The sequence below is a fragment of the Moschus berezovskii genome, chromosome 9, assembly GCF_049115385.1.
Source record: "Moschus berezovskii isolate FMDL1 chromosome 9, NW_MosBer_1.0, whole genome shotgun sequence".
In the NCBI taxonomy this organism is placed as follows: domain Eukaryota; kingdom Metazoa; phylum Chordata; class Mammalia; order Artiodactyla; family Moschidae; genus Moschus; species Moschus berezovskii.
Window position 1 is genome coordinate 78,123,183 of NC_142468.1, and position 53,275 is coordinate 78,176,457.

General features: G+C 39.3%; 1 protein-coding gene and 1 pseudogene across 1 annotated transcript; one reads left to right on the forward strand and one right to left on the reverse strand.

Annotated features, from left to right (window-relative positions):
* Positions 1-3,367: 3,367 nt before the first annotated feature.
* On the forward strand, positions 3,368-5,069 carry LOC148776559 (olfactory receptor 4F17-like; annotated as a pseudogene).
* Positions 5,070-21,830: 16,761 nt separating this feature from the next.
* LOC129562590 (olfactory receptor 11G2-like) lies at positions 21,831-22,773 on the reverse strand. The gene has a single exon (XM_088839847.1). It carries the CDS (start codon positions 22,764-22,766, stop codon positions 21,831-21,833), a length of 936 nt encoding a protein of 311 aa, XP_088695973.1. The 5' UTR covers positions 22,767-22,773.
* Positions 22,774-53,275: the final 30,502 nt, after the last annotated feature.

Here is a 53,275-nt window from a genome sequence, read left to right on the forward strand (position 1 = left end):
TTAACACCTTGATTAATTGAATAGAATGTCCACCTCCTGCACTTGTTGTGTCTCCTAACTCAGTGGAGCTGAAACACAAGATTCATTTACTCCCTAAAACATATAAATAGATATACTAGATAGAGAGGAAGTAACTGTGAAGTTTAGATAAACCCTGGGAACCTGTCCAGAGTCCCCAATCACTGAGAAATAGTGAATATCTGTTTAGCAAAAAATCTCTAACAATGAGAAGGGAAGAAAATGAATAGAAAGTCATCCTGTAGATATGCTGCATGTTAGCCACCCATTCTTGATGAGCTGATGTGGAGCTGAGATGAAGGTATTTGACTCTGAGCTCTCCCAACTCCACGCTGCTGCTGCTAAGTCACTTCAGTCGTGTCCGACTCTGTGCGACCCCATAGGTGGCAGGCCACCAGGCTCCCCTGTCCCTGGGATTCTCCAGGCAAGAATACTGGAATGGGCTGCCATTTCCTTCTCCACCCAACCCCATATTCAAGGTTATTTTAATGTAGTTATCATAATTAAATGTTTGTATTCCCCTATGTTAAAGATATTCATACAACAGAACCTAAATAAATGGCTTGAAGGGTTATCTCTGGTTTCCATTCCTAAACATAGTCAGCTAAAGTTTAATGTACAGATGTTTCGAAAGTGTGTCAAGACAGAGGACCCTCCTTTGCTTGATCATCAACCAAGTTGACCAGTGGTGGATTGACATCACTGACACTATGTACATGGTTAATGTCAAATGTAATAATCTCACTCTTCTACGTCATTGTTTTCATGTCTGCTTTCCAAACCCTAACCATTCATTCTCGAAGTGTGAAAAGAACACTAAAAATGTGTAGTTACATAAATTTTCTCTTAATTTCTCTAAAAACAATCATATACATTGAATGAAATATATTTAAGCATATTATTTTAGAGTAACTGGAATTTAAAATATCCGTCAATCTGTATATCTTTCAAAGAAAAAGATTCCTCCATATTATATATTTAAAAGTGCACATGTTGGTATGTAACTACATAGAAAACAAACTGAAACCATAACCACCAATATGTGAACAAGTTTATTCTTCTGATAAAAAGTGACAGCAAGGGGCAGATAGAGACACACTATCATGTTTCCTTCTCAGACTACTGAAGTGCTGGATTCTTGTCCATAAGACTAAATCATATAATATTTTATAAATGAAAATAAGAGGTAAGCTTCCCTTATTGTTTTGTTATTTTGAATAATACTGTTAATATTGCCCTTTTGTTATGAGAGCGCTTGGTTGTGTCGAACTCTTTGTGACCCCATGGACCATAGCTTGCCAGGTTCCTCTGTCCAAAAGATTACGCCTGCAAGAATACTAGAGTTAGTTGTCATTTCCTATACTAGGGATCTTCCCCATCCACTATCATACCCATCTCTCTTGTGTCTCCTGCATTGGCAGGAGATTCTTTGGGAGCCACTTGGGAAGCCCCAATATTGCCTTGTGCCCGTTTTTCAATCATGATCATTGCTCACATAATCAGAGAAACTTTTAACACTTTAAAACGTCTCTCTATTCTTCCTTAAAACCCCAGTTCACGACTGACTGCTCTACAGCGGGCATGCTTGGTGTTCAGCACTGAGGGAGCCACTGAGCACGCACTGCCGAGTCCCTCTCCCTCTGCTCATCAGCCCATGTCCACTCACCCAAGTCACCTGGGACTAGACACGGCAACTTAGTTCTGGGATAATGCTTTTCTTTGTTAAAAAGTTAATCAGAGATGTTTTAAAACTGTGCTTAACTCCACCATTAGAACTTGTATTGCTGTCCTCACCAGTTCTCACCCTGACAAAAGGCACACTTTCCAGATGATGTTCTTAATTCAGAGAGACCAGAATCAAGTGGTCTCAAAGGAACATAGCATGAGTAGCTTGAAAAATTTCCTACTCCAGAGGCCTCTCTCTATACTAAATATATGCCTCACACTCCCCCATGAATGCTGGTCACAGCAGAAAGTAGATTCTTTGTTTTGATGCAATACGATTCTGTTTCAGATTCTATTTAGAATATGGACAATGTTTTATTCTTGGGAAGAAATGTGGTCAAATATGGTGTCTCTCTGGTAAGGAGATACACTCCGCACCTTAAATTTCTTAACTTCACCCTTAGTTCCCTTCCTTATCATATTGAAGACAATGTTTTAATGCCATATTTCCATGCACACTAATTAGAAAGGTTAGGAATTGTTGCATAACTTTCAAAAACATCAAAGATTTCTTCCAAGGTATTGGTGGACCTTCTGGACTCTCTACATAATCAAAATGAGTACACAATCTCACAGCTATGTAGATGCCCTCTTTGAGGTAGTATTTAGGTCCTCACAGATCCACAGTCATCAGGGCCTGCAGTTTTCTTGACTTCAGGAAAACTATGTTCTAGGCACAGATCTGTAACTGTAATTAACAGAAATTTCCAAATATTGAGAAAAGTGATAGTTACTAATTTAACTCAGGAAGGAACCTGATAGAGATTATGGAGAGAAATCTTTCAAAGCCCATAATAGTCAATAGTTACCCTGGAAATGGAATTATGCTCTTGGAACTGAACAGGAGACACAGAATGACAGCACAGATGAAGGACTGGCATCAGAGAGAATCAAGATTGCGCTCCAGTCAAGCTATTTCCCAGCTCTGAGACTCTAACAGGTTACACTGGGAGCCAAACTCAGAATAGTAACAAATATTTCACTTATTTTATTTTATTTGGTTATTGTGAAGATTACTTTAGACAATATGGGTGAAAATTCTAGCATATGGGAGGTATTCAGAGAGAGAGTGACAAAGAAAGAGAAAGGTTTAGCTTTCCCATGACGTGAAATTAGCAACTCAAAGAAGAAAATAAATTGTCCCATTTATTTTTATTTTTAATTGTCCTAACATTTGATTTTTTGTGTATGAGTTCTGCTCTAACTCATTTGATTTTCAACTATGCTCTTAGAATCTTTAGGCTTACTTTTCCTACTTAGGGTAGAGTTGAAAATTACATACCTATTTCATACAATTATTTTAACAGTATTATTAATACAGTTTTTATATAATTATCTTAGCAGTAATACTTTGCCCTTTGTGATTTAACTAAAATAATATTTACAACTTATTACGTTACGACTAGGTGAAAAAGTAGGCATAAGCTTTTATTCTTTGATAAATCATACACCACCTACAATCTATTTCTTTTTCACTGAAGTGCTCAAAAGTGATCACAGATCATAGTAAGAAAATATTCAATATAAATTCCTGTTTACCACACTGGAAAAAATTAAAAGCCCCTCCTACATCTATTATTTTCTAATTTTCTTTTTATTTTCATCCTTGGTACCTGATAAATCAATGGATTTAAACCAAACTTGTATCATCAATAGCTTCAGTTACAGACAACAGGAAGATTATATTCAGGTAAAACCTCAGGGCCACAGCATTGAATTAATCATAATTCTTTATTCATAGTATATTCACAAATTCCTCAATGTCTATTTTGAATTTGTTTGCTTCTTTATTTACAAACAAAACTATAGCTATAAAAACATGACTAATATAAGACCTAAATAGCTCATAATATCATGCAGCTGATAATGTGTGCATACTCATCCTGATCCTTACTTCCCCACAGCTGGAGTTACTTACATCATTTAAAATACATAGTTTATACATAGAAGTCCCTACAAAATACACCATTTTTTATTGCTGTTCACTTTATAAAAATTATGATAACCTCTTTTTTCTTCATTACTATGTCTCAAAAAGCTACATTTCTGTCATTTAATATAGTTGTATTTTATATGTTGTTTCTGAATAATATTCCACTGTCCTGTTTATATGTATAATTATAAATATCTCCATATATACAGTTGTAAGAATTTATCTCAAGCATGCAAATGAGACTGAAATTGCTGGACCACAGGATGTTTGAATGTTGAGCTTTACAAGAAAAGGACAGTTTTTTTCCAAATTGACAATGTTAAGTAAATGCTTCCATCAGCAATAAATAAGAAAACTGCTTGATTCAGAAAATATATTTTTATGTTTTTTCTTCAGATAAAATTAGAATAAACTGAACTAAATGGAAGAAGCAACAGCCTGTGGTTCATGGGGTCACAAAGAGTCAGACACGACTGAGCGACTGAACTGAACTGAACTGAACCAGTCCATAGTGTCCAGATTTATTTTTCTTGGGCTGTGTGATTTATGGGACCTCCAGGCCTTCCTCCTAGTGATATTTTACTCACTTTACTTAATCACCATATTAGGCAATATCTTCAATGTGCTGCTAATTATTGCTGACCTTCATCTCTACTCCCCTATGTACTTAATATTAGTCAATCTTTCATTCACTGACTTATGCCTTTTCAGTAACCGCTCCTAAACTGACCTCAGACTTTCTCAAAGCAAACAAGACCATCTCCCTTAGAGTATGCATGTGTCAGATTTTTTTGGGGGGACATTTTTTTTGAGGGGACGAAATGGTGCTGCTTGTGTCCAAGGCCTATGACCTTTATGTGGCCATCTGCAAGCCACTCCATTACTCTAGCATCCTGAACACACAAATGTGCATTCAGCTAGCAATGACATCATGGATCACTGGCTTTGTGCATTCAATAAGCCAACTAACTATAATTAAACAACTGCCTTTCTGTGGATCCAGAGAATCGGATAGTATTTTCTGTGATATTCCATTGGTGATCAAGCTAGCTTTCTTGGACACTTATGTTTTAGAAATGTTGATTCATGCTTACAGTGGGGTACTGGCCACCATCTGCTTCATTCTACTGCTGATCTCTTACTTTTATATTCTGCTTACTGTCTGCCATCAATCCAGGGGCAGGGCATCCAAGGCTCTCTCCACTTGCACTGCCCATGTCACAATGGTCATGTTATTCTTTGGCCTTGTATCTTCATCTCTCTTTTTCCACTCAGCACCACTTGAGTGGGCAAGTTTCTTGCTGTATTTTATGCTATCATCACACCAATACTAAATCCAGTCATTTATACTTTAAGAAACAAAGAGATTAGAAATGCCATTAAGTGGCTATGATGACAGACTGTGGATTTCTGTTGGTATTTCATCATCTCAAATTATCAGAATGTCTTCTATGAGCAGCCTAAATTAGCCACACCTATCCTGTTACTGACGGAGAAGGCAATGGCAAGCCACTCCAGTACTCTTGCCTAGAAAATCCCATGGAAGGAGGAGCCTGGTAGGCTGCAGTCCGTGGGGTCGCTAAGGGTCGGACACGACTGAGCGACTTCACTTTCACTTTTCACTTTCACACATTGGAGAAGGAAATGGCAACCCACTCCAGTGGGGTCGAACAGAGTCGGACACGACTGAAGTGACTTAGCAGCATCCTGTTACTGAAGACTGTTAAGAGTTCCCCAATTCACATATAGAAATCATGTATATCTCTTGAAGAAAGTTTTGTATCAATTCTTTAGTGTTCTAGAATTGCAAAAATGAGTTCCTATTTGAGAAATGTGGCCAGTCTTTATAAACATGATTTTGATTGTTCTCAAGAATGACTTGAAATTAGTAAGAATTTTAATGTTAATTATTTTGATTCTTACTATTACTTCAACACTGACCACACTATCAGGAAATTTTCTATTATTCAATGAATTTCTTAACAGAGCATTTTACATAGGCCTTCTCTAAAGTTTTCTTTAATAAGTTAGTGCATTATATTGCTATATTTATCTTTATAAAATGATAAATTAGTCTATCAATTAGATAACATTCTATTATCTTCTATAAACATATATATATAAGTAATCATTAAATATTTCAAATCATATTCAGAAAGGATATTGAATCATAATCCTAATCTGGAGAGTTTTTTTTTCTCTTAACATCATGTTTTAGACGTTTGTGAAACAGTGTAATATCTTTAAAAGATATGGAATTTAGAAAGATGGTAACAATAACCCTGTATGAGAGACAGCAAAAGAGACACAGATGTATAGAACAGTCTTTTGGACTCTGTGGGAGACAGCGAGGGTGGGATGATATGGGAGAATGGCATTGAAACATGTAAATTATCATATGTGAAACAAATCGCCAGTCCAGGTTCGATGCATGATACAGGATGCTTGGGGCTGGTGCACTGGGATGACCCAGAGGGATGGGATGGGGAGGGGTTTCAAGATGGGGAACGCATGTACACCCGGGGCAGATTCATGTCACTGTATGGCAAAACCAATACAATATGTAAAGTAATTAGCCTCCAATTAAAATTAATTAAAAAATAAATAAATAATAAATAAATAAATAAAATCAGATTTAAACCTGAAAAAAAATACAAGTGAAGTGAAATTCACTTAGTCATGTCCAACTCTTTATAACCCAATGGACTATACAGTCCGTGGAATTCTCCAGGTCAGAATACTGGAGCGGGTTAGCCTTTCCCTTCTCCAGGGGATCTTCCCAAATCAGGGATTGATCCCGGGTCTTCCACATTGCAGGTGGATTCTTTGCCAGCTGAGCTATCAGGGAAGCCCATTAAATACAAAGATGGCTATATCAACAACCTTCGGAGATTTTGCTTTTTTCCTTCCTAGTCATAAATGGGTTAGGCAGTTCATCATTCAGTTCAGTTCAGTTCAGTTCAGTGGCTCAGTCGTGTCCGACTCTTTGTGACCCCATGAATCACAGCACGCCAGGCCTCCCTGTCCGTCACCAACTCCTGGAGTTCACCCAAACTCATGTCCATCGAGTCAGTGATTAGGTAGGTCAAAAAATGTAGCTTTGGAATAAACTATCTACTTAATTCACTGAAGTGTTCAAATAGCCTGTAAGAACTAGATTATGTTCAGAACTTATAAATAATTTATTACTACATTAAAGAAAACTTTCCTTCAGAAATCTTCCTTAAAATCTTATACAAGTTTACATCCATTTATATGAAATCGATGGATCTAGAAATACTACCAATTTCATATTCCTTTCTAAAGATGACATGATCCTTTGTATTTTGCAAATTTTAATAAAGAATCTCTCTTAAATTCATAATATTGCACATTTCCTTTTCATTTCTAAAACCACTTGGTTCTTTCTGAGATATTCTGTTCCTCTGTGTAATTTTTTTCAGTTTTTCAAATTCTTAATGTCTTTTAACTATATCTTTTAATTTATTTTATGCTCTCTTCTAATTTCAAAAATTGTGTCTTATGTGGTCTGCTTCTCTTAACTCATTACCCACTAATTATCAATCACATATCCCTGCTTCTTGCATATTCCACAATTAATTTTTTCTATGTTACACATTGTATATAAAAGATCATGTAGCGGTGATATAATAAATTCCTTCAGAAATGATCTACTCCTTCCTCTCTGAGGCATAAAATGTTAAGGTGTGATCACTTCAGTCCAATCAAGTACTACCCTATTGATTCTGCAGTGTAATTTTTATAAGACTTGGTACATTTAAGGTTTGCTCCTGTTCCTTGGATATATCCCTTCCACATTTGGATTATGATTCTAATAGATCTTTTGCTCCTCAATCTGATAGAGTTCAGGTGGTTCAGTATTGCCTTTCAGAACTTTTGAGCTTAGAACTTTAGTCTTCTCCATTCTCCTGCTACTTTCAAAAGTAAGACAAATTCCTCAATCAGAGTTCTGGCTTTATATTGTACTTTCTAATTGAATGTACCTAAAAAGAATCCACTAAAAATATAAATCAAAACAACAAAATAATGTGAACAGGAAAAATATGAAATACAAACTGATTGCATAACTCTGAAAGAATTGTGGATCACAAATACTCAGGACATAGGGTCCTTTCATAGCTTCACAGTGAACCTGGCTCAGTCTTCTAGCTGTCAAAGCAAGCCAAAAATTAAATAGGTTTTGTAATTTACACAGATCATACACACTAACACATATTTAAGACCCAAGTATTGAGACATGGTAGAGTTATATGAGTTACTAGAGAAAACAGTCAGCAAAAAATCTGGATATAATAGTTGTTGGATAATAATAATACCATCCAGGCTATAAGATGGGCTCGATAAAGGACAGAAATGGTACGGACCTAACAGAAGCAGAAGATATTAAGAAGAGGTGGCAGGAATACACAGAAGAACTGTACAAAAAAGATCTTCACGACCAAGATAGTCACGATACTGTGATCACTGACCTAGAGCCAGACATCTTGGAATGTGAAGTCAAGTGGGCCTTAGAAAGCATCACTACAAACAAAGCTAGTGGAGGTGATGGAATTCCAGTTGAGCTATTTCAAGTCTTGAAAGATGATGCTGTGAAAGTGCTGCACTCAATATGCCAGCAGATTTGGAAAACTCAGCAGTGGCCACAGGACTGGAAGAGGTCAGTCTTCATTCCAATCCCAAAGAAAGGCAATGCCAAAGAATGCTCAAACTACCGCACAATTGCACTCATCTCACACGCTAGTAAAGTCATGCTCAAAATTCTCCAAGCCAGGCTTCAGCAGTATGTAAACCGTGAACTCCCAGATGTTCAAGCAGGTTTTAGAAAAGGCAGAGGCACGAGAGATCAAATTGCCAACATCCGCTGGATCATGGAGAAAGCAAGAGAGTTCCAGAAAAACATCTATTTCTGCTTCATTGACTATGCCAAAGCCTTTGACTGTGTCGATCACAATCAACTGTGGAACATTCTGAAAGAGATGGGAATCCCAGACCACCTCACCTGCCTCTTGAGAAACCTGTATGCAGGTCAGGAAGCAACTGTTAGAACTGGACATGGAACAACAGACTGGTTCCAAATAGGAAAAGGTGTACGTCAAGGTTGTATATTGTCACCTTGCTTATTTAACTTATATGCAGAGTACATCATGAGGAACGCTGGGCTGGAAGAGGAATAAGCTGGAATCAAGATTGCCGGGAGAAATATCAATAACCTCAGATATGCAGATGACACTACCCTTATGGCAGAAAGTGAAGAGGAACTCAAAAACCTCTTGATGAAAGTGAAAGAGGAGAGTGAAAAGTTTGGCTTGAAGCTCAACATTCAGAAAACAAAGATCATGGCATCTGGTCCCATCACTTCATGGGAAATAGATGGAAAAACAGTGGAAACAGTGTCAGACTTTATTTTTTTGGGCTCCAAAATCACTGCAGATGCTGATTGCAGCCATGAAATTAAAAGACGCTTGCTCCTTGGAAGGAAAGTTATGACCAACCTTGATAGTATATTAAAAAGCAGAGACATTACTTTGCCAACCAAGGTCCGTCTAGTCAAGGCAATGGTTTTTCCCGTGGTCATGTATGGATGTGAGAGTTGGACTGTGAAGAAGGCTGATTGCTGAAGAATCGATGCTTTTGAACTGTGGTGTTGGAGAAGACTCTTGAGAGTCCCTTATACTGCAAGGAGATCCAACCAGTCCATTCTAAAGGAGATCAACCCTGGATGTTCATTGGAGGGACTGATGCTAAAGCTGAAATTGCAATACTTTGGCCACCTCATGCGACGAGTTGACTCACTGGAAAAGACTGTGATGCTGGGAAAGGTTGGGGGCGGGAGGAGAAGGGGACGACGGAGAATGAGATGGCTGGATGGCATCACCGACTCTGTGGACATGAATTTGAGTGTACTCCGGGGGTTGGTGATGGACAGGGAGGCCTGGCGTGCTGTGATTCATGGGGTCGCGGAGAGTCGGACACGACTGAGCGACTGAACTGAACTGAACTGAATTTCACACAACAGAGTAATCTTGTAATTGATTAATATTAAGAAAACACTAAGAGGCCTAAGGGCGACAGAGGATGAGATGGTTGGATGGCCTCACCAATGCAATGGACATGAACTTGGGCAAACTTTGGGAGATGGTGAGGGACAAGAAAGCCTGGCATCCATGGGGTTGTGAAGAGTCTGACATGACTTGGTGACTGAACAGCTGAACAACAGCAACAACAACTTGGCGACTGAACAACAAGAGACCTAAAAATAATAGTTTCAACATTCAGTTATCTTTTTAAATTCAGATCTCCTGCCTTGTGTATTAGAAGTCACCAGTCTTAACTTTGCTAGGAAGAGGAGATAAAGAAATTTAAAAGGCATAAAAGAACAGAGAAATTGAAAGGAGGATCATGTATGACACTTCTGAATCAAGATTTGGAATACTCCCATTGGTGGTTTTTAAGGAAGCATAAAAAGGAAGCTTGAGCATTCAAGTCTAAAGCTGTCCAGTTTTCCAATCAATGTTGAATCCAAAAGATATTTTTTTACCATTTCACTGAATAAGGTGCTTGATAGAAGATTCCCAGACTGTTATTTACAAAGCATAAATAAATCACTTTCTCTGTAATAGGTCAGAAATAAATCCAAGTTCATAGATTTAAACCAGAAACATGAGATCTGTGCTTCCTGTTTCTCTTTCCGAAAAAATGAACTATGTCTGCTTAATGTGAACAACAGTTTGGAACACTCTAGGTTTGACAGCTTCACATCTCACTTCATCTTTTCTGCCACAGTGTCCTATAAGATTTATTAGCAGTGACATTATTTTTGCTTTTGGTGAAAATGTAGATAAGCAGTGGGATGGTCAAAAAGTGGGAAGTTTAATAGAAAAGTCTAGAGTTGTCAATTTTTATTTTTGTCATTGATGGAATAAACTGACTCAATTAAATTCTTCATAACTCCACCCTCCAAAGTCTCCAGAATTACTTGCTGGGAATAGTTAGGGTATTAGAATGGAATGTCACAAGTTTATGCCATACACACACTGTTTCTTATGCTCTCGGGATTCATAAATCATTACATGAGGACAAACTTAGGGGCCAGTTTTTTCATACTCTTCTTTCCAATACAAGAAACCGACCGGCCAGCCAACCAGTCAACTCACCAGTCCACCCACTTCAAGAACAGTAGCTTGATTAAACAGTTTCCTTCCGTATGCTCTTCACTTGGTATTCTGTCTTCTCCGGCAGTCTGAAGGACGAGTATACTACCTGGAAAGAGATTGCTTTCAGAAAGATATTCTCTAATAATCATCAAAATCATACAATAGGAAAAAATGGCACACATGATCTATGCTAACTGTTCATTTCACAAATAGGCTTCATAAAGGTTCCATGGCTTTTTATCCAATGAACAAAAATGTTCTGTGTTCACATATGGAATGTTTACACTATACTTATACAGAGGAATAATGACTAACCAGATTTATAAAGTAAAAGGCACTCTGTAGTATATCACATCAGTGATTGTAACATGAATAGTTAGTCCTTTTTTTTTTTCTTACATACACTGTTGGATTTCCTGGCTCAGTTTGAAGAGATATATGGGTATGGTAGAGTTGAACATAAAAGCACGTCCTCATCATTGACTCTGATGAGGAAAACTCCCTCTCTGGGCTGTTGGCTCCCAAGCATGGCATGCCCTCCCAGCTTTGGGAGTATGACCCAGTGAAACTGACCCTGTGGCATGTGAATAGTAACCAGTGCTTGGCCACAGACGGGGACAGCCATGTGCCCAGCATCAGAGACTGCAATGGAAGCCGGTTCCAGCAGTGGCTTCTTCAGAATGTCACCCTTCCAGAAATATTCTGAGACCAAATGTGCAAAAAAAAGGAAAACATAAGGATTGACTGGGATACCTCAGCATACATTTCTGCCACATTCTTAAGTAGCAAAAAAAGGAGAAGTGCTTTCTTCCTGCAGATGTAAGGTTTCAGTTCAGTTCAGTCGCTCAGTCTTGTCCGACTCTTTGTGACCCCATGAATCACAGCACCCAGGCCTCCCTGTCCATCACCAACTCCCGGAGTTCACTCAAACTCATGTCCATCGAGTCGGTGATGCCATCCAGACATCTCATTCTCTGTTGTCCCCGTCTCCTCCCGCCCCCAATCCTTCCCAGCATCAGAGTCTTTTCCAGCGAGTCAACTCTTCGCATGAGGTGGCCAAAGTATTGGAGTTTCAGCTTTAGCATCAGTCCTTCCAATGAACACCCAGGACTGATCTCCTTTAGAATGGACTGGTTGGACCTCCTTGCAGTCCAAGGGACTCTCAAGAGTCTTCTCCAGCACCACATTTCAAAAGCATCAATTCTTCGGCGATCAGCTTTCTTCCACAGGAGGCCAATTAGAAAGCAAAAAATGCTTTCTCTGTTTGGATGGATGAGTAGTGGAGTGAGCAGCTACATATATAATCAAAAAGAAAAATGAGCCTCCTTAGGAAGGGCTAAGAATGACATTTTAGGAGAAAAACGGATCCTCACATGGGATGGTGAGGAAAAAAGAGAACATTTACTCTGCAGCCTATGTGGTGACTTACCACAGCTGGGTTAAGTTCACAACTGATTGACTGATTGACTAAATCCAATAATACTTAACTCAGTAGTCCTGTTGTATCACCATCAGTTCAGTTCAGTTGCTCAGTCGTGTCCAACTTTTTGCGACCCCATGGACTGCAGCACGTCAGGCCTCCCTGTCCATCATCAACTTTCAGAGTTTACTCTAACTCATGCCCATTGAGTCGGTGATGCCATCCAACCACTGCATCCTCTATCATCCCTTTCTCCTCCCGCCTTCAATCTTTCCCAGCATCAGGGTCTTTTCAAATGAGTCATTTCTTTGCATCAGGTGGCCAAATATTTGAGTTTCAGCTTCAACATCAGTCTTTCCAATGAACACTCAGGACTGATTTCCTTTAGGATGGACTGGTTTCATCCTAAGGGATGCAGTCCCTTGCAGTCCAAGGGACTCTCAAGAATCTTCTCCAACACCACAGAAGCATCAATTCTTCGGCGTTCAGCTTTCTTTATAGTCCAACTCTCACATCCATACATGACTACTGGAAAAACAATAGTTTTGACTAGACAGACCTTTGTGGGCAAAGTAATGTCTCTGCTTTTTAATATGCGTTCTAGGTTGGTCATAACGGTCCTTCTTGAAGGAAAATAAACAATGTAACCTTGATTTGTGTTCAAACAGCATGACATACTGTGTGTTCTTGGGCAAGTTAACACCTATTTTTCAGAGTTCCTGTGAAAATGCTATTGAGTATATTTAATATATGCTAAGTACAGTTCCTAGAATATAATTGGACCTAAAAAAATTCATAGCTGTTGTTGTTAATAACAGTACTATCAACAAACATGATTACATAGTATAAACTTTTTAGCATAATTATTTAAAAGTCTTAGTGATTAAAAAGTTACTCAGCTCCAACATATCACACAGTAAAGCTATGGGCAACTCTCTTTGGTTGCTCAGATTGATTTTACTGACGTCCATACAGTTTGGTATGATATAAAGGAAGAAGATATTGAAACATCGTGATTCAAGAAACAGAAAATAAATAAAGGGTGTGTTACATTACTTGTGATGTGCATCAGAGTAAGTGGGAATGTTATCTTTAGTTGGGGGCACTGTAGAAAATGAGTTACTGTGTGCTAAGTCGCTTCAGTCATGTCCAACTCTTTGCAACCCCATGAAATGTCACCTGCCAGGCTTCTCTGTCCATGGGGTTCTCCAGGCAAGAATCCTGGAGTGGGTTGCCATGTCCTCCTCTACGGGATCTTCCTGACCCAAGAATTTAACCCAAATCTCTTATGTCTCCTGCATTTGCAGGCAGGTTCTCTACGACTGCGCCACCTGGGAAGCCCATGAGGTCCTTAGTACAACTCTCAATAGTCTTCTCAGACCAAATTAAAGTTTACTAAATTTCTGAATAATGAAACATTCTTTTATGAATCACTAAGCAAAAAAGTTTCAGGGATTGTTAAACCGAGGGAGATGAATAGCTGGACACTAGAGTCAACATTTCATATAACAAGCTTATTATGTTACTAGTGACTGAAACTTCATATCCAGAAACATAAAGCCACAAAAGTTTGCAAAAGTATATTAATATTCAAATGTAATTCCACTGTAGCTAGGATCAATTTGTAGGTGACTTAGAAAAAATACAGTGATGCCAAGACAGGAAGAAAAGTTACTTACCCTTCATGATAAGACTAATTATGGACAAAGCTGGGAATAAATACTGAGTCTGTATCTTCTCACTGATGTTTTTTCCTTTACATAGAATCAAAATCCAGGCTCCTGATCCTGAGCATCCTACAATATACAAAGTTAAATGCTGAAACTCCCTTTCCTCCCTTCCTGAATTACTCAAAAGTAACAGTTATAGCAACAGGGCACTTCTGCTGGACAATGTGATAGCCAGTGAAAAGAATTACAGCCTTGTAATCAGTCCTGGAGATGTGGGCCTTCTTTGACACACTGATATTTTCATCAAGAGCTACATAAGAGACCTAAGTTGACCCAAGGCAGCCAGATCTTTCACTTGCCTCACCCAGAAGAGACGATTCAGCAGAGCTTTATATTTTGGTTACTTTTGCTGTAGAGTAATTGAAAGAAATGGGGTACAAACCTCCTGAGGAGATTTCGATAACGGAGGGTGCAGGTGAATGAAGGGAGGGGGTGATGCTGAGACGCCCCAGCGTGCAGTTACAGTTTCATCTCAGAGATTCCTGTGACGTCTCCAGAGTCCTCCTGGGCTGGTTTGTGACCCCTCAAGACTCTGGTGAAACATCCTTTTCTTATCCGAGGTTTTCATATAGTTTAGGTTAATTTGGCTCCCAGAGTGAAGACAGGAGTAATGTCTTTAAGGCAATGCTGTTGTCTGTGCAGATTTACAGAGAATTTCCTTTTGCTTTCAGGAAACATTTGTTTCTCTATGAAATATAAAGAATATTCACAATGTATATTGTTTATATTCTATGAGAGTGTATTTTCTTCACATACTTTACAATTATAAATTTCTGTTTCCAGTCCTCAATTACCGACAGACTATTACTTTCCCATTTGTTCTGTCTGTTCTTTGTTCCTTTATTTCTCCCTTTTTGTTTTCCTTTAGATTATTTAAGTACTTTTATTATTTTATTCTCCTACATTTTTTATGAATTTAAACTATTTTTATTGTGGCAATATGTATATGTAACATAAAAATTATCATCTTAACCACTTTAAGTGTATAGTTCTGGACATTAATTACATTCATATCGTTATGCATCCATCACCAGCCTTTATCTCCAGAACTTTTTCATTATCCCAAACTGAAATTCCAATACGCATTAAATAATAACTTCCCATTCCATTTTCTCCTAGCCCCTGGCAACTATTAGAATTTTTATCTTTGAATTTTATTACTCTAGGAAACATATAAGTGGACTCACACAAAATTTGTCCTCTGTGATTGGCTTATTTCACCTATCATATTGTTTTCAAGGTTTATTCATGTTTTAGAACATGTTAGAATTTCCTTCCAAAGGTTGCATTATTTGTGTATATAAAATTTTATTTATCTATTCATATCTGAAGAATACTTTGGTTGCTTTCACCATTTCACTATTGTGAATATTGCTGCTGTGATTATGAGCGTAAAATATCTGCTCGATTCCTTGCATTCAGTTCTTTTGTATATATACCCAGAGTGGAATTGCTGAATCACTGGTGATCCATGGCTTTTAGGAACTGCTGTACTATTTTCCACAGAGGCTTTACCAATTTATATCCCCACCAGCAATGTACAAGTACTCCAATTTCTCCAGATTCTTGACAGTTTTTGCTGTTTGCTTTTATAATAACCCAGAGATCAAACTGCCAACATCCATTGGATAAAAAGCAAGAGAATTCCAGAAAAACATCTACATCTGCTTCACTGATTATGTTAAAGCCTTTGTGTGGATCACAACAAACTGTGGAAAATTCTTAAAGAGATGGGAATACCAGACCGCCTTACCTGCCTTCTGTGAAACCTGTATGCAGGTCAAGAAGCAACAATTAGAACCAGCCATGGAACAATGGACTGGTTCCAAATTGGGAAAGGAGTACATCAAAGCTGTATATTGTCACCTTGCTTATTTAACTTATATGCAGTACATTATGGAAAATGCCAGGCTGGATGAAGTACAAGCTGGAATGAAGATTGCAAGGAGAACTATCCATAACCTCGGATATGCAGATGACACCACTCTTCTGGAAGAAAGCGAAGAACTCAAAAGTCTCTTGATGAAAGTGAAAGAGGAGACTGAAAAAGTTGGATTAAAACTCAACATTCAAAAAATGAAGATCGTGGCATCTGGTCCCATCACTTCATGGCCAATAGATGGAGAAACAATGGAAACAATGAGAGCCTTTATTTTCTTGAGCTCTGAAATCAATGCGGATGGTGACTGCAGCCATGAAATTAAGACACTTGCTCCTGGGAAGAAAAATGATAGCAAACCCAGACAGCATATTAAAAACCAGAGACATTACTGTGCCGACAAAGGTCCGTATAGTCAAGGCTATGGTTTTTCCAGTAGTTATGTATGGATGTGAGAGTTGGACCATAAAGAAGGCTGAACACCAAGGAACTGATGCTTTCAAACTATGGTGTTGAAGAAGACTCTTGAGAGTCCCTTGGACTGCAAGGAGATCCAACCAGTCAATCCTAAAGGAGATCAATCCTGAATATTCATTGGAAGGACTGATGCTGAAGCTGAAGCTACAATACTTTGGCTACCTGATGTGAAATGTGGACTCATTGGAAAAGATCCTGATTCTGGAAAGACTGAAGGCAGGAGGAGACGGGGATGACAGAGGATGAAATGGTTGGATGGCATCGCTAACTCAGTGGACATCAGTTTGAACAAAGTGTGCAAGACGAAGGACAGAGAGCCCTGGTGTGCTGCAGTACACGAGGTCACAAAGAGTGGACATGACCGATCGACTGAACAACAACAAAGAATACTCCTCTGCAGAGTGAAGACGGCCATCATATCCTGACACATAATGGTGTCACCCCTGGGTCTTGCTTCAGACATAAAAGCTGCCCCAGCCATTAATCATTGATGTCTCTGTTGCTAAAAACTATTCCTCTAGAAACATATCCTCTGTTTAAAGACAACTGTACATATGTCTCATCCCTCTTGAATCTCCCTCCCTCAGCTCACTTTTTTTTTTACTCAACGATGTATCTTGAAGTAATTATGTAACATTACTTATAGAGCTACTTCATATTTTATGAAATTGAAGATATAGTATTCCACTGTATGACTAAACTATAGCTTATTTAATTAGCTTTCCATTAATGGGAACTGACATTTTTCTCAACATTTTGCTATCACAACAATGATACAATAAACATTTTTAAACTTTCATAATTTCCTATATGTGTGAAAAAAGCCATAAGCTAAGCACCTTAGAAGCTGCATTGCTGGGTTCCAGGGCATAGGCCTTCTAAATTTTGACTGTCTTAAATACAGTGTAAAACTTATACTCCCACCTATGTGAGAGAACCCATTTCAGATTCTCAACCATATAGTGTGTTATCAAACTTCTTGATCTTTGTCACTCCCCAGGTTAAATATGAGATACTGTCTCATGATATTCTCTCTTATCTTTTTATGAATGAATTAGTGATATTTCTATATGTTTAAGAATCTTTTCTATATGTTATTTGTTTGTATCTTTTTGCTTATTTTCCTATTACGATGTTGTTCTGTTCTCTTACTGTTTATAGAGCTTTATATATATTAAGGAAAAAATATATAAGTGGCAAATCATTGAGATTATTGAAGGGGAAATAATTGTGAAGTTCTAAATGTGAAGGATTGGGGGCGGGAGAAGGGGACGACAGAGAATGAGATGGCTGGATGGCATCACCGACTTGATGAACATGAGTTTTAGTGAACTCTGGGAGTTGGTGATGGACAGGGAGGCCTGGCGTGCTGTGATTCATGGGGTTGCAAAGAGTCGGACATGACTGAGGGACTGAACTGAACTGAACTGAAAGTTAAAAATATACGATTGTTTACTGAAAAGAAAAGGCAGATGAAAAAGGTGGTGGATAGGACATTTTTATTTTTTTACCATTAAAATATTATCCTTAGAAAATCACTCCTGATACCCGGTTCTCATTTTCTTCATTTGCAGAATCAGGTAGCTGAATTGATAAATATATACAATAATAGGATAACTTTTCTTTCAGGGTCTAGGAGGTACTTCAAGGTGAGTTAGTCCAAGTTATTAACAAAAATCCTAAGTAAACAATTTTACTGATCTATAATTACTTTTCAGTATAGGGAACTGGAATGCAAAAGTACGATAAAGAAATACCCGGAGTAACACGCAAATTTGACCTTGGAGTACAGAATGAAGCAAGGCAAAGTTTAATAAAGTCTTGCCAGGACAACACACTGGTCATAGCAAACACCCTTTCCAACAACACAAGAGAAGACTCTACACATGGACATCACCAGATGGTCAATACCAAAATCAGGCTGATTATATTCTTTGCACCAAAAGATGGAGAAGCTCTATACAGTCAGCAAAAACAAGACTGGGAGCTGACTGTGGCTCAGATCATGAACTCCTTATTGCCAAATTCAGACTGAAATTGAAGAATGTAGGGAAAACCACTAGACCATTCTGGTATGATCTAAATCAAATTCCTTATGATTATACAGTGGAAGTGACAAATAGATTCAAGGGATTAGATCTGACACCTGATGAGCTATTGGACGGAGATTCGTGACACTGTACCAGGAAACAGTGATCAAGACCATCCCTAAGAAAAAGAAATGCAAAAAGGCAAAATGGTTGTCTGAGGAGGCCTTACAAATAGCTGTGAAAAGAAGAGAAGCAAAAGGAAGAGCAGAGGACGAAAGATATACCCATCTGAATGCAGAGTTCCAAAGAATAGCAAGGAGAGATAAGAAAACCTTCCTCAGTGATCAATGCAAAGAAATAGAGGTAAACAACAGAATGGGAAAGACTAGAGATCTCTTCAGCAAAATTAGAGATACAAGCAAACATTTCATGCAAAGATGGGCACAATAAAGGACAGAAACATTATGGACCTAACAGAAGCAGAAGATATTAAGAAGAGGTGGCAAGAATACACAGAAGAACTATACAAAAAAGTTCTTCATGACCCAGATAACCACGATGGTGCGATCACTCACCTAGAGCCAGACATCCTGGAATGCGAAGTCAAGTGGGCCTCAGGAAACATCACTACGAACAAAGCTAGTGGAGGTGATGGAATTCCAGTGGAGCTATTTCAACTCCTAAAAGATGATGCTGTGAAAGTGCTGCACTCAATACGCCAGCAAATTTGGAAAACTCAGCAGTGGCCACAGGACAGTCTTCATTCCAATCCCAAAGAAAGACAATGCCAAAGAATGCTCAAACTACCACACAATTGCACTCATCTCACTTGCTAGCAGAGTAATGCTCAAAATTCTCCAAGCCAGGCTTCAACAGTATGTGAACCATGAAATTCCAGATGTTCAAGCTTGATTTAGAAAAGGCAGAGGAACCAGAGATCAAATTGCCAACATCCGCTGGATCATGGAATAAGCAAGAGAGTTCCAGAAAAACACCTACTTCTGCTTTATTGACTATGCCAAAGTCTTTGACTATGTGGATCACAACAAACTGTGGAAAATTCTTCAAGAGATGGGAATATCAGACCACCTTACCTGCCTCCTGAGAAATCTGTATTCAGGTCAGGAAGCAACAGTTAGAACTGGACATGGAACAACAGACTGGTTCCAAATAGGGAAAGAAGTACATCAAGGCTGTGTATTGTCACCCTGTTTATTTAACTTATATGCAGAATATATCATGAGAAACGCTGGGTTGGAGGAAGCACAAGCTGGAATCAAGTTTACTGGGAGAAATATCAATAACCTCAGATATGCAGATAATACCACCCTATGGCAAAAAGCAAAGAACTAAAGAGCCTCTTGATGAAAGTGAAAGAGGAGAGTGAAAAATTGGCTTAAAACTCAACATTCAAAAAATGAAGATCATGTCATCTGGTCCCATCACTTCATGGCAAACATATGGGGAAACAGTGCAAACAGTGACAGACTTTATTTTTGGGGGCTCCAAAATCACTGCAGATGGTGACTGCAGCCTTGCAACTAAAAGACGCTTGCTCCTTGGAAGGAAAGTTATGACCAACCTAGATAGCATATTAAAAAGCAGAGACATTACTTTGCCAACCAAGGTCTGCCTAGTCAAAACTATGGTTTTTCCAGTAGTCATGTATGGATGTGAGAGTTGGACTGTGAAGAAAGCTGATCACCGAAGAATTGATGCTTTTGAACTGTGGTGTTGCAGAAGACTCTTGAGAGTCCCTTGGACTGCAAGGAGATCCAATCAGTCCATCCTAAAGGAAATAAGTCCTGAATATTCATTGGAAGGACTGATGCTAAAGCTGAAACTCCAATCCTTTGGCTTCTAGATGCAAAGAACTGACTCATTTCAAAAGACCCTGATTCTGGGAAAGATGAAGGCAAGAGGAGAAGGAGACGAGAGAGAATGAGATGGTTGGATGGCATCACCGACTCAATGGACATGAGTCTGAGTAAACTCCAAGAGTTGGTGATGGACAGGGAGGACTGGCGTGCTGCAGTCCATGGCGTCGCAAAGTGTCAGACACGACTGAGCGACTGAACTGAACTGAACAATTCCTGATCACCTTTCCCTTAAAAGAATTAGGCCTAAATTTGTCTCTGGGTTACTGGTTTTCCTTATTTTATTGAAATCAACCCCTTCTCCCTGCCCACCTTGTTTGCAGGGTAGAACACTCAGGAATGTGGAGGTGCTTGCAGTGAAAAGAAAATCAGGCCTTTGCATGTTTATACCAGTCCCTGTATTCACTTGTCTCTGATTTGTGGTTTTGCATGATTATGCTACAAGATCATCTCCTGAAAGTGAGGGGAGAAGTGAGAAAGTATGGAACTTAGATGTAATAGAAAATAACTTTTGGTTATAGTCATGACTGATCAGCTTGGATTAAACTTACCCTTCTACTAAAAGTAACTCCCAAATCTGGAGAAATCACATAAATCAAGCCTTTGAAGGCACTAGAGAGCAGTCAACACAGACATGACTTCAGGGGCTGCAATTCCAGGGAAGGGAGGAATAAGAGGAGCTCCACAGTTACCTTGAGTGTTTCTCCCCTAGGATGACAGTCACTGGGTTGGGGAGTCTGGGGACATGGAGGGATCTGAGAAAGAACAGCAGGGAGGAAGAATAAAGTCTCACCAGAAAGCAGTCGTTTCACTGAACTAAGGATATAAGGGATTTGGTGTCTGTGGCTGCCAGAGAAACTGGTGTTTGAGAAAAATACTGGAGACAGGAGGACCACAGAGAAGTGAGGGTCAAAACATGACGTAGTTTCCTTTGCAGGCATTTTTCCATTTCTCAGTCATTCATGTGCAAGATGAGATTTCAAGAAGTCTAGCAGAAAGAAGAAACTGGGAGTTTAAAGAGCTGAGCAGAGGTCTTAGGAGTCGTGGGTTTCAGAATATAGGAAGAGAAAGTCAGGGCTCTCTGAGGTGGAGGTGTCCTGGAAACAGTTCAGGTGTGCAACTGACATCTCAGAATGGTCATGTTCCTGACTAAGGATCACATCCCAGAAATAAGAGCAAAGCTGTTTTAGACTATTTTTATTACACCTTAAAATAAATACTCCTTAAATGAGATCAAAGTGATCAGCTTTACTATCTTCTGGTAAAAGAAAACTTTCTTTACTACATTATTTAAAAAATTTTAAAATATAATGTTCAGCATTTGGTAAAAAATGAAGTATATAAGAAACAAGACCAAAAAAAAAAAAAAAGGAACAGGACAAATGAGCAAGAACCAGGAGAACAAATAAGCAACAGATACATGTTCACTGGTGACTGAAATTTTAGTCAATCTTAGGATGAACAATTATCTGAAAAAAACAAAACACATTTGTTTTTTTTAAATCTGAAAATGAGGTAAACACAATTTAGGTCTCTAGTTGCTCAAGAACTCTTTGATTAATATTTTTATAGTCTGAGAAATTTCTGCAGGGCTTTTTTCATATCTTTGTTTCTAAGACTATATATTACAGGGTTAAGAAGTAGTGTCACAACAGAATAAAACAGAGTCACGATCTTCTGCATTCCAGCTTCATGCTCAGATGTTGGACTCCCATACATTACGAGGACTGAGCCATAAAACAGTGAAACCACAGCCAGATGAGACCCACAGGTGGAGAAAGCCTTTTTTCGCCCAGCTGCTGAAGGTACTATCAATACAGCTCTCAGGACCAGAGCATAAGACCCCATGATGAAGAGAAAAGGAATGATTAGGGGCAAAGGACTTAAGGTGGAGAAGACAAGCTCTATCACAGGAGCTTTTTGGCAGGTGAGTGCTAGAAGAGGACCTGGGTCACACAGGAAGTGGTCAATGATCCCAGATCCACAGAAGGACATTTGGGAGATGATGATGATGGGAATCAAGAACCAGAGGAAACCAAATACCCAGCAGCTGATTATGAGATTGGCACAGAGACGTCCAGTCATGAGAGTGGGGTAGTGTAGAGGCCAGCAAATGGCAAGGTATCGATCAAATGCCATAACAGCCAAGAAAAAACATTCTGTAGAACCCAAGGAGAAGAAAAAGTAGAACTGGAGAAAGCACCCAGAGAAGGAGATGAGCTTGTTGTCAGAGAGGAAGTTGGCCAACATGTTGGGGACAGTGGAGGTGACATACCAGATCTCCAGGAAGGAGAAGTTGGCCAGCAGGATGTACATGGGGGTGTGGAGTCTGTGATCCCAGCGCACAGCACAGATGATCAAACTGTTGCCCATAAGGGTCAGGAGGTAGACAGCAGAGAAGAGCACAAAGAGGAGAATCTGCCCCTCCCTGGGGCAAGGGAAGCCCAGGAGGATGAAGCCGGTGATGGTGCTGGAGGTGTTGGGAGTCTTGGATATTTTCATGAGTCTGCGAGCTGTGAAAGAACCAGCAAATATCAAATGAGTTTGTATTGAGATATGAGGACCCAGTTTTATATTTAAATCATCTTGGAAGAGTAAATAGAGATTTATATATTAATAGCCATTTTTTTTTCCTTGTAAACTGGGTTAACTATTCTCATTCACATTTTCATCATGGATTTAAGAAAATATTTGATCAGAATTGGTAAACTCTTGAAGGAAAGTGTGGTAGAGGTATTTGAATATTAGACTTTGTTCTTAATGGAGAATCTGTCTGACTGTCTATCTAACTACCTACATACCATCCTACTGCCTGTCTAGTTTCTCAGAAAAATAGGGACAGAAAAGAATAATTCTGCTGCATATAAAGGTCCTTTATGGTTTCAAAAAAATGATTGTAAGTCCAGTACTAATTCAGAGGAAGGTAGCTTTTTAATGATCAATTAAAAACAATTGCTACTTATAATGCTTAGGTATTTTTGACCAGGGTTGTTCTGCTGGGGTTCCTAAAATTTCATTTAGGGGTAAGCATCTGTTTAATTTAATAAATGACCTTTCAGATTGAATATTTAAGAATTGTTTTTATTTATTTGTGATAAAACATTTCAGTGTAGTATTTCTTCCCTTTCCTTTACCTTCACATCTAATTCATCAGCAATTTCTGTTAGTCTCTCTCTAAAATAAGTCTGATGTCCATTCACCTCTAATTCAAGCCATCATCTTCTTTTCTTTTCTGGACCACTGTGATACTGTCCTAACTGGGTTTCTTGCTTCTCATCCCTGTCTCTCTACAATTTGTGATCCATACCATGGCCAGCTGCTGCTGCTGCTGCTGCTAAGTTGCGTCAGTCGTGTCCGACTCTGTGTGACCCCATAGACGGCAGCCCACCAGGCTGCCCCATCCCTGGGATTCTCCAGGCAAGAACACTGGAGTGGGTTGCCATTTCCTTCTCCAATGCATGAAAGTGAAAAGTGAAAGTGAAGTTGCTCAGTTGTGTCCGACTCTTAGTGACCCCATGGACTGTAGCCTACCAGGCTCCTCCGTCCATGGGATTTTCCAGGCAAGAGTACTGGAGTGGGGTGCCATTGCCTTCTCCGACCATGGCCAGAGTAACTCTTAAAAAAAAAGAAAATCTGATCACACAAATTTCAAATAGCTTCCCAATGCACTTAGGATCAAACAAATTTTCAAACTAGGGTCTTTGAACTGACCCTTTTTCATATCTCCAAACTCTCCTCATGATTCTGTTAGTCAAATATAGTTTTTCTGTGTCTCTCATGCACACGCATACACACAGAAACACACACTCTGTGTGTAAGGGAGATACACACACCCTCTACTAACATACACACTGCAAATATAAAACAGGGTTCAACAAACAGTGGGGTAGCAGGATGTATTCCACACCCTGTGCTCTACTGATCCTACTGCAAGCTGCCTGCGTTTGGACTATAATACCTATGCTAGGCCGCATAACAGTAGAGGGGACTCACTTTGTAATACTCTGCACCAGGGGTCAACAAATATCTTGTGTCTTGTAGCCACATAGTCTTTATGATAACTGTTCATTTCTGCTGTTGTATGAAAGTAGCCATAGACACAAAACCTAAATGAATGCACATGGTTGTATTCTCATAAAACTTGATTTATGTCCACAGAAATTTGAATTCCATGTAACTCTGATATATTACAAAACATTAGTCTTCTATGGATTTTTTAATTTAAATTAAAAAGTAAAAATTTTAGCTCACTGGCTATACAAAAGCAGGCCATGTTTGACCTACTGCCATAATTTGCTGAGCTCTGGTCAATACATTTATAGAGACAGGAAAGCAAAGACATTCATTTTACTGTAGAACAATGGAAACTCTTTGGTCCATTGTGTGACCTTATTAGAAATGGAGGAGACCTCTAGAGGGCAGCTGGAATCAGCCTGTTCTGCACTCACAGATTTTTTGGGACCAGTTTAATTACAAAAATTCAGTTTCCAAAGTCATCAGGATTGCCTTTCTCTTTTTGTTGTTTTACACACACACACACACACACACACACACACGCACTGCTTCTTTCCACCACACAATACTTCAGTAATATAACATTGGCCTTCTTTCAGTTTCTAGAAGCAGTTAAATACTTTCCTGACTAAGTGTCTTTGTTCTTGTTGGCCTTCATGGTCACTCTTAATTCTGACTGCTCAGCACACTATGAGGAAGAGGGTATGTACTTTGTAAACATTTTTTTAAAGAAATGACTGTCTACATTGTGAACAATGTAGAGAATATAGACAGATAATATAGAAACATTTACCAATTACTTCATTTGAGCTTCAAATACCTTGTGAGATGAAATCTTAGGAAATGAATTAGACAGGAAAAGGCTCTAGGATCTATAAAATGATCTAGGTAATGAGAGTGCTGGCCCAGTCTTGAGATGAATCCATTCAAAGAAGTAATGGAAGCAAATGCTCTGTGTGGAAGAATATGTCTCACCACAAGTGGCTTACTCTCTGTTTCTGGAGAAAACTATGGTCCCCCAGTTGTGGATGTCAAAGTAGGAGAGAAGGAAGATGGGATGGAAATTCTAGGTTCAGCCTCATAGCAAAGTAGCTTGTTGGCTCTAGTGGAGTCTTCTATTGTCTATGAGCTATGTTTTCTTAATTTTTAAAATTTTTATTCTCTATTTTTAATTGAAGTATAGTTGATTTACAGTATTGTGCTAATTTCTGCTGTACAGCAAAGTCAATCAGTTATACACATACATACGTTCTCTTTAATCTTCTTTTCCATTATGGTTTATCGAGGAGATTGGATATAGTTCCCTATACTACACAATAGGACTTTACTGTTTTTCTGTTGCTTGAAAAATTTGTTCCGTATTGTTGACTCATTCTAAATGTAATAGTTTGTATCTACTAACCCCAAACATCCTGTCCATCCCTCTCTCTCCCTCTTCCCCCTTGGCAACTACAACTCTGTTCTTTTAGCTTTCTTTTCTTTACATGAGAAAGGAATAGTACCATATGATTTTTAATTACTTTTCATTATAGCATGCTTACTACTATTCCAAGTATACTGCAAGTACACATGATATCAAGGCTGTGAGATCTATAAGATCTAGAAGTGATATTGTAGTTAACATCTGTCTCTTGCATGAGAAAATCAGTAGGATAGATTTTCACTTCTACAAGAAGGGAAAAGATCCAGGTCAGTTCCCGCTCAGGGCAGTTTAACTTTGAGAGTCTGACAATATGCCCTAGAAAATAAGAATGAAGTGAAAAATGATTCTGTGTGTGCCATCATCATTTCATGCTCAACTTAACTAAATTGACTATGGATGAAAAAAAAGATATTTCTAACAAGATTGTATTGTTTGTTACTTACCCTTAATTAATTTCCTCCTCTGTACAGAGTAGCTGTGGTTTCACCTGGCACAAAGGGGATGTTGGAGCTGTCCACAGAGGCGGGAAGTGTCCCCTGAATTAGTTGCAGAAAGTGCTGTGGCAGAAAGAGTGGGAATATGCAAATAGTGGTGTCAAAGCTGTGTGATGTATACAGGATGTTTGGACTGAGTCATTAACAAAGCCAAACAAGGTAAACTACACACTCACCTGCATTATATCTTGGAAAGGTTGGGTCAAACTCAATCTTGAATAGTCAGGTCATCAGCTATACTATATAAAGTGAAGGAAAGACATTTCTCTGATATTTTACTTTTTCCTCGGGGCTAGTTTAGTAGGCACAATGGGGTGGAAGCATTATTGGCCTGCTCTCACAATAATACCTCCATCTACTTCATTTAGTTTGGTCAGGAGATAGCACACCTGTCCCATGCAATGCAGGAGACCTGAGTTTAATTCCTGGATCAGGAAGATACCCTGGAGAAGGGAATGTCAGCCCACTCCAGTATTCTTGTCTGGAGAATCTCATGGACAGAGGTGCCTGGCAGGCTACAGTCCATGAGGATGCAGAGTTAGACACAACTGAGTGTGCACGTGCACACACACACACACACACACAAGATATAACATGAAAGACCTGAATGAACTTTGTGGCCAATCTAGTATCATATATAGCTAAAGCAGAGTAAAGGAACTCTATTTAGAGGGTAGTTTTACTAACTTTTTAATATTTACTTTCTCCTCTAAACAAATGGACAGAGGGCAATCCAGACCTGAAGTTTCTCTGAATGTCTGGTCTTTCTGGAGAGGAAGGTTGGTCTTCTCTACAGAAACCACCAAGGAGTGAAGGAGTTTCACAGAAAGTGAAACATCTTTCTGTGTTTGCTGAAGGATGGAGAGATTCTAAGCAGAGGCTCCGGGGAGTGAGGATCCATGAGGATCAATTGACCACTTCCAGAAGAAGGTCTGTGTTAGGAGAATGTTCTTTACTAGTTATTCCCTTCCTCTGGGACCTGCCTTCTCTGGAGACTCTGATCCTTCTATTTTACCTCTGACTCCCAGTAGGGTTGAAAATATTACTTTTTAAAGCGCCCGAATTCTCAGGGATGGCAAGAGATTTCATCAGTGTATAAGACAACTCAGATTGCCTATCAGGTATTAAAAGAAAGTCTATAAAAATAACACAGTGGGGTGGCTATGATGTAAGAAACTGTTCCTGGGCCTCTAGTGAATGCTATCAATTATGAGTTTTGGAAACAGAGCTGCCTTTGATTTTCTAGAAAGAAGAGCTAGATGGGCTGAAGGTATGATATGACCTCAGCCATAGAGGGCTGTGCAGCTAGTTGCCCCAGGAATCCGTCCCCTTCCAGGGCCTCTCAGGTTGTTTTATAGATCTTTCCTTTCTCATTTGTGCTTGAGCCCTGTGAGTGTCAAGCAGATGTTTTGAGGGTCCACTTGTCAGGTCTGAGAGAGGCCAGAGCATAACATCCCTTAGCTCCACTCAGGGGTCACATCAGGGAGTTGGATCTAAGCTTCCTCATCTTGATGGAGGTACAGATGTCTTAGCACAATCCACTTCTTGTCCCTTTCTCTCCAATTCGTGAAGGATTTTCATGTCAAAGACTTACCAGGTCATTTCACTTCCTTGTTTGAACAGTTTTGTCGTTTCCCTCTGTCCACAACATGAGATTCAAAACTGCCAAATAACAGCTTTTGCACTGGAGCCTTAACCTATTGCTATTGTTACCACTGTTGTTGTTAAATTTTTATATTTTTACCTTTTCTCCACTATTTCCTGTAGAAGTCCTTGTGTCAACAGTCCCATCAAATTGCTTAGACACACAGTGGAAGACCGTATATTTTTGTTGGGTGAATAATCTTACCCTCTGAAAAGCAGGCAAGAACCATCTGCGTTGATGATTACTAGTGTGAGAGTTAAGCCCTGTGAAGTGAGGGTCCCAGGAGATTATTTATTCATGAAGAAGTAGAGAGCTAACTTACTAAAAGTTCTCTTTGCCTTATTTTTTTAAACCTTTCCTGTCATTTCCCCCCTCAGCTCAGACAGTTTCTCACAAAATTATTTTTAAAATTTTTATTTTATATTGAAACATACTTGGTTAATGATGTGTTTGTTCAGGTATACAGCAAAATGATTCAGTTATACACGTATCTGTTCTTTCAAAAATTCTTTTCCCATATAGGTTATTACAGAATATTGAGTTTCCTGTGCTATACAGTAGGTCCTTGTTAGTTATCTATTTTAAATATAGCAGTGTGTACATGTTAATCCCAAACTCCCAGTCTATCCCTGCCTGCCACCCTTTTGCCCTGATAATCTTAAATTCATTCTCTAGGTCTGTGAATCTGTTTCTGTTTTGTAAATAAGTTCATTTGTATCATTTAAAAAATTTTTCACATATAAGCAATATCCTGTGATATTTGTCTTTCTCTGTAAGGCTTACTTCACTTACTATGATAATCTTCAGATTTATCCATGTTGCTTCAGATGGCATTGCTGCTGCTCCTGCTGCTGCTAAGTCACTTCAGTCGTGTCCAATTCTGTGTGACTCCAGAAATGGCAGCCCACCAGGCTCCCCCGTCCCTGGGATTCTCCAGTCAAGAACACTGGAGTGGGTTGCCATTTTCTTCTCCAATGTGTGAAAGTGAAAAGTGAAAGTGAAGTCACTCAGTCGTGTCCGACCCTTAGTGAACCCACGGACTTCAGCCTACCAGGCTCCTCCATCCATGGGATTTTCTAGGCAAGAGTGCTGCAGTGGCTTGCCACTGCCTTCTCCACAGATGGCATTGGTCCTTTCTTTTTAATGGCTGAGTAATATTCTATTATATATGCATATCATGTCTACTTTATCCATTCATCTGTCAATAAACATTTAGGTTGCTTCCATGTCTTGGCTATTGTAAGCAGCACTGTAATGAACATTGGTGTACATGTATCCTTTTGAGCCATATTTTTCTCTGGATATATGCCCAGGAGTAGAATTACTGAATAATATGGTAGCTGTTCTCCATAATGGCTGTATCAATTTACATTCCACCAACAGTGTAGGAGGGTTCCCTTTTCTCTGCACCTCCTTCAGCATATGTTGTTTATGGATTTCTGGTGGTGATGGCCTACTGACTGATATGAGGTAACATCTCATTATAGTTTTGATTTAAATTTCTCTAATAACTAGCAATGTTGAACATCTTTTCATGTGCTTCTTGGCCTTTTGTGTGTCTTTTTTGTAGAGATATCTATCCATTTATGTTCTCTGCCCATTTTTTTATTGTTTTTTTTTTCCATGATATTGAGCTGCATGAGCTGCTTTTACATTTTGATGACTAATCCTTTGTTGTTGGCATCATTTGCAAATATTTTCTCCTATTCTGTGAGTTTGTTTTTCTTTTTTAGTTTGTTTATGATTTCTGTTGCTGTGCAAACGCTTTTGAGTTTAATTGGGTCCCATTAGTTTATTTTTGTTTTCATTCTCATTACTCGGGGAGATGGTATGAAAAAGATATTCTGCATTTTATGTCAGAGTGTTCTGCCTATGTTTTCCTGTAAGAGTTTTATAGTATTTGGTCTTACATTTAGATCTCTAATCCATTTGAATTTATTTTTCTGCATGTTGTTAAAGAATGTTCTAATTTCATTTTTTTTACATGTAGCTGTTCAGTTTCCCCAGCACCATTTATTGACAAGAATGTCTTTCCTCCACCATATAGTCATTTGTCCTTTGTCATAAATTAATGACCATAGGGGTGTGGATTTATTTCTGGGCTTTCTATCCTGTCCCATTGATCTATATTTCTACTTTTGTACCAGCACCATACTGTCTTGGTTACTGTAGCTTTGTACTCCAGTCTGAAGTCAAGAAGTCTGATTCCTCCAGCTCTGTTATTCTTTCTCAAGATTGCTTTGGCTACTCATAGACTTTTGTGTTTCCATATAAATTTCAAGAATTTTCTCCCTGTATTAAATGTGAAAAAACAGAATGGTTGTATCAGTACAACATGGTTATTTACCCTTGTGATTACGTGCCTGACTGGGAGCTGTGACGTGCTGATGATGCCTGGCATCATGACAGAGTATCTTACCGTGTATCACTAGCCTGGGAAAAGATCATAATTAAAAATTCAAAATATGGTTTCTACTAAATGAATATTGCACTCATGCAGTTGTAAAGTTGAAAAATCAAGGTCAAGCTACCATTAAGTCATGGAGAGTCAATACTTAATATTGCAGCATTTGACAATAAAGCATAAAATTGGGGGAAAAAACAAAATAGAAAAAAAGACCTCCATGTTACTACTCAAACATTGCCATTTAAAGTATTTTTATACTTTTTTGTATTGTTTTCTGAAGACTGGATTTAACTTTTCTGCACATGCGTTGTATTTACATTATTATACTATACTAATTCACTAAGTTCTTGTTAGTCATTTCCCATAAACACTTCCTAATTGTGGCTCAGCAGGAAAGAATCAGCCTGCCAATGCAGGAAAATTCCCTGTAGAAGGAAATGGCAACCCACTCCAGTATTCTTACCTGGGAAATCCCATGGAGAAGGAGCCTGGAGGGCTATAGTCCATGGGGTTGCAAAGAGTTGGACACAACTTAGCGACTAAACAACTATACTTATTCACTAAGTTCTTATCAGCCTTTTCCCGTTAGTTCAGTTCAGTTGTTCAGTCATGTCCAACTCTTTGTGACCGCATGAACCACAGCATGCCAGGCCTCCCTGTCCATCACCAACTCCCAGAGTCCACCCAAACCCATGTCCATAGAGTCGATGAATCCATCCAACCATCTCATCCTCTGTCTTCCCCTTCTCCTCTTGCCCTCAATCTTTCCCAGCATCAGGGACTTTTCCAATGAGTCAGCACTTTTCATCAGCTGACCAAAGTATTGGAGTTTCAGCTTCAACATCAGTCCTTCCAATGAACACCCAGGACTGATCTCCTTTAGGATGGACTGGCTGGATCTCCTTGCGGTACAAGGGACTCTCAAGAGTCTTCTCCAGCACCACAGTTCAAAAGCATCAATTCTTTGACTTCAGATTTCTTTATAGTCCAACTCTCACATCCATACATGACCACTGGAAAAACCATAGCCTTGACTAGACGGATCTTGGTTGGCAAAGTAATGTCTCTGATTTTTAATATGCTGTCTAGGTTGGTCATAACTTTCCTTCCAAGGAGTAAGCGTCTTTTAATTTCATGGCTGCAATCAGCATCTGCAGTGATTTTGGAGCCCAGAAAAATAAAGTCTGACACTGTTTCCACTGTTTCCCCATCTATCTGCCATGAAGTGATGGGACCGGATGCCATGATCTTAGTTTTCTGAATATTGCGCTTCAAGCCAACCTTTTCACTCTTCTCTTTCACTTTCATCGAGAGGCTCTTCAGTTTTTCTTCACTTTCTGCCATGAGGGTGGTGTGATATGCATATCTGAGGTTATTGATATTTCTCCCGGCAATCGATTCCAGCTTGTGCTTCTTCCAGCCCAGCGTTCCTCATGATGTACTCTGCATATAAGTTAAATAAGCAGGGTGACAATATACAGCCTTGACGTAGTCCTTTTCCTATTTGGAACCAGTCTGTTGTTCCACATCCAGTTCTAACTGTTGCTTCCTGACCTGCATACAGGTTTCTCAAGAGGCAGGTCAGGTGGTCTGGTATTCCTATCTCTTTCAGAATTTTCCAGTTTACTGTTATGCACACAGTCAAAGGCTTTGGCAGTCAATAAAGCAGAAACAGATGTTTTTCTGGACCTCTCTTGCTTTTTCAATGATCCAGCGGATGTTGGCAATTTGATCTCTGGTTCTTCTGCCTTTTCTAAAACCTGCTTGAACATCTGGAAGTTCACGGTTCATGTATTGCTGAAGCCTGGCTTGGAGAATTTTAAGCATTACTTTACTGGTGTGTGAGATGAGTGCAATTGTGCAGTAGTTTGAGCATTCTTTGGCACTGCCTTTCTTTGGGATTGGAATGAAAACTGACCTTTTCCAGTCCTGTGGCCACTGCTGAGTTTTCCAAATTTGTTGGCATATTGAATGCAGCACTTTCACAGCATCATCTTTCAGGATTTGTAATACCTCACCTGGAATTCCATCACCTCCACTAGTGATGCTTCCTAAGGACCATGTGACTTCACATTCCAGGATGTCTGGCTCTCGGTGAGTGGTCACACCATCGTGATTATCTGGGTCATGAAGATCTTTTTTCTACAGTTCTTCTGTGTATTATTGCCACCTCTTCTTAATATCTTCTGCTTCTGTTAGTTCCCTACCATTTCTGTCCTTTATTGAGCCCATCTTTGCATGAAATGTTCCCTTGGTATCTCTAATGTTCTTGAAGAGATCTCTAGTCTTTCCTATTCTGTTGTTTTCCTCTATTTCTTTGCATTGATCTCTGAGGAAGGCTTTCTTATCTCTCCTTGCTATTCTTTGGAACTCTGCATTCAAATGGGTATATCTTTCCTTTTCTCCTTTGCTTTTCACTTCCCATAAACTTTTTCCCTTTTCCCATCAACTTTTCCTAATAGCTGGATATCATTCAGCTTTAGAGGCTTTTTCCTTTTCTTATTTCTTTTTCCCTTTTCCCATAAACTCTTCCTAATAGCTGGATATTATTCAGCTTTAGAGGCACAAGGGGAATTTTCCCCCCTTTCACTCAATAGCATATACATGTATATATACAAAACTCTGTTACAACAAATTAATAATGATGAAGAATGTGACTTTTGGACTAGAGAGACTTGTTTGAATCCCTGCTTTCTGAGTTGTTATTAGACTGCATTGCTGGCAAATTGTTATCTGTTCTCTCTAGGCCTTAGTTTTCTATTCTGTGAAACACGTGAAATAGTAATGGCTCATATAATGTCATAATGAAGACTAAAAAAGATAGTGTACATGAAATGCTTAACTTGGAAGCTTACATATGATAACCTAACATCAGGAGACACCATAGCATAACAGTTAACAGTATGGTTTCTGGAGTCATAGTTCTTTAATTCAACCTGGTTCCAACACTTCTAACAGTTTGGGCAACTTACTTAATCAAGGCTTCCATTCCGTTCTGTCGCTCAGTCGTGTCCAACTCTTTGCGACCCCGTGGATTGTAGCCTACCAGGCTTCTCCGTCCATGGATTCTCCAGGCAAGAATACTGGAGTGGGTTACCGGTTCCTTCTCCAGGGGATCTTCCCGACCCAGGGATCAAACCCGGGTTTCCCGCATTGGAGGCAGACGCTTTAACCTCTAAGCCACCAGGGAAGCCCCAGTCAAGGCTTAGTAACCTCATTTGTAAAAAGATACTGATGGTGTACTTGAGGCTGTACAATTCTTGAATGGCTATAAAGTGGAAATTCATATCAGGCACATTGCAAGTTATCTGGATTTAGTAGAAATGCAGACAATAATTTACTTGATTATCACAATACCTCTATAAAGACTCTAATCTTCAATTTCCTCAGTGAAAACCCTCTCAGTAAGAATATGAAACTTGTTCTCAGTCATGTCTTTTATGGAATGAGTATTAACCAAAACTAACTCATGAATAGTTCTTCCTATAGAAACGTCCTGTGGAAGACTAGTTTTATTAATTATATATCTCTAGTCTACTATAGAAAATGAACATATGTGGTATACTTAATGCTGTTGTTTAGTCACTAAGTCTTGTCTGACTACTTTGTGAGCCCATGGACTCTAGCTCACCAGACTCTTCTCTCCTTGGAATTTCCCAGGTAAGAATATTGGAGTGGGTTGCCATTTCCTTCCCTAGGGGATCTTTCTGACCCAGGTATCAAACTTGGAGATAATTACATATTATAAGGCTAAATGTAAAAGCACTTTGGACAGAAACCTATATAATAATGATTTGATATTTGAAAGATAACAAAAAAAATCCTTATATATAATTAAATATTTTTATATAATTAGGATCTTGGAGAATAGTATGAAGCATACATACTAGGTTGTTTTTACTGTTGATCTAGTAGAGACGGGATGTGTGAAAATTAGATTGTGGGTGGAGTGATGGTAGTAGGGAGTGGTAAGGAAAAAAATAAAGGAGTCTGTCATAAAAACAGCATGTACAATATCCGACTTGTATAAAATCAACTTATATGAGTGTGTGTATGTGTATAAAATAATACATGAAAGATTGTTCACTTAAACATTAATGGTGTTTACCTGAGGGTGATGGGTTTAGACAACTTTTAATTTTAAATATTTTTATACTTTTTCTCTTGTTTGATAATTGTAATAATAAACATTTATTATATATTGAGAAAATATCCAGCTACTTTTTTTCTGGTTCTGGCTATGAGAGTCAAGTCATTTTCTTTTTTTGCCCTTCCCATCCCATTTTTAAAAGTTGATGTACTGTTGACTTATAATATAATATTAGTTTCAGGTGTACAACATCATGTTGAGTATTTTGAATATACTCCATATAAAGTTGTTATAAAATATTGGCTATACTCCTTGTGTTGTACTTGTATTCTTGTAGATTATTTATTTTATACATAGTAGTTTTTGTACCTATTAATACCCTCCCCCTTCCCTCTCCTCACTGGTAACCACTAGTTTGTTCTCCAAATGCATGAAAGTGTTTCCGCTTTTCTTACATTTATTCAAAATACTCATTTGTTTTAGTTTTTGGATTCCAGATATATATGATAATACTCAGTATTTGTCTTTCTCTGAGTTATTACGCATAATATCCTCCAGGTCCATCTATATTGTTATAAATGACAAAATTTCATTCTATTTTTAGCTGAATAGTATTCCATTGTATACAAGCGCACACACACACCTTATCTTCTTTATTCATTCATCTGTACATCATAAACACTTAGGCTACCATATCATGACTCATGTAAATATTGCTGCTAAAACATTTGGGTGAATTTATCTTTTTGAATTAGTGTTTTCATTTTCTTCAGATAAACACCCAGGAGTAGAATTGCAAGATCATATGGTAGTTCTATTTTTAGCTTTTGAGACCCCCTCCATACTGTTTTCTATAGTGGTTGCATCAGTTTATATTCCTACCAACAGTGTACAAGTGTTCCCATGTCCTGGCCAACACTGATTATTTATTATCTTTTTGATGATAGCCATTCTGACCAGTGTGAGGTGATATCTCACTGTGGTTTTGATTTGCATTTCTCTGAGGATTATGTAAGTTGAACATCTTTTCATGTCCTATTGGCCAACTGTATGACTTAATTAGAAAAATATTTATTCATGTCTTTCCCATTTTTAACCAAGTTTTCTATTTTTTATTGCTCAGGTGACTTATTTCTTTATTTGGATATTAACCCCTTATCTGTTACATGGTTTGAAGTATTTTCTTCCATTCACTAGGGTGTTTTCTCATTTTGTTAATTGTTTTTTTTGTTTTGCAGAAGATATGAATTTTATGTTGTCCCATTTGTTGATTTTTTTCTTTTGTTGCTTGTGCTTTTGGTACAAGTATTATTATCACCATTATCTTGTATTAACCTATAATGGAGTGTAATCTGTGTTGCTGTTGTTCAGTCGCTCAGTCATGTCTGACTCCTTGAGACCCCATGGACTGCAGCACGCCAGGCCTCCCTGTCCTTCACCATCTCTCGGAGCTTGCTCAAACTCATGTCCATTGTGTCAGTGACACCATCCAACCATCTCGTCCTCTGTCGTCCCTTTCTCCTCTTGCTTTCAATCTTTCCAAGAATCAGGGTCTTTTCTAATAAGTCAGCTCTTTGCATCAGGTGGCTAAAGTATTGGAGTTTCAGCCTCAGCATCAGTCCTTGCAATGAATAGTCAGGATCGATTTCCTTTAGGACTGATTGGTTTGATCTCCTTGCCGTCCAAGGGACTCTCAAGAGTCTTCTCCAACAGCACAGTTCAAAAACATCAATTCTTTGGTGCTCAGCCTTTTTAACAGTCCAACTCTCACATTCATACATAACTGCTGGAAAAACCATAGCTTTGACTATCTGGACTTTGGTTGGTAAAGTAATATCTCTGTTTTGTAATATGCTGCCTAGGTTTGTCAGAGCTTTGCTTCCAAAGAACAAGCATCTTTTGATTTCATGGCTGCAGTCACCATCTGTATTGATTTTTGAGCCCCCCAAAATAAAGTCTTTCCCTATTTCCATTGTTTCTCCATCTATTTGCCATGAAGTGATGGGACCAGATGCCATTGTCTTAGTTTTCTGAATGTTGACTTTTAAGCCATCTTTTTCACTCTCCTCTTTTACTTTCATCAAGAGGCTCCTCAGCTCCTCTTCGCTTTCTGCCGTAAGGGTAGTGTCATCTGCATATCTGAGGTTATTGATATTTCTCCTGGCAATCTTGATTCCAGCTTTTGCTCCATCCAGCACAGCATTTCACATGATGTACTTTGCACATAAGTTAAATAAGCAGGGTGACAATATATATCTTGCTGTACTCCTTTCCCAATTTGGAACAAGTCTGTTCCATACCCAGTCCTAACTGTTGCATCTGGACCTACATACGGGTTTTGCAGGAGGCAGAGTCAGGTGGTCTGGTATTCCCATCTGCTTAAGAATTTTCCAGAGTTTGTTGTGATCCACACAGTCAAAGGCTTTGGAGTAGTCAATGAAGCAGAAGTAGGTGTTCTTCTGGAATTCACTTGCTTTTTCTGTGATCTAATGTATGTTTTCAATTTGATCTCTAGTTCCTCTGCCTTTTCTAAGCCCAGCTTGAACATCTGAAAGTTCTCGATTCATGGACTGTTGAAGCCTGACTTGGAGAATTTTGAGCATTACTCTGCTAGCATGTGAAATGAGTGCAGTTGTGCAGTAGTTTGAATGAGTGAAATGTGCAGTAGTTTTATAGTATAATCTATAAAAATACTGAATTACTATGCTGTACACCTGAAACTGATATAAGATTGCAAATCAACTATATACCAATGGAAAAGTGGCCTGAATCTGTTCTCTGTGGTTCTGCTTTTTCATGTCTTACTATAAGTAAACTCCCCTTCCCTATCCTGCCCCCTACAGGAATCTGGAGCTTCTTGCATTGAAAAAAAGCAGATGTACTTCCTAGATTTGCATTTATACCAGTCTCTGTATTCACTGTTCTTTGCTTTGTGGGTTTTTGCATATTTATGGCATAAGATCACCTTCTGAAAGTGGGAATAGTAGTGAGAATGTCTGGAATTTAGATATAAAGGACAAGAATCTCTGACTATGGTCATGACTAAACAGCTTGCATTAAACTAACCATTCTACAAAAAATAACTATAAAACCCTGACAAAATACATAAAAGGAATATTCTAAGGCACTAGAAAGCAGTTAACACAGAAAAGACTTCAGGGGATAAAATTCCAAGAAGGGAGGAACAAGGAAACGAGTTTCACATTCACACTGGGGCTTTTCCCCTGAGGAATAGCAATCAGTAGGGCAGGAATATGTAGATAGGAAGGCATATGGGAAAGATTGGGGTGAAGGAAGAATACTGTCTCAGCAAAAAGCAGTAGATTCTCCTCAGACTGAATTGAGGAGATAAAGGTTTTGTGCCTATGGCCAGTAAGGCACTTGGGGTTTGAGAAACAAAGTCTAGAAAAGGAGGACCACAGAGAAGGAGGATCAAAGGGCAATATAATCTCCTTTCAAGGCATTTTTGATTTCTCAGCCAGAGATTCACATACAAGATAAGATTTCAAAAAACTCTAGCAGAAAGCAGAAATTGAGAGTCTAAAGCGCCGAGCAGATGTTTTAGGAGTCATGATTTTCAGAGTACAAAAATAGGAATTCAGGGATTGCTAAGGTGGAGGTATCCTAAAAACAGTACAGGTTTGCAGCTGAGATCTCAGAAAGGTCATATTCCCGAGTAAGAGTCACATCCCAGAAATAAAAGCAAAAGTGATTAAGGTTGTTTTTACAACATGAATCCTTAAATGGGATCAAACTGATTTGTTTTTACTCTAACTGCTACTTGAGGGAAATTTAACCTTTGTTGCATTACTATATCCATTGTCTTTATGATGTTAAAAATATAATGTGCAGCATTCAATTAAAAATATGAAAGTATATGAAGAAAGAGGACAAACAGTCAAGAACCACAAGAAGAAAAAATGAACAGATAACATGCTCACAAGATACTGAAATATTTTCTGAATAATGTTGTTTTTAACCTGAAAATAAATAGAATATTTAGAAATGTTTGCAAATTAGTAAATAAAAATTTGGGCTCTACTTGCTAAAGAGTCTTTTTGGTTAATAGTTTTTATAGTCTCAGAAATTTCTTCAGCGCCTTTTTCATATCTTTGTTCCTAAGACTATATATTATTGGATTAAGAAGTGGGGTGACAACAGTCTGTCACGTTTACATGAGGCAAAAATATCCAGGTGATTCCCTTTAGGGCAATTCTCCTACTTTGAGAGTCTGAAAAGATGCTCTAGAAAATAAGGAAAGTGTGAAAAATGATTCTCTGTGTGTCATCACCATTTCATGCTCAACCTAACTATAAATTGTCAGTGGGTGAAAACAGATATTTTGAATAAAACATATCATTTGTTACTCACCTTTTACTACTTCACTCCTTTGTACAGAAGAGCTGTGGTGTTCACTTGACACAAGGGGATGCTGGAGCTGTTCAGAGAGGCAGGACAGTTCCCCTGAATCAGCTGCAGAAAGTTCTGAGACAGAGGGAATGGAAATATGAATACGGTGGTGTCAAAGTTGTGTTATGTAAGCAGGATGTCTGGACTGAGTTTATTAACAAAGCCAAGCAAGATAAACTACTCCCTCACCTCCATGCTGTCTTGGAAAGGTTGGGTTAAACCCAATCTAGATTAGTCAGATTTTCAGATGTAATATATAAGATGAAGGAAAGATATTTCTCTGAAAATTTGCTTTTCCCCCAGGGCTAGTCCACAGAGGCACAACGGGGTAGAAGCATCATGCCCTGCTCTCACAATAGCACATCCATCTGCTTCATTTGGTTTGGTCAGGAGATGTCACAGCTGTCTCATTTCTGCAATGCTTTTGAAAACAAGAAAAGCTCTCATTTCTGAGAAGTGGCAGGCAGTTAAAGCATAATAGAAGAGCAAAGGATTTGGAGTAAGTAGTTGAGGGTATGATATACAACATATAAACTATTTCTAGTTCTTCCAACTGTAAAATGGATACAGTAGTACTTTCAGCAAAGTACTTTCACCAAAGTACTGAGGATTCTGAATGATAAAAATGTGGAACCTTGTCTAGGGCCTGACACACTGTAATGCATAGGAATTTTTAGCTGTATAATATACAGCTGAAGCAAAGTAAAATGAAGCTTTACTTAAAGGATAGTAGTTTTCTCACTCTTTTATACTTATTTCTCCTCTAAGCATTATATCATTTGCTTTCTTGAACAAGAGGACTATCCAGACCTGAAGTTTCTCTGAGTGTCTGGTCTTCCTGGAGAGGAGAGTTGGTCTTCTCTACAGAAACCATCAAGGGGTGAAGGAGTAGAAACTGGGTGAATATCTTTCTGTGCTTGCTGAAGGATGCGAAAATTATAAGCAGAGACTCCAGAGAGTGAGAATCCATGAGGATCTATTTACCACTTCCAGAAGGATCTCTGTGTTAGGAGACTGTTCTTACTAGTTATTCCCTTCCTCTGGGACCTGTCTTCTCAGGAGACTGTGGTCCTTCTACCTTTGTCTCCCAGTAGAGTAGAAAACATTACTTTTTCCAGCCCCAAACTTCTCAGTGATGGCATGAGATTTCATCAATCTTTTGCCAATATGAGCCAACTCAGGGTGCTGTTCAATGGAAAGTCTATTAAAAAAAACAGTGTGGTGGCTGTTATATAGAAGATGTTCCTGGGTCTCTAGTTCAGTTCAGTTGCTCACTCATGTTCGACTCTCCGTGACCCCATGAATCACAGCACGCCAGGCCTCTCTGTCCATCACCAACTCCCGGAGTTCACTCAAACTCATGTCCACAGAGTCAGTGATGCCATCCAGCCATCTCATTCTCAGTCATCCCCTTCTCCACCCGCCCCCAAGGCTAGTCCACAGAGCATCAGAGTCTTTTCCAGTGAGTCAACTCGATGCATGAGGTGGCCAAAGTATTGGAGTTTCAGCTTAGCATCAGTCCTTCCAATGAACACCCAGGATTGATCTCCCTTAGAATGGACCGGTTGGCTCTCCTTGCAGTCCAAGGGACTCTCAAGACTCTTCTCCAACACCACAGTTCAAAAGTATCAGTTCTTCAGCAATCAGCTTTCTTCACAGTCCAACTCTCACATCTTGACCACGGGAAAAACCATAGCCTTGACTAGACGGACCTTTGTTGGCAAAGTAATGTCTCTGCTTTTTAATATACTATCAAAGTTGGTCATAACTTTCCTTCCAAGGAGTAAGCGTCTTTTAATTTCATGGCTGCAATCAGCATTGGCAGTGATTTTAGAGCCCCCCAAAATAAAGTCTGACACTGTTTCCACTGTTTCCCCATCTATTTCCCATGAAGTGATGGGACCAGATGCCATGATCTTTGTTTTCTGAATGTTGAGCTTCAAGCCAAACTTTTCACTCTCCTCTTTCACTTTCATCAAGAGGCTTTTGAGTTCCTCTTCACTTTCTGCCATAAGGGTGGTGTCATCTGCATATCTGAGGTTATTGATATTTGTCTCAGCAATCTTGATTCCAGCTTATGCTTCTTCCAGCCCAGCGTTCCTCATGATGTACTCTGCATATAAGTTAAATAAGCAAGGTGACAATATACAACCTTGACGTACTCCTTTTCCTATTTGGAACCAGTCTGTTGTTCCATATACAGTTCTGACTGTTGCTTCCTGACCTGCATACAGGTTTCTCAAGAGGCAGGTCAGGTGGTCTGCTATTCCCATCTCTTTCAGAATGTTCCACAGTTTATCGTGATCCACACAGTCAAAGGCTTTGGCATAGTCAATGAAGCAGAAATAGATGTTTTTCTGGAACTCTCTTGCTTTCTCCATGATCTAGTGGATGTTGGCAATTTGATCTCTGGTTCCTCTGCCTTTCCTAAAACCTGCTTGAACATCTGGGAGTTCACGGTTCACATTTTGCTGAAGCCTGCCTGGAGAATTTTGAGCATGACTTTACTAGCGTGTGAGATGAGTGTAATTGTGCGGTAGTTTGAGCATTCTTTGGGACTGGAATGAAGACTGACCTTTTCCAGTCCTGTGGCCACTGATGAGTTTTCCAAATTTGCTGGCATACTGAGGGCAGCACTTTCACAGCATCATCTTTCAAGATTTGAAGTAGCTCAACTGGAATTCCATCACCTCCACTAGCTTTGTTCGTAGTGATGCTTTCTAAGGCCCACTTGACTTCACATTCCAAGATGTCTGGCTCTAGGTCAGTGATCACGGTATCATGACTATCTTGGTCGTGAAGATCTTTTTTGTACAGTTCTTCTGTGTATTCTTGCCACCTCTTATATCTTCTGCTTCTGTTAGGTCCATACCATTTCTGTCCTTTATCGAGCCCATCTTTGCATGAAATGTTCCCTTGAAATCTCTAATTTTCTTGAAGACATCTCTTGTTTTTCCTATTCTGTTGTTTTCCTCTATTTCTTTGCACTGATCACTGAGGAAGGCTTTCTTATCTCTCCTTGCTATTCTTTGGAACTCTGCATTCACATGCTTATATCTTTCCTTTTCTCCTTTGCTTTTCGCTTCTCTTCTTTTCACAGCTATTTGTAAGGCCTCCTCAGACAGCCATTTTGCCTTTTTGCATTTCTTTTCCATGGGGATGGTCTTGGTCCCTGTCTCCTGTACAATGTCATGAACCTCCGTCCAGAGTTCATCAGGCATTCTATCAGATCTAGTTCCTTAAATCTATTTCTTACTTCCACTGTATAATCATAAGGGATTTGATTTAGGTCATATCTGAATGGTCTAGTGGTTTTCCCTACTTTCTTCAATTTAAGTCTGAAGTTGGCAATAAGGAGTTCATGCTCTGAGCCACAGTCAGCTCCTGGTCTTGTTTTTGCTAACTGTATACAGCTTCTCCATCTTTGGCTGCAAAGAATATAATCAATCTGATTTCGGTGTTGACCAGCTGGTGCTGTCCATGTGTAGAGTCTTCTCTTGTGTTGTTGGAAGAGGGTGTTTGCTATGACCAGTGCGTTCTCTTGACAAAACTCTATTAGCCTTTGCCCTGCTTCACTCTGTGCTCCAAGTCCAAATTTGCCTGTTACTCCAGGTGTTTCCTGACTTTCTACTTTTGCATTCCAGTCCCCTATGATGAAAAAGACATCTTTTTTGGGTGTTAGTTCTAAAAGGTCTTGTAGGTCTTCATAGAACCGTTCAACTTCGGCTTCTTCAGTGTTACTGGTTGGGGCACAGGCCTGGATTACTGTAATATTGAATGGTTTGCCTTGGAAATGAACAGAAATCATTCTGTCGTTTTTAAGATTGCATCCAAGTACTGCATTTCGGACTCTTTTGTTGACCATGATGTCTACTCCATTTCTCCTAAGGGATTCCTGCCCACAGTAGTAGATATAATGGTCATCTGAGTTAAATTCACCCATTCCAGTCCATTTTAATTCACTGATTCCTAGAATGTCTATGTTCACTCTTGCCATCTCCTGTTTGACCATTTCCAATTTGCCTTGATTCATGGACCTAACATCCCAGATTCCTATGCAATATTGCTCTTTACAGCACCAGACCTAGCTTCTTTCACCGGTCACATCCACAACTGGGTATTGGTTTTGCTTTTGCTCCATCCCTTTATTCCTTCCAGAGTTATTTCTCCACTGATCTCCAGTAGCATACTGGGCACCTACCGACCTGAGGAATTCCTCATTCAGTACCCTATCATTTTGCCCTTTGATACTGTTCATGGGGTTCTCAAGGCAAGCATACTGAAGTGGTTTGCCATTCCCTTCTCCAGTGGACCACATTCCGCTCTGATCCCTGTGATCAGATTGACTAGTTTCCTATGGTTATGATTTCAGCGTGTCTGCCCTCTGATGGGGAGAAGGCAATGGCAAGCCACTCCAGTACTCTTGCCTGGAAAATCCCATGGACGAAGGAGCCTAGTAGGCTGCAGTCCATGGGGTCGCTACGAGTCAGACATGGCTGAGCGACTTCACTTTCACTTTTCACTTTCACACTTTGGAGAAGGAAATGGCAACCCACTCCAGTGTTAATGCCTGGAGAATCCCAGGGACAGGGGAGCCTGGTGGGCTGCTGTCTATGCGGTCACACAGCGTCAGACACAACTAAAGTGACTTAGCAGCAGCAGCCCTCTGATGCCCCCTCGCAATACCTACCGTCTTATTTGGGTTTCTCTTACCTTGAGCGTGGGATATCTCTTCACAGCTGCTCCAAGAAAGCACAGCGGCTGCACCTTCCCTTGGATGAGGGGTATCTCCTCAACGCCGCCCCTCCTGACCTTGAACGTGGAGTAGCTCCTCTGGCCCTCCTGCACCCGCTCAGCCACCGCCTATTGAACGGGGGGTAGCTCTCTGGCGTTTGCGCTGCGGGAGCCCTGCGTCTCCCGCGTCTGCGCCGCCGGGGCGGGGCCGGCGTCTCTGGCGTCTGCGCCGCGGGGGCGGGGCCGGCGGGGCCGGCGTCTCTGGCGTCTGCGGCGCCGGGGCGGGGCCGGCGTCTCCCGCGTCTGCGACACTGGGGCGGGGCCGGCGTCTCTCGCGTCTGCGCCGCGGGGGCGGGGCCAGCGTCTCTTGCGTCTGCGCCGCAAAGAGGCGCGGCCGTTAGGAGCTACCCGACGCCTGAGGCCAGGGCCGGTGGCCAAGAGAAGCTGTCCCACGTCCAATAGGCGGTGGGCCTCTAGTGAGTGCTGTCAATTATGGGTTTTGGGAACAAAGTGTTCTCTGATTCTCCTGAAGAAAGAGATGGCTTGGAGGTATGATGTGACTTCAGTCATAGAGGGCTGCGCAGTTACTCCAAGAACCAATCCCCTCCATGACCTCCCTGTTTGTATTATAGCTCTACCCTTTCTCATTTGTGGTTGAGCCCTGTGAGTCTCAAACTGGTGTCTCAAGCAAGTGTCTTGATGGTTAACTTAGGTCCAAGAGAAGCCAGAGCAGAACATTCCTTAGCTCTACTCAGGGTTGCTTCAGGGAGTTGGATCTAAGATTTTCTGATCTTGACAGAGGTACAGGTATTTTAGCACAACCCATTTCTTGTCCCTCTGTCCCATTTGTGAAGGAGTTTCATGTCAATGACTTATCAGGTCATTTAACTTCCTTGTGTGAACTGCTTTGATGTTTCCCTCTGTTTACAACATGAGATTTGAAATTGGCAAACAAGGACCGTTGCAATTCAGCTGTAACTATTGTTACCCTTGTTGTTAAAGTTAAAATATATATATATTTATAACTTTTTTATTATATTGAAGTATAACTGATTAAAAATGTTGTGATAGTTTCAGATGGGCAGCAAAGAAATCAAGCTATGCATATACCATATCCATTCTTCCCCAAAGTCCCTTCCCATCCAGGCTGCCACATGATACTGAGCAGAGTTTCCTGTGCTAAAGAGTAGGTCAATATTTTATATTTTTAATCATTTCCCCACTACTTCTTACAGAAGTCCTTGTGTCACAGCTGGATTAAATTGCTTAGACACACAGTGGAATATTGTATATTTCGGTGGGGTGAATAATTTTACCCTCTGAAATGCAGACAAAAACACTGTGAATTGATGACTACCAGTGGGAGAGTTCAGCCCTGTGGAGTGAGGATCCCAGGAGATTAACTTAATCATGCAGAAGGGAGATAACTTATGAAATGTTCTCTTTGCTTTCTTTCTTTCCTTTTCTTTTTTTGTAGCCTCTCCTGTCATTGTTTCCCCCAGCTCAAAATATTTTCTCACAGAATTCTTGAAGGTGGTATTAGTGCTTTGTAACAGAGCTCATCGGTTGCCGGTCCATATTCCCTTTGTATTTTCTCCTCCTTTCCACTTCAGTGCAACTGCAAGCTTCTACATTTGTTTTCCTGAGAGTTTTTTCATAACTGGGAAACCTGCTTTGGCTGCCCATTTTTCTTTCTTCCAGGCTGGAAGTTAATGACCTCCTCACTTCCTGAAACCCTCAACTATGGACAGATTGGAATTGGAGTTTCAATATCCCAGCTCCTTTAGCAAAATATTTGGATAAGTCTGGAATGTCTAATTGCCTACCTTGGGATCCTCCAGAGGGATTAGCTGCATTTGCTCCCAATGGGAGTTGCTTTGACTATTTACCCTTTGTTGGAAGACTTCTCTTCCTTATTTGGCTTTTCTCTATCAGTCTTCCCTTCATTACCTAAATGAACTCTGCATTTGAATCTTTGTCTCAGGATTTATTTTTGGGGAGACCAGTAAAGACATAGGGGCTGTTATATTTGGTCTAGCCACCATTTGTGACACTTTTAGATAATCAAGTTTGTATCCAGTTTCAAACAAATTAAAATTTTTTTTCCATTAAGCTTTTTAACAGCTTAAATATTTATATTGTCAGGTGGGTGCTATTTGTTATAATGGTTCCTTTAAGAGTACTATCATCAAACAGATTAATCATTATAAAAAAATGTTTAACTCAGTCACAAAAAGGAATGATGTACTGAAATATGCTACAACTTGGGCGACTTTGAGAACTTTAGGCTTAGTAAAAGAAGGCAGTCACAGAAAGTCACATGTTGTATGATTTCTTCATATGATTTCTTCTCACTGCCGTCCAGAAGAGGCAAAGCCATAGAGACAGGGAGCAGATTAGTGGCTGCCAGGTAATGTAGGGGGGTGAGAATGGGAAGTGACCTACTGTAACGGATATAAGGTGTTATTCTGGGGTTATGAACAAGCTTTGAAATTACAGAAGAGTGATGACTGCACCATACTGTGAATGCACTAAATGCCACTAAATTGTATACTTTAAGATGGCTGATTATAAGTTAAATGAATTTTGCCTCAATTAAAAAAATTAGATCCTAAAATTAATCTAAAAAAAAAGAGTACTCTCATCAAAACACCACCTATCTGCAGTCAGGCCTTTTTACTGTGGAAGATGGAGCATGCACGTAGATTTTCCAGGTAAAGGAATAATGGATTCATGTGACAGGTCACTGATTTTTTTCTCTTAATTGGTTATTAGCAATAAGCTTTCTTATAAGAGAAGTTTCAGAAGATAGTATTCCACTGAAGACACAGCTTGATTAACACACCCCTGTGAGCATAATGCTGTTGCCTCTTCTCTTAGAGAGCCCAAGAGTTTGCTGTATGACTCAGTGGCGGATGTCTGAAGTATAGAACCATTTTCTTGTAGAGCATGTGCAGTAGAGATTACTTCATTCTGTAGCCAAGCCATTTGGTTTCTGAAGAGCTTTCAAGTCATGTTGTTATAGACCATTTTCCTAGAATGTCTGTACCCTGGTTAATTCAATACTATAAACAGTTACCACTATTTTTTTCATACTCCTGTCTGGTGTCATGTTACCCATCATCATTTTCTGGTTTTAAATCCCATTATGGTTGGTTGGAGGAGCCTGGCGGGCTATACTCCATGGGGTTGCAAAGAGTTGGACACTACTGAGCACACACACACACACGGTTGGTTTGAGTAAATCTTTTTCTCGTTTTCTTCATTCTTTTTTCCCCTTTCCTCTTCCCTTTCCCTTTCTCTGTTTCCCTCCTTCCCCCTCTTGTTCTCTTCCTCCCTCCCTGTCCCTCTTTCTCTTTTTCCTCACTGCCTCACTTTCTCCCCTCTTTTCGTGCCTTCTTCCATGCTCTGCGGGCTTCCCTTGTGGCTCAACTGGTAAGGAATCTGCCTGCAATGTGGGAGACCTGGGTTCAATCCCTGGGTTGGGAAGATCCCCTGGAGAAGGGAAAGGCTACCCACTCTAGCATTCTGGCCTGGAAATTTTCATGAACTGTATGGTCCATGATGTGGCAAAGAGTTGGACACGACTGAGAGACTTTCACTTCCACTTTCTATGCTGTGTGCTTAGTTGCTCAGTATCCTAATCTTTGTGACCCCATGGACTGTAGCCCATCAGGCTCCTCTGTCCATGGGGATTCTCCAAGCCAGAATACTGGAGAGGGTTGCCATGCTCTCCCCCAGGGGATCTTCCCAATCCAGGGATCGAATCCAGGTCTCCCTCATTGCAGGCAGATTCTTTACTGTGTGAGCCACCAGGGAAGCCCAAGAATACTGAAGTGGGTAGCTTATACCTTCTGCAGGGGATCTTCCCAATCCAGGAATGGAACGGGGGTCTTCTGCATTGCAGGTGGATTATTTACCAGCTGAGCTACCAGGGAAGCCTTCCTTCTTCCAAACATACATACATAATATATATTTATATATATTTTCTTTTTGCATACATCTGTTGATGGACATTTAAGTTGTTTTCATATCTTAGCTATTGAGAACAGAGCTACAATGAACACGGTAGTGCAGATGTCTCTTCAAGGTATTGATTTCAATTTCTTTGGATAAGTAGTCAGAATAGGGATTCTTGGATCATATGGTACTTGTAGTTTTAATTATTTTAGGAAGCTTTGGATTGCCTGTTGATGGTCCTATCTTTTGTTTATCACTTTATCTCCATCCAATGATTCAAAGGAAGTTAATTTATAAATAAACTTAATAAGTAAATAAGTTTAATGAGTAAATGAGCTTAATAAGTAAAACACTCCCTTTTTAGATTTGTTGAATTTTGAGTTAAAGACTGCCCATAAACCCCTCTGGTGTAACTTCTCCTTCATTCCCTCCCTAAGCAAAAATATAGAGTAATCTTTATAAAAATAAATGCTGATTGTTTAGGATTTAACAGTAATTAGAATAGCTTGTGGATTTTAGAAATGTTAGATTTAATTTTACCTTTTACATAGAGGGGGCTGAGGCTCAGAGAATTTTAATCACTTTTTGACAATGCACAGCTAGTAAAAGACAAAACTAGAATTCAAATCTAGATCATGGGTGTTTGGGTCCATTGCTCTTTGAGCCTGAGTCAATGAGTTGTTGGGGGCAATGACTGCATTCTTGTGTGTTGCCTGCACAGTTCACAACATATTTATCAATATTCAATCCAACACTCTGTCCTTCTCTGGCTTCTTTTCTCACTTCTGCTTCATTTCCTTACACACAACTGAGGGGTACTGGCTCTCTCTTTCTATGCTAATGACTCGTTCCTGAACATCTGCTGCACTATCCCAGCATGGGTGGCTCTGCGTATTCCAGTATTCTTGTGTTTGCTCATTCATGTCCTTATGTGCTTAGTTTTCATTTCTCCCTAATATTATTTATCACATTTTTTGTGACATGGACCCACCGATGTTCTGTCCTGTACTCTCAGTCCAGTCATAAATTACATATTTCATTCCTTGAGTTCTACTTCTAGGAGTTCAGTTAAAATGCAGACAATAATCACATCATGATATTGGTATATTCTGTAGTAAAATCAGTCTCAAACCCTGTAATCTCTAACCTACTCAACAATAATCTGGATCTTACAGATCTTTGTGGAATGAGAATTAATCAGAGCTCATGAATTGTCTTTGGATAGCCCTGTAGCTAAGGCAAGTTTTTTCTGTTGTATGGGAAAATAACCTCTTTTGACAATCCAGATTGACTTATTTTTATTCTTTATAAATGTCTAGTTATTAGTACAAGGAAAAATATTCAGTATGTGTAATAAAATTTTGGTAAAGATACCATAAGCACAAAATGAAATGGTAGAGAAAAATATTTGCAATGCATTTGACAGGTAAAGTGTTAATATCTAAAATAAATAAAATACTTTTTTGAGCAAAGTGTGAAAAATTAAAAATGGATAAAGATGTTAACAAGCAAAAAGTAGAGAAAATCCACTGGCCAATGTCATAAGGAAAAAATGCTCAACTATCACTAGTAAAAGAAGGGGACTGTCTCTTTTAACCCACCAAACTGGCAAAATTTAAAGTAATTTTTTTAGCTCCTAAGGGTGAATGGGTACTTATAGTGGAAACATGGTTGTGCATAGCCTTGAGTGAAAGCAATCTAACAGTATCTAAATATTAAGTGTACTGATCTTTGATCCAAAAATATCAATACATTCCTAGAAATTTATCCTACAAAATAAAGGTATAAGTAGTTTAGAATAAGGGCTTCCTTGGTGGCTCAGATGGTAAAGAACTTGCACGCAATGTGGCAGACCTGGGTTGGATCCCTGAATTGGGAAGATACCCTGGAGGAGGGCATGGCAACCCACTCCAGTATTCTTGCAAGGAGAATCCCCATGGACAGAGGAGCCTGGCAAGCTACAGTCCATGGGGGTCACAAAGAGTCATGTGATTGTGTATATAAGCATACAATTACATGTGCATTAAGATTAATATGGAAGGATACACATTAGATTATTCATATTGATTATTTAACTAGTTGTGAGGTAATTGTGGACAGAAGTAAGGAAAGAATAAAGGTAACAAGAGAGGAAAAGATCATGTACATGTACACCCATGGCTGATCCATGTCAATATATGGCAAAAACCTCTACAATATTGTAATTAGTCTCCAATAAAAATTAATTAATTAATTTTTAAAAATTAAGAAAAAATGAAGATGGTGTGCAGAGAGACAGCTTGTCTGTTGTGATCATATATGTAAAATTATATGTGTGTATGTTTACAATCATATGTATGTAAATCATATGCATTAATGTAAATTTTATACTCTGTCTATATTATACATATGCACATAAATACATCTAAAGAGATGAATAACTAAAATGTAATGATATGGAACCCTGGACAGTGGAATTGAGGTGACTGAAATACATTTATACTTTACTATTTAAAAAATGTTTAAAATGCCATAAGTGCTGGAGAGGATGTGGAGAAAAGGGAATGCTCTTGCACTGTTGGTGGGAATTTAAACTGATACAACCACTGTGGAAGACAGTATGGAGATTCCTCTAAAAACTAGAAATAAAACCACCATATGACCCAGCAACCCTACTCCTAGGCATATACCCTAAGGAAACCAAAATTGAAAAGACACATGTATCCCATATGTAGTAAACAGTGCTGCTCATTGCAGCACTATTTATGATAGCTAGAACATGGAAGCAACCTAGATGTCCACTGACAGTTGAATGGATGAAGTTGTGGTACATATACACAATGGAATATTACTCAGCCATAAAAAGGAACTCAAATGTGTCAGTTCTGATGAGGTGGATGAACTTAGAACCTATGATGCAGACTGAGTGAGCCATAAAGAGAACTGAACACATATATACAGAATCTAAAAAAATGGTACCGAAGAGTTTGTTTACAGGGCAGCAGTGAAGAAACAGACATAGAGAATAGGCTTATGAACATGGGGAGAGGGGAGGAGAGGGTGAGATGCGTGGAAAGAGTAACATGGAAACTTACATTACCGTAAGTAAAATAAATAGCCAATGGGAATTTGCTGAATGACTCAGGAAACTCAAACAGGGGCTCTGTGTCAACCTAGAGGGGTGAGATGGGGCAGGAGATGGGAGGGAGTTTCAAAGGGGAGAGGATATATGTATACCTATGACTGATTCATGTTGAGGTTTGACAGAAAACAAGAAAATTCTGTAAAGAAATTATCCTTCAATTAAAAATGTTTAAAATAAGTATTATGTAAATAAGAAAGAGAATTAGGATATTTATTATCAAACAATTACTATGTTACAAATGCATTTGAGATAAAATGCTGAATGTAAGCTGCTGTGCAAAGAGCTGAAGCAATTTTCAGCTTCCTTGCTTCCTACCCTCAGGGAAACCATATAATATACCATTATTATATCATGTTTTATATGATAAAATAATTATTTTGTCATATAATACAGTCAGATTTCTTTTGCTTGTAGTAGCAGTAAACTGTAAACCATGAGACAGGTTTTCTTTAAGAGATTCAGAGACCCTTTCTATGAATGTCTATCAGGGACACACCTGATCTTTACCTTTACCCTGTAGTCCATGAGCTATAGTTATCTGTGTGAAATACTTCATTCTCCTGCTATCTCACCACTTACCTTTCCATTGTTTGCATATACTGTTCCCCAGTTGACTCCTGTAACAACTAATCTCTCTTTTGGTCATAGCACATCTCACAGTTTTAATTTTTTCTCATCCTACACTGTCAACTCCTTGAGGGACTGAAATGTGACTTACTGACTTATCTGATTTATTTCCTAGATATATACTTGACATATTACAAGTATTCACTAAATGCTTTTAATGAATTAGTGAACAATAAGGAATGCAAATGTAATAGCCCTGAAACTAGACCAGTTAACACTTTACATGCATGCTAAGTCGTTTCAGTTGTGTCCTACTCTTTGCGACCCTGTGAACTGTACCCACCAGGGACAGGCTCCTTTGTCCATGGGATTCTCCAGGCAAGAATACTGGAGTGAGTTGCCATGCCCTCCTCCAGAGGATCTTCCACACCCAGGGATTGAACCCAGGTCTCCTACATTGGCAGGCGGGCTCTTTACCATTAGAGCCATCTGGTGGGACTAGGTGAACACTTTAACAAACACTTTAACAAACTTTACTTCCTCCGCACATCTTCAGCTGGTTGCTCAGTTGTGTCTGACTCTGCGACCCCACGGACTGCAGCATGCCCAGATTTCCTGTCCATCAGCATCTCCCGGAGCTTGCTCAGCCTCATGTCCATTGAGTCAGTGATGCCACCCAACCATCTCATCCTCTGTCATCCCCTTCTCCCGCCTTCAATCTTTCCCAGCATCAGGGTCTTTTTAAATGAGTTAGTTCTTCGCATCAGGTGGCCAAAGTATTGGAGCTTCAGCTGCAGCATCAGTCCTTCCAATGAATATTCAGGAGTGATTTCCTTTTGAATTGAATGGTTGGATCTCCTTGCAGTCCAAGGGACTCTCGAGTCTTCTCCAACACCACAGTTCAAAAGAATCAATTCTTTTTCGCTCAGCCTTCCTTATGGTCCAATTCTCACTTCCATACATGACAACTAGGAAAACCATAGCCTTGACTAGATGGACCTTTGTTGGTGAAGTAATGTCTGCTTTCTAATATGCTGTTTAGGTTTGTCATAGCTTTTCTTACAAGGAGCAAGTGTCTTTTAATTTCATGGCTGCACCATCTGCAGTGATTTTGGAGTCCCCCAAAATAGTCTGTCAAAATTTCCATTGTTTCCCCATCTATTTCCCATGAAGTGATGGGACCAGATGCCATGATCTTCTTTCTTTGAATGTTGAGTTTTAAGTAATCTTTTTCACTGCTGTCTTTCACTTTCATCAAGAGGCTCTTTAGTTCTTCTTCACTTTCTGCCATAAGGGTGGTGTCATCTGCATATCTGAGGTTATTGATATTTCTCCCTGCAGTCTTGATTTCAGCTTGTGCTTCATCCAGCCTGGCATTTTGCATGATGTACTCTGCACATAAGTTATATAAGCAGGGTGACAATATACAGCCTTGACGTACTCCTTTCCCAATTTTGAAATTGGAAAACATCTTCAGAGAACAAAATAATTTCCCATATTTTCTCTCCAGAACCAAGAAGTCTGAATGAAATGATGTTTGTGGGTTTTTGGATCCCGGCTCCTTTGTTTGCCTTGGAAACAGCCTGTGCCTTGCCATAGATTCCCCAAGAAACCCAGGAATTGTGGGCGACTGTTTCTTAGGCTCCAGTTCTCATAAAACTTACCAGTAGAGCTATCATTATTATCTATAGAATTTTGTTTCAAAGATACCAAAGAGTGAAAATAAGTCTTTCTTCCTTCTTCAAGACATCCTCTTGCCAAATGCAACCATGGTTAGGTTTCTTATTTATCCTATGAAAGATATTCCTTTTTTTAAACCACAAGGACAAATTTATAATCTCATCAATAAATGACAACTTACATACTATGCATCATTTATTCACTTAATAACAAATATAAGTTGGAGGTAGTTCCATATCTGTATATCTGAAATTCTCCCATTTAAGAAATGCTACATCATATTTTATTGCATGAATGTCATACATATTGAAATATGTCTCAATAAATAGGCATTTGAGTGGTTTCTAAAAATGCATTTTTCACATATGTATGATTATATGTGTAGATTGTGTATCTAGGAGTGAGTACAATTGCTGGGATAATGGATATGTGAATTTTAAATTTTCTGAAATTGCTTGCAATG

What these genes read in the sequence shown, in the direction of transcription:
- LOC129562590 (XM_088839847.1), bottom strand. Translation starts at nt 22,766, where the DNA reads ATGAAAATATCCAAGACTCCCAACACCTCCAGCACCATCACCGGCTTC.